General features: G+C 45.0%; 1 protein-coding gene and 1 long non-coding RNA gene across 2 annotated transcripts; one reads left to right on the forward strand and one right to left on the reverse strand.

Moving 5' to 3' along the window:
- Positions 1-11909: 11909 nt before the first annotated feature.
- Positions 11910-12789, forward strand: LOC120914469. The gene is made up of 4 exons (XR_005743683.1): positions 11910-12012; positions 12109-12207; positions 12316-12485; positions 12577-12789. It is a non-coding gene; the product is annotated as an uncharacterized LOC120914469 (long non-coding RNA).
- Positions 12790-20907: 8118 nt separating this feature from the next.
- LOC120914575 (E3 SUMO-protein ligase ZBED1-like) lies at positions 20908-33090 on the reverse strand. The gene is made up of 3 exons (XM_040325254.1): positions 32000-33090; positions 31264-31870; positions 20908-21060 (listed from the first exon to the last, which is right to left on the reverse strand). The coding sequence occupies exons 1-3, from the start codon at positions 33088-33090 to the stop codon at positions 20908-20910; spliced, it is 1851 nt and encodes a 616-aa protein (XP_040181188.1).
- Between the last annotated feature and the right edge of the window lie 38999 nt (positions 33091-72089).

Consider the following 72089-nt stretch of genomic DNA (forward strand, 5'->3'; position numbering starts at 1 on the left):
AACTCCTCCTGCCAACAGCACCCAACAGCCTAAAACTGTCCGGGTGAACTGGAAGCAAGCGAAACGCAGACTCGATGTCCAATTTTGCCATAAGTACCCCTGTCTATAGCGCCCCACCCAGCTTATGGCAGCGTCAAATGACGTGTAAGACACCGTACACGCTTCCATGTCTATGGAATCATTAACAGACTCCCCTTTTGGAAAAGAAAAGTGATGAATGAGACAAAACGTATTTGGTTCCTTTTTAGGAACCACCCCCAGGGGGGAAACACGCAAATCCCAAAGCGGTTTGACTTTAAATGGCCCCCCATGCGCCCCAGCATCACTTCCTTCGCCAATTTTTCAGAAACGACCTCCGGATTTTCCAAAGCAGACCGTAAATCTGTCAATGTATCTTTAAACCCTCTGAAAACCCTGAGGCTAACAACCGAGCAGCTTCCCTATCAGGATACCTATTTAGGAAAGCCTGCATCCTTCCCCCCCCCCACTGGCGTCATCCTTCATCCCTCATTACACTGCCAGCACCCCCCCCCATTTCTTTCCGCTTTCCGGCCGGCAGTCCAGAGACAGGTGTCCCCTGACTCCGCCCCCCCGAAGAAACTGATTCAGGGCCTTGCGGCGAAGACATCAGTCACAACTCGCGACTGATGTCTTTGTGATCCCACCAGAGCGACGGTCGAACCGCCCTATGCGGCCTAAACCGCTCGTCATACTGCAGCCACACTGTCCCCCCATACACCCTGTGGGCCTCACCTATGTCATCCATATAGCAGAACAGCGCTGAGCAGTGTTCCAGGTTTTTCTCACCTATGATGCTGGCCAGAATAGCGAACGCCTGCAGCCAATTCCCGAATGTCCATGGGATCAAACTGTACCTCCGCTTCTCATCCTCCTTTTTGGAGTCATCGGGCTTGACCCTATCCAAATTAAATTTCTCTAGGGGGAGTAAGGAAAATATCTCCATATACTCACCCTTACTGATGTCTGCACTGACCGGTTGCCCAGCTAAACCGGGAACCAGCCACCCCCCACCCCCAACAGCCTGCACAAAGCATTATTCAAATTAACAGGTAATAATGTGGCTGATTTACCAGGCTGACCGGGTACATCCCCCAAAGCTGCTGCAAGCGCTAACCACCGCCTCCTCCCGCTTCAAATCCGACACTTCTCCCTTAGACCTTCCTTCAGTAGCCGGTGTCATAGATGTCAGAAGCCCCCCAGGCGAAGCAGGCCTGGAGGCTCTGGATCACAGCTGGGCCACGGATCGATGCCTCCGTTGTGACCCGGCCATCGTCGTGCTGCTGCCCAGGCTTCCGTGTGTGGGACCCCTGGTAGGCAGCGTCATCTGCACCGTGGCCTCCCATGCTTCCCTTGGTCTCCTCCTCGCTCCGGATCCTCCGGCCGCGTCGTAACATGGGCCGACGGCCTTGGCACTGCTCCTTTCCCGCCGGATCTCCCCCATGGAAAGTATAGGTGAAGTGGGGGGGGATCGGTCTCTCTGGTTGCTCCCGCCTCAAGGGTGAGCAACGGGCACCATGGAGCCACCTGTGGGAGCACCCCAGGCCCGTCCGCAAAACACTGGACCAAATCCCTTAACCCACCCAGCAACTCCTGCATTTGCCCTGTTGTACCAGGGGTGACAGACAGACTGCCCCTCACCCGTGGGCCACCCCTCGTGTCCGCCCCTAGCCCTGCCCCGAACTCCTCCGCCGGCGAGGATACCCACCGGCCTCCCTTGCAGCCGAGGCTTGTGTCCGCTCCGCCAGAGGGGGCGACGGGTCCACAATTGGGCTCCTAGGATGGCGCTGGGCTCTGCCAGAGGGGCTGGGCGAATAACACTCCGGAGGTCTGGACCTCCGAGCGCGCGGTGAAGCCTCACCTTCGGTCTGCGACCCCCCCCCCCCGCCTGGTTCTCGATCAGCGTAGCCACCTGTGCCTGCAACTGTGCCTCCTATTTTATACCCCTTTTCACAAACATTTCCATCCTGCCACCACCCCCCCTTCACATCTCCTCCACCTTAACCCTTTGATGGCTCCCGTACACCTAGTCATGCCTGGCCCTCCGTTACTTGCCTCTTTGCTTTCTCCACTTCGGGCCTCACTTTCCTACACGTTCCCATCTGGAACCTTTCCCTGCTGCTGAAAGAAAGAAATTAGTAGGTATTGGCGCCTACCTATATGCAATCAAAAAATATATATATATATGGGAATAAAAAATAAAATATAAATGTACGATATTATGACATTAAAATTTAATAATAATAATGATGGTATTAAGTGATTTTCCCTCCCTTGTATAAGTGCACGTGTAGTGCTTGCAGGTGTATATATAAAAAGTTCACAAGTGCATAGGTGAATATAATGCAAGAAATGGAAAATATAAAACAATGAAAATATAAATAATTAGTCCATAAAAGTGCTGGATTATTGCTTTGAATACTTCATGCTGCAATCCAAAACAGTGCTGTATGTTCCATGCAAAGTGCTGCGTGCCACTTTTAATGATCTTATTAATGTGATCCACTCTGTGCCCCCTTCCTCCGTGCTCTGATGTAGCCCGCGCTCACCAGATCAAAACCCCCTCATGGGGTAGCAAGCATCCACAATGTATGCCCTGTGCTACACTCTGTCAAATCTCTGTCCCCCTGTATGGCTCTTTCCAGTTTTAGGCTCGGAGAGAAGAAAAATGCCCAAATAGTGTGATACCGTAACAAATAGCGTGTTTTATTAATTAAAACTCTGGGTACTCACATTTCACAATGTCAAAACAAGTGTTGTATATGAACCGCGATAATGTGTGTGTGAACAGCGTGTGTCCGCTCGACCGGTTTTGACGTAATGACATCGTCTGGAGCGGTGCGACTAAACCGGTCGAGCGGACGCACGCTGTTCACACACACTTCCGCGGTTCATATACAACGCTTGTTTTGACATTGTGAAATGTGAGTACCCAGAGTTTTAATTAATAAAATGCTATTTGTTGGGGTATCACACTATTTGGGCATTTTTCTTCTCTCCGAGCCTAAAACTGGAAAGAGCCATACAGGGGGACAGAGATTTGCCAGAGTGCAGCACAGGGCATACACTGTGGATGCTTGCTACCCCAGGAGGGGGTTTTGATCTGGTGAGTGCGGGCTACATCAGAGCACGGAGGAAGGGGGCACAGAGTGGATCACATTAATAAGATCATTAAGAGTGGCTCGCAGCACTTTGCATGGAACATACAGCACTGTTTGGATTGCAGCATGAAGTATTCAAAGCAATAATCCAGCACTTTTATGGACTAATTATTTATATTTTCATTGTTTTATTTTCCATTTCTTGCATTATATTCACCTATGCACATGTGAACTTTTTAGATATACACCTGCAAGCACTACACGTGCACTTGTACAAGGGAGGGAAAATCACTTAATACCATCATTATTATTATTCAATTTTCATGTCATAATATCGCACATTTATATTTTATTTTTTATTCCCATATATATATTTTTTGATTGCATATAGGTAGGCGCCAATACCTACTAATTTATTTCTTTCATTTCAAATTCCACTCCGGTGGAATACACATGTAGGGGCAGCCACTTCAGATATTCTTCCTCTCTGTACACTATTGTATTAGAGGTCATTCTTGCAGCATATATTTGTTAAATTATTTTCCGTAGCGCGGGTTCATTTTTTTTCTCTTCACTTTCCTTGCTGCTATTGCTGTCCTGACAGATTACACTACCCACATGCTAAAACTCAGGAGCCAGGGTCTTAGACTCTGCCTGACCCAAGGTGGCCATCAGAGTCACATGGGCTGTCAGCATCCAACCAGATCTCTGTCCCAGTGACCAAGGAACCATGTTCCTCTGGACTTCCTCTTCCTGCAAACACTACTGCTGCGACTGAGCATCACCTGCCATGGAGAAAATAGACTACACCTATTGCAGACTCCTTGCTTTCGTCTAAAATGCAGGAAGTCTGATGTAAAAAAATAAATAAATGCTAGTTCTAACAGCTAAAAATATTCTACAGTGTCCTTAGATTTGTACACTTGTATTGCTGGAACTTATTCCTATGATTGTTACCAGGGGATTTCACTCTCCCAAGTGGATATCTTACTTGTTTTATGTTCGGAATACAGCAGGTAGAGTTGAGACATTTCTATTTCCGTGTGAAGAGACTTTCATGCTATGGTAAGAAAATATAAATCCTAGAGTTATTAAAACCCCTGAGCCTGACTCATTCCACATGCTCCACCTATAACATAAAAAAAGCACTTTTGGTGTGCCTTTTTAAATGCAAAAATCTTCATATGCAGTTAAAGTACACTTTTAGATCATATTTTCTTGGTAAATAGAGCAGTTGGTAATAAGAAAAGGTCCTGAATGATTTTCCTTTCAGAGAAGGATCAAGTATCGCTTTCAGAGGATGCAATACAGGTTAGAAGAATGTAATTTAATTTTGCACTGCGACTTGAGGCTGGGTGGATGCCAGGAACTCATCTCCTCATAGTGACACTGTTGTCTGCCTGACAGTAGATTTTTCTGAGCTGAACCCTCCTTGGTTATTGGTTTATACGCTTGTTGTTTGGAACGTAACCCAATGCTACTGCTGCCACTTGCCAGAGAGCGTGAAAGTTGCTGTAAAATCTGTTTCATGCTATGTGCTTCTTCAGGAAACCTTGTTAGCCTCAGTGTCATGAGAAATGTTTCAGATGACACATATTCCTGGTACAATATTTTTATTAAAATATAAAAAAAGGGGAAACAGACAACAAGTTCCCACGCAGGGGATATGGACATAAAACATAAATACATGTGAAAGCACATAATAGAATATATACTATAATGGAACTAATTATAAATTACCACCGTCTCTCCAGCCGGGGCCGGGGGGCAGTGCGTTATGCCTGAGCCTTGAGACCCAGGGGCCAAGGTAGGTAAAGGGGAGCGGAGTTATCTGCAAAACGGTGGAGAGAAAAAATAAATAATGAAAGACGAAACAAAAAACAAAGAAACAAACATAAAAACACGCACAACAGAGGGGGAAAGAGGGGAGGAATAGAGCAGAACAACAAGCAAAAAGCCCAGAAGCAAAGAAGGAGAAAGGAAGGACCCTCAGGCAGGAAGTGAGGTCAAATAAAATTTAGAGCCCTAGACTAGACAGGTGCAAACTAGGAAGTGTATAGGGCCACCACGGGTCCCATACCTTAAGGAATTTAGCATGGGAGTCGTGGAGGACGCTAGACATCTTTTCATGGATCATAAGTGTCGTCGGGGTATTCTTGACCTCTGGGAATTAGACAGAAGTTTTTTTCCAGGCCCTCGCTATTGTTCGCTTGGCAGCGATAAATGGGTATGTGGCTAATTTCTGCTGATGAGAGAAGAGGCCCAGGATTGGGCAATGGAGTAATGCATATTTGGCGTCCTTACGGAAGGGGACATGAAATAGGGAGGATAATAGGCCAAAGACCCTTGACCAAAATCTAACTAGGTGGGGGCAGGACCACCATGTGTGCAGTTCATCTCCTCGTTGACCACAACCTCGAAAGCACCTGTCAGTACACGATGGGCTCAACTTGGCGATGCGAGCTGGGACCCAGTACCAGCGTAGAAAGACCTTATAAGCTGCCTCCAACGTGGCAGTGTTGAAAGAACATTTTGCTATGCTGGACCAGGCCTTACTCCAGTCTGCAAGAGCTATAGGGGATAGGTCACGCTCCCATTTAGGCACATAGGTAAGGGTAGTAGAAGAGCTGCCGGAAGCAAGTAAATAATAGATCATAGAGATGGTGCCGCGAGCACCTGGGCAATGATGACAGATGCGCTCAAAGGCAGTTACTTGATACGGGAAGGAGCCAAGGCGCCGAAGGGAGGTTATCCAGTGTCGCAGCTGAATATAGCGAAATAATTAGTCAGACAGAGTATCATGGGTCTCATAAATCGAAGACCACAAGGGAAAGTACGAAGAAAGTGATGAACAAGTGTGAGAACCCATGAGCAGGCCACCATGAAAAAACTTAGGGTTGTTCTGAGCCAGGCGGGGACATGGGATTATTCAGGAGGGGGAGTAGCGGCAGGAATGGGGACATAAGTTTGCCCGAGCACCAAATCAAGTCCCATAATTTCAGACTGTGAAGCATAAGGGGGCTAACAGAAGGAGGTCGCAGTTTAGGGGGCAACCATAATAAAGCTGAGATAGGGACCGGTGCACAATTAGGCACCTCCAGCAGAACCCAAAGGGGAATGTCAGACGTCGCATGGAGCATGGTGAGTTGGGAAATTTGAGCCGCCCGATAATACTTTGCAACATCTGGAACGCCCAGCCTGCCCCGCAATCTTTGGGCATAGAGGGTAGAGCGAGAAACCCTAGGGCGCTTATGTGCCCAGATAAAGGAGAGCAGTCTGTTCTGGAGCAACCACAGATAAAAAGCAGGGATCCGAACAGAAAGAGTCCGAAAAAAATAAAGAATCTTTGGGAGGATGGTCATCTTGACCGCGTAAATACGACCGACCCAAGATAGAGTAGGGAATCGCCAAGATGCCATAAGAGCCGTGACAGTGCGCAAGAGTGGGTAGTTGTTGGCAGAAAAGAGAGAAGTATAAGAAGAGGTCAACTTGATACCCAAGTAGTCTAGCGAGGAGTTTGCCCAACGGTAGGGAAAAAGAGATTGGAGATGTAAGACTTGGGGACTTAGAAGAGTAATATTCAAAGCAGTCGTTTTGTGTGGGTTGACTTGGAGACCTGAAATAGTAGCAAAGCAGGTTAGACGTGCCTGGAGATTCGGTAGGGTGACGATGGGATTGGTAAGGGTCAAAAGGGCATCGTCAGCGGACATATTAAGTTTATAGTCATCACCTGCATAGGGGATGCCCTTGATGTTAGGGTCTGCTCTAAGGGCACTAGCTAGCGACTCGAGGGCAAGAACAAAAAGGACTGGGGATAGAGGGCATCCCTGCCTCATTCCCCTGGATATGGGAAAGGAGGGCGAGAGGCAACCAGCATAGCGAGCTGAGGCAGAAGGGGAGGAATAAAGGGCCGTCAACCAAGACAAGATCGAGTCTCCAAAACCCCATCGTTGCAGTACATATCGCAGATAATCCCACAAGAGGGTATCAAAAGCTTTATAAATATCAAGCGTAAGGAGAAAGCCAGGGATTTTGCACTGCTGCAATAGGGTAATCAGGTGGACAACTTTCCGGACATTGTCCCCCGCCTGACGGCCAGGCACAAAGCCAACCTAGTCCCTATGAACCAAGGAGCGCAAGTATTAATACGGGAGCACAGGATTTTCCCCAGCAGTTTCACATCTTCATTTAGTAGAGAAATTGGGCGAAACGCCTGGGGTTCATGGGCCTCCTTGATGGTCTTAGGAATCATGGAGATGTGAGCATGCAATGAGTCTGGGGAGGGCAGCGCACCTTGTTTCATACTGTTAAAGTAGGCCATCAGGTGGGGGAGCAAGAGTAAAGAAAACTTGCAGTAGTATAATCCGGTAAAGCCATCCGGTCCCGGGGCCTTCGAAACACGGATGCCTTTAATGGCCTGAGCCACTTCCAATTCGGTAATGTCAGCGTTAAGAGACGCACAGGCCGCTGAGGAAAGAGGAGGAAGATGAAGATCGCGGAAGAAATCATCTGCAAGATCAAGAGGAAAGGGGGAAGGTCGGCTATAAAGCGAGGCTAAAAAATCGGCCAGAGCCGCAGAGACTTTGTTCGGATCTATGGTGAGGTCCCCATTGGCGGAACGAAGCCGAATAGGTTTATGGCCACGAGAAGTGGCATCGAGTTTTTTAGCAAGCATTGCGGCCGGTTTATTCGCACAGGAATAACATTTGTGGTTAGTCCACCGTAGAGCCTTCTCGGCTTGGTCGGAGGCCAACAAGTCTAATTCAGTAGCCAAAGTGTCCCTAGCCGCCTTATTGGCCGGCGAGTGGTGAGATTTCCACTCTGCATCAGCGGAGGCCAGTAAGTTCCCAGATTCGCTTTTCTCTATAGTGCTTTAAGAAGGATGCTAGCTGTATACAATGGACTCTCATGGTAACCTTATGGGCCTCCCAGAGAGAAATAGGCCAAAACACGGAGCGTACATTTTCCTTAAAAAAGGTCTGAAGTGGAGTATGAATCTCAAGAAAGGCATCTTGAGATGTAAGGAGTGAGTCATTTAATCGCCACTGTAAGGTAGGGCGGGTCAGACCTGAGAGAGTGAACAGAAAAACAATAGGGTCATGATCCCACCACGCGGAAGGGGGGATCGTAATCTTATGGATGTTGGAGATGAAACATAAAGGGATGAAAACGTGGTCGATCCTACTGAAGCTATCATGTGGGCTTGAGTAATACGTGAAGTCACAATCGCGAGGATGAATCTCCCGCCAAGCATCCACCAGGCCATGGGATTGCACGGGATTGCATGGGATTTTCAGGAGTCTCTATGAAAAGAGACAAGAACCCGAAATTGCCCCCAACTTGAAAGCGGCAGACTTTAGAGCCCTTAGGGACCTCAATGCTCTATTGGAGGAAAATGCTCCTCAAGATGAAATCTCAAGCATGGATTTAAATGATAGTGAGGAGGATGAAAGTGGCATTGTCCCTTTACCCCCAAAAAAATTTAAAAGGAAGTCTCATAATTTCCCTCAATTAAACCAAAATCCAGCTCTAGCTCTTTTCACTAGACTTACATCCAGAGAGATTGAAAATCTAAGAACTACACAAGGTCAGCAAAATCTAAGTGGGGAACAAAAACGGGCATTGGGATCCCTAAAAAACAACTCTAAAATCACAGTCAAGGGTTCTGATAAGGGTGGCAACGTAGTCATTATGGACAACTCTAAATATGAAGAAATGTGTCATCGCATCCTCAGAGACACTAAATGTTACAAAAAGATTACCTCCTCCACAGTAACTCACATGGAGGAAGAATTCTATCAACTCATAGATGAGTCCTTTAGGAATGGAGCAATTAACCAGGATGTCTGGGATTTTATTCGTACCAGACACCCCCGTATACCCACTTTGTATGCCCTTCCCAAGGTGCACAAAAACTTACATAATCCACCCGGTAGACCAATCATCTCTGGGAATGGATCAATCTCTGAGGGTGCCAGCCGCTTTATTGATGAGCACCTTAGACCCCATGTCCTCAACCTTCCGTCCTACACAAAGGACACCATTCATTTACTGCAGATTCTGGAGGATTTAACCATTCCACCGACAGCTCTTTTGGTTACAGTCGATGTCGAATGTCTATACAACAGCATTCCCCATGATTTGGGAATTCTTGCTGTAAAAAGAGTTTTACAACAAAGACCAACTACAGACTGGAAACTTAACCAGTTTGTTTTACAGATGTTGGATTACATCTTACATCACAATGTGTTTCAGTTCCAAGGCTCCCACTACCTCCAGGTGCAGGGAGTGGCTATGGGGACGTGCTGCGCACCCTCATACGCCAACCTGTACCTGGGGGAGTGGGAGAAAGCCTTTCTGTTAGGGGACAATTCACCGATGTACGCTGACCATATTCTTTTATGGCAGCGTTGCATCGATGACATATTGATCGTTTGGGATGGATTGGAAGATGCACTCAAAAACACCTTAAAATTGATGAATACAAATGACCTCAACTTATTTTTCACAATGGCATATGATTCCAGGGAAGTGAGTTTCCTGGATGTTTGTATATGCAAGGATGCAGAGGGAAAGATTGCCAGCAAACTCTATCGCAAGGAGACAGCTGGCAATGTTACCCTACATGCTGAAGGTTTCCATCCTTCAAACTTGAAAGAATCAATTCCCTATAGCCAATATCTGCGCATTAAAAGGAACTGTACCTCTGACGACACCTTTCAAAAGGAATCTGACGAGCTTAGTGACCGCCTGTTGGCACGGGGCTATTCAAAAACAGGCCTCAAAAAAGCATTCAACAGAGTTCTGGGTATAAAAAGACGTGAACTAATCTTCAAAAAAAAGAAGAGATTAGAATGTAATACTCCTCGTATTATAATGGCCTTCTCAAATTCTCACCAAAAAATTCGCAGGATCATCAATAAATATTGGCCTATCCTCACCGAGGACCCAACCTTAAAGGGAGTCATCACTGCAAAACCCCAAATTACCTATAGGAAAGCTACATCCATAGGTAATATGTTGGTACAAAGTGAATATAAAGGTGAGAATAGGGGAGATCCATGCAGGACCTTCGGGACATATCCCTGTGGTTCCTGCAAACAATGTTCCATTATTGGAGGAGGACCCCATTTAACATTACCCAATGGTGACCTTTTCAAATCCCGTCATTATGCAAATTGCAAAACACAGGGTGTTGTTTACCTCATGTCCTGTCAATGTGGAGGGTTCTACATTGGAAAGACAAGACAGGAATTAAAGAAACGTGTTGAGAAACATGTATACAGTATGACCATAGGGAATCTATATCTCCCACTTGGTCGACATGTTGCTAAATGCCACCATTATAGAATGCCAAGGGTTTCTTTCTATGTTTTGGAGCATATCCATATTCCACTAAGGGGAGGGGATTGGAACAAGACCCTGCTCCAGCGGGAAATGCGCTGGATTAGACGTCTTAGGGCAACCACCCCCCCAGGACTCAATGAGATGGAGAGTTTTAGACCCTTCTTGGAGGGATTCAGTTCAGGGAAAACTGATTGAATATCATCTTCCCATTTCACTTTAGACAATTCTTTGACTTTTTAATTGTATATATGGGCCAGATTTTCCAACTTTGGCCCCTAGGTTTTCCTTCTCCCATTTTTTTTTCTCCACCTCTCTCTGTCTTTCTTTCCCTTTGGAATTTTTTTTACAGTATAGTTTGTTGTTTTTCAATAGGAGCTACAATGTTACATCATATGGGGTTTACTATAATTGTTACTTTGTAACTCATGAAGATTTATCTCCAGTATTAATTTTTTGGAAGATATTTATTTCATGCATATATATATGTATATAATTTTGTATTGTCTGTTTTTGGAAATTTGTTCATGATTCTTGTATGCATATGAGCTCAATACTTCGAGTGCCCTTTCATGTGTCCCCCATCATCTGCGGTACCTCCGCACTGCCCCCAAGATTAGCCCCTCCTTTCCAGTCCCAATCGCCTTCCTTCTCATCCGGTGCCAGGGTAAGAAGTGTCTGTTTGGGCAACCCTCAAACTGTAGACCCTCTTGATCCCCTTTTTACTGGGGTCATTCCCTGGCACCGCCGGCTATTTGTGTCCTTTTTGTGGCATTTCCCCTATTATCTCTCTAAAAGATGACCACACTCCCCTTCTATAGCTTTTGGTCAACCACCCACAAACTGCATCCAGCAATGTACCCAGCCAGGCGCTTTCTTTCCTTTTTTTGCCTTTTATTATATTTTAATTTTTTCTTTTCAATTACTTTTTCATTGGTTTTACAAGCCATGATAGAGACAATACATTTAAACAAGCATTTTTTGTTTATTCATAAGCAAAACTTGTATTAATAATTTTTTCTTTGATTGGAATATTTTTCTATCCTGCATAATGGGACTTGGTGTTTTGTCCACCAATTTCTCTTTTTTTTTTCTGCTATGTATCATTGGCTTACTAGGCAAATGCTCAAGACAGCTCCTTGTTAGCTGTTTGCAATTGCTGCTGATTTTTGTCTGCTCAGCACGATGCACACCTTGTTTATGTCATCAGCTGTGCAGACTTCCAGCACAGCCCATCTGCAGTACTGCTATTGGTGGTTGTCTGTGTATGGGCGGCACATTCTACACTCCACCTATATCATTAAGGGATTTTTCTTTCAGTCATTACTCAACATGTGATGCATCATACAGCTGTTTTGGTCACATGGTATCGTTTTAACCAATGAGAGTTATAGCCATGCTATATAAGAACGCCAGGGAGTTTGAATGGTGTCATTCTTCCTCCTCAGCATTTGCAAGGAGCATCTAATTGATCTCTGTACAACATCCATAAGAAGGTGCTTTCCACCCAGGATCTCGCTGCTGGAAGTCCTTTTGGTTTACATACTTAGTAAGTTTTTCTCCATTTTCTCATGGCAAAGATCATTTTCTCCCAATTGATGTATTCCTTCTAAATGGTGCTGTTCTTTTTCCCTCTGTTTTTTAGTATATCTGCTGGATAATCTCCACAGGTTACATATTCTTTGGGGCACCTTTTTCTCTCTGTATGGAAAACATCTTGGGAGTTAGTCCACTTTTCTATCAAGTAAGTGGGATTTCTTTATTTTGTCTTTTGACAAATACAGACTTGCTTTCATCATCCATGAGTTTTTGAATGACCTTTTTACTATGTATTGTTTTTTTCCTTTGCTAGATTCACTTTTTTAAACGCCTTTTTTTGACCTTTTTGGTCTCAATCTCTGATGAGATAGTGTTTGGCGATTTTATGTGGATTTGGATTACGGATCGGCTTGGGGATCTTGGGTCAGCACTGTGGAGGTTATTTCAGGTGTAGAATGGAGACACAGCCATAGGCACTATGAAGTGAGTTTTTTTATTGCATCTGTATGAACTTGTACAATATTGAATATAATTTCATTGTATATATTTTTCAATCAACATTTTCTTTATTTAGACAGTAAAGACACTTTACATCCCTGATGAAGATCAAACTTTAAAAGTTTTTTCGGAAACGCGTCGGATCAGTCCATCTTTCACAAAATTCACCTCTTTGGGGTGAATTTCATGTTGTAACATGGCATAGTGTCAATCTGTCTATTTATATGTTTTCAATGTAAATGTTTTGTTCTTTTTCACCAATTTTGTATTTCATGTAATTTTTGTAATTTTTCTACGTATATGTATTAAAATATATTTTTATAATTTTTTGAATATATATTCTTTTCGTTGCCCACATAATCCCAACCCTAGAGGCTTCCACATTACCAAGTGATCTCATCTGTTCTTCCACGACCAGGTCATGGGAGGGGGAGGATCCAGCTGCGTATTTCCTGTCCATCGAGGAATCCAAAGCCACATTTGAGTCACCCATAAGGATAAGAGTCCCGGAGCTATGTTGAGAAACAACTTTAAGAAGGTGAGAGAAAAACTTATGTTGAAAACGGTTGGGGGCATAGTACCCAACCAGAGTTACATTCTGGCCATTTAAAGTGTCTTGGAGTAGTAGATATCTCCCAGTTGGGTCTGCTATTTCCTTGGAACATGAAAACAAGAGGTTGCGTCTAAAGGCAATTAGGACCCCCTATGCTTATCTGGGGCAGAAGCCAGAAAAAAAAGTAGGGAAATGAGAAGAAACAAATTTCGGAGCAGAAGAAGAGGAAAACCTGGTCTCCTGCAAGCACACTACATCAACACTGCTGGATTTTAGATAGTGAAATACCTTGGATCTTTTTACTGGTGAATTAAAACCATGAATATTATGGGAGTAAAACCTCAACAGAGATTGGGCCATAGCTAGGAAATTACAATTAGCTCATGTTAAGAAGAGACCCTGGTCAAGGACTTTTGTGGATTTCCAGCCTGAGGGAATAAGAGGAGAAAAAGAAGGGAAATAAATTCAGAATACAAGAAAGGAGACAGGAGACAGGGCAAGGGAAGAACAAAAAACAAAACAAAAAGCAAACAAAACAAAAACAATGAAAACATACCAAGTACGCCACGCAGAGCGTGGACCACATCTTCAGTAAGATGTGAAAGGTGGGGGGGCTCAACACCCGGACACATGGCCATTATAGGTCATAAAAGCTCAAAATATAGCAAGAAGAGGGGATATCGGGGAGGGGAGACAAAAAAAAAAAGGGGGAAAGGGGGAGGAGAGGGGAGAGAGCCCTCCAAACGGACACTATTAGTCACCCTGAAAATAGGTTACATCTAGAAATTGCTAATCAAACTTTCAGCATAAAATTATATTATAACAGCAAAAAAAAGGAAAAAAACAAATACATTAAACAACCTCTAAAGATCAGAACATACAGTTCGACCGGTCCCCAGCCAGCCGGCCGAGGGGACCAGACTTAAAGTCTGCCAGGGGGTCCCCGGAAGCCAGCCACCCGGCCCGAACACCACCAGGAATCGGGCCCCCGGGGAGCCCAAACAGGCTGAAAAAGGAGGTTGGACATAGATTATCAACCTACAAATGAATTACAGTAAGTAAGCACAATATAAACATGTAGTGCAATATTACCTGGAAACATCAATGAACAAAACTGGTCAACCACTTTTAAATGCACAACTTTTAGACAGGCTAACCCCCAGGGGGGGATAGAAGGGAGGGGAAAAAGAGAAAGTGGGGGAGGGGAAAGGAGAGGAAATGGGGGGGAAGGAAAGGGGGATATGGTGAGCTCCAATGTACCATGCGCCCTTGGAATCATACATTCCAAAGGACGGGGGGAAACCCCATGATTCAAACCAAACAAAGGAACTCTAGGTGCAGAGTCTCCGCTTTAAAAATCTGCGGCAATAACATAACATAAAGGTCCCAAGCGGAGACCCCGAAGGGATAATTTGGACGGTAAGTGGCAAAAAAAAAGGGGGGTAGGTGCTGCACTTCCGGGAATGGACTGGAAAGTTTGGAAATCCAGGAGCATCACAGTTGAATCCAACAGGAAATAGAGATGAATAAGAAAGCTCGGAGGTAGTCATTCAGCACATTCAATGCTTCAAGAGGTGAGTGGATATAAGTGGGGGTCAATCAAAAACACGGGTGGGATGAGGGAGTTGGCATCAAAGTCCGCACCACCAGGTTGAGTCCAGGCAGGGTAGTGACGAGGGGGAGGGCATACAGCCCAAAGTGCAGTCATCAGTGGACATATGGGAAGAGATAACGATCAAATTCCAATATCATGTGCAAATGGAGAGGGAGCAGGAAGGAAAGAGTCCAAACCAACCATCAATTATGGGAGATAGGAAAAAATACAGGAAGGTCCAAAAGACCAAAAGAAAAAAGGGTAAGGGCAGGACTTGCGGATACAGAGGTCAACCTGGAGTAGAACGTTGAGAGTTAGCTGCAGATGGGGAGGAGGGCGCCTTTGCCCCTTGACCTTTTTCCACACCCGACCCGGGAGGTTGATGGAGGGTTGTGAAGAAGCTGATCTGGCTGGGCTTCGAGCGCTTACACTAGGTGGTAGCAACTGGAGTGAGTCCAGGACAGACTAAGCTTCATCTGGCGAGGTCAGTGCATGACTACGACCATTGTATGAGAAGGAAAGCTTAAAGGGGAAGCCCCAGCAGTACCAAATTTTATGCGACTGAAGAGCTGATTGTGTCTCCTCTTCACAATCGTGGTCTGGGAAAGATTCGCAAAAACTTGATAGCGGTACCCTTGGAACGTAAGGTCAGATTTGTCCCTAGCCGCACGTAGGAGGGCTTCCTTGCTGCGGTAGTATGTGAAGTTAATAATGTCGTCGCGGGGTAGTCCCTCCGATTTCTTGGGGCCAAGTGCCCTATGGATGCGATCAAACTCCAGCCTGTCAATAGGGATACCTGGGGCAAGTTCCTGGAACAGAGCCGTGGCAGTGAAAGTGAGGTCTATGAGCGATTCAGGGATGCCCCGCAGACGCAGATTACCCCTGCGAGCTTTGTGTTCAAAATCCTCCAGGCGCAATAGGGCCATATCCAGCTCCTTTTTGGTGTCAGATATGTCTTGTTCATGGTTCTCCAAGACAGTAGCGGCGGTGTCCATCTTATCCTCCAGGTCGTTGGTGCGGGAGCCAAGCTCCCTGATTTCCTTAGTGAGGTGGGTGGCCAGCTTGGTGGTTGCTGCCGAGAGCTCTGCCTGCAGCATTGTCTTGAAGTGGGAGAGGAGGTCAGCATCCCGCAGTGATGGCTGTTGGAGCGGAGTCGCCGCCGGGCCCTCGCTCATAATGGGAGACAGCTCCAGATCCTCAGCCGCAAGCTGAGAGAAGGGGTCTGAACTCAAGGCCGAGGCTTCAAACATTGCGTCCGGCGGGGAGGCCTCAGACAGCATGCGGTCCGCGGCTCTCGAGCTGGATGCTCGCGTGAGCATTGCTCTGCACTCCGCTGAATGCATGACAGCTGCGGGTGTCAGTGGGAGACCGTGGGGAACAGGGATACCCTCTTGCAATGCTAGCCAAGAGGCCGATGTGTCCAGGCAGGGAGGAGCAAGGTTAAGGTGCGACCGTCTCCATGCGCTGCTCACAAGCGCCCCCAGATGACAAATATTCCAGGTGGACTCCCTCTACCCTCCTAGTTTCCCCCTTTTTTTGAGTTTTTACATTTCTGTCAGTACTCAATGTGCACCAAACACCACTTTTCATTCAATAAAGTGCATCTAATTGCACATTTCACAGTATCTATAAAATGTGGGTATTAAGCCCACCCATCATGTCTGGGAGGCCAACAAGGAGAGGCAGACATTCCCATGCCACTAAGAGGGGGCCAGCAGTGTTTGTGTCCACAGTCAAAGATGGACGTGGTTCATCCTCTGTTTAGTGATGTTGCACATGCTATCCAGCCACATCATGTAGAGGAGGTGGTGGACTGGCTTACTAAACCATCCTCATCCTCTATGACCCAAGCTGGCACTAGTGTGCAATCCCAGGCGGCTGACAGAGTGGCTTATTCTGCCTCGTGCATAGAGGAGTCAGTTGAATTATTTGAACACAGCATCAGCCACTTGCTTCTTGACAATGCAAGGCATTACTTGATTCTGATGTTGGTTCTGAGTTAGAGGAAGGGACTAACATGGGCCAACAGAGAGGGGAGAACTCTGATAAACAACAAATTGGCAGTCATGTTCCCCCAGCCGCAGCATATTGCCAAGTTGGCTTCAGTGATGGAGGGGATGCTAATGATGAGATCACTGACATGACTTGGGTGCCGGATGGTGCAGAGGAGGAAAGTGAGGGGAGAAACAATCCCAAATGAGGCAGCATGTCTTCCAGAGGCAAGCATCATAGAAGAGTAGAAAGCAGCTACCCTATGCCATCAGATTGTGGAACTGTTATCTCCCACCCACTTCCCAGAACTCAGCTGTGTGGGCCTTTTTTTAGCACATATGCAGCCGATCACACTGTTGCAATTTGCAATTTCTGCCCCAAGCAGATCAAGCATGGCAAAAAACACCAGCCATTTGTGTACCACATGCTTGACGAGGCATTTAACCTCCCATTACAACGCACTTTGGCAAAAGCACCTGAAAGCCACACAAAATGGACAAAATTCTTCTCCTCCATATTCCTCACCTTCATGTGTAACTCCGCTATATCTCATGACCTCTCGGCAGCCTCCACTGAAAGGGATGATGGTATAGTAAAGGGTATCACAGGTCCTTGCAACACGTCTACCAGCAGCACAATACCAGCTGTGGAGTATAGCAGGCACATTTCTGTGCCCTAGCTGCTACAACACAAAAAAAAGTAAAATACACTCCCTCCCACTTACATGCCCAGTGTCTAAATGTCAGCTTGTCAAAATTGCTGGTTTTACAACTCCTGCCTTTGCAACTGGTGGATTCTGCCCCCTGAATTTGCAGAAATGTGCTGTACCACAGTGGCAGGTTACCAGTCGCTATTTCTTTTCACGTAAGGCCATTCCAGCTCTGTACCATCACATGGAAAGCAATGTTTCTCTTATCGTCAATGGATGGACAGAGCTCCTTAAATCTTGACAAGTGGGTTATGTTCCCTGTTTACAGGAGAGGACTAGGCAGAAACATGTTAGATAATTAAATACATGTTACCTTAACAGAGTTGAGACAGGCTGAGTTGAGATAGGCTGGATATATAGATCCTTGTAGTCTACTCAGTCCGGCCAGCGAGCGTGAGCACACCTTTGGCTGGGTCTGCCACGACATACCCCATGACTCCTGGGGTGGCCGGTGAGCTTTGCTCCGTGGTCCACACATGACTGGGCTGTGGTGTTGTCTCACTCACAGTGGACTGGGCCAACGGCTACCTCTATTGCGGTTGTAGGCCTGTCAGGAATGCGTCAGTGAGTCCTCGCTTGGACGGGTAAGTACAGTCCCTCCCGCTTCGGGGGTCCTTCTATCCTCCCTTCCCTGCTTCTTTTCCCTCTGCTGTATTACATTACTAAGGGGGGGCACCTTACTGAGGGGACTTTGGTGTGTTTCTTTTTACTGTTGGGGTCTTTTTAAAAGAGGAGTTTGGACACTGTTTAGCCTCTTTGGGCTTTCACTGTTAAAATTCTGCGTTTTGCCGTAATTTTTTCCCATTTTTTGCCGTGATTTTTCAGTTACTATTGAAAATCCCATTGGTGGCCATTTTGTTGTAGCCGCGCTATGGCACAGGTTACTATTGCGGTCGGCCATCTTGTGTTGGTCCCTACAGCACGCAGCACAGGTCTCCTCAGTTTACCTCACATTTTTTCCTCCTCTCACACACGCTGTGTACTGAGGGTGGGCAGAAGGCGCTGACCCGCTCCATGTTTACCATGCTGGGGTATGCATTGCGACCTGTTGTGGCCGCAACCTTGGTGTCTCTGACACTCTCTGAATGGGCAAGGTTTTGCACAGACTGTGGAGGAGCACCAGCTCCCTCCCTAAATTATTAGACTGGCCGACCAGTTGGTCCAGGGCCTTCTATATGTCTGTGATGCCACACGGGGCATCCTTGATGTCCAGAGCCTCTGTTCCGGCGGTGGTTTTGTGCCGCCTGATTTGGCTGAATTGCTGGTCTGCTGACCTAGCATCTTAAAATGCCCTGGCTGGTTTACCCTTCAGGGGTGGGAGTTTTTTTTTCGTTTTTCGTTGGATGACATTATCAAGGATGTCACTAGGGGTGAAAGCACTCTCCTCTCTCAGTCCACCAGGGGAAAGGAGCTGTGCCGTGGGCCGGGACCTTCAGTCCCCGCTCAGAAGTGGTATTTTTGCGTCAGTCAGGGCCCGCTGGTTGACCCTCCCGGGCCGACTAAAGGCTCAACTGGGGGACTGAAATGTCCCTGGGTGCGTAAGCCGAACACGCTGGCACCCTATCCTGCCAATGTCTGTAGCCTCCCCCTGCCCGTATCTTGGGTGGGGCACGGCTTTGCAGGTTCTTAGCTCGGTGAACCTCCCTGCTCGCTGACCAGTGGGTCTGCAGGGGTGGTCTCTTCGGAGTATTAGGGTTCCTTTCCTATCCACCGAACAGATTTTTTCCCTCGAGTCTTGTGGCTCGTCGGTTTGCCCTGAGGCAGTGTGGCGCTTGCTAAGCTGCAGGGTAATTTTTACCTGTCCTGCAGGACTAGAGGTTTGAGAGATTCTATCCGGATCTGTTCTCAGTCCCAAAGATGGATGGGGTCCGTCCGATTTTGGGCTTCAAGGGCCTAAAATCCCTTTTTGAACGATTGGTAGTTCCGCACGGAATCCATTCGTTTGGTGCTAGCTGCGCTCCATCCGGGGGACTTCCTGGCGTCCTTGGACATCAAGGACGCATACATGCATGTCCCATTTTGCGCAAGTCACAGAGATTCTGTGCTTCGCGATTGGGGAGGTCCCCTATCTGTTTGTGGCCCTTCCTTTTGATCTAGCGTCAGCACCAAGAGTTTTCACCAGGGTGCTCGCACTTATCCTAGCTTTGCTGGGACAGCAAGGCTTTGCCATCATTGGCTGCTTAGACGCACTTTTTCTGAGAGCAGCTTCTGGCTCAGAATTAGTGGAGGATGTGTCTATAGCCATTGTGGACCCTCCGAAAATTCGGGTGGGTGTTAAACATTTTGAAGTCGGTCCTGGTTCCGACTCAGCATTTGGAGTACCTAGGGTTGATCCGTTCTCCTCGGGGGCGAAGGTTTTTCTTCCCCTGGAGAAATTGCAGACTCTTAAGTCTGCAGTGAGGCTTCATGCAATCGGTCATTTCTCTGTTTTGCATGCCAGTCCTGGGCCTGTTGGTAGCCTCCTTTGAGGCGGTACCGTATCGTATGCCCAGTTCCACACTCGTGTTTTCTAGTGGGAGATACTGTCCAAGTGGTACAAATCTCTTTTGTCTCTGGATCATCAGTTCTGGTGAGCCACCTACTCCGTCTCTCTGAATTGGTGGCTGGGATCCCCGACTCTTCGGTCCGGGAAGTCGTTTCTTCCCGTTCAGTGGACAGCGATTATGACGGTCGCCAGCCTCATGGGTTGAGGGGGGTCGCCTGGCGGGTCCAGTCGGCCCAGAGTCACTGGACTCTAGTGGACTCCTCTCTACCGATCAATGTCCTAGTACTTTGGGTGATCAGGCTATGCCTTTCCTCGTGGTTAAGGAGGTTGAAGGGTCGCCCGATCTGGATTCAGCCGGACAACGCCACGGCCGTGGCTTCGGTCTACCATCAGGTATACTGGCAGGCGGACTACCGGAGTCGCCAGATGCTGGACCAGGGTGACTGGTCTCTGTACTTGGAGGTGTTTCAGCTCCTTTACAGGAGGTGAAACTCACAGGGCATGGATCTCCTGGCTGCTCGTCTCGACCACAAGGTGTCGGAGTTCGTGGCCAGGTCTAGTGATCCCTGTACGGACGCGTCAGACACGTTGGTGGCCCTGTGGGGTCTGTATCGGCTACTTTGTCTTTCCTCCATTGTAGTTGCTTCCTTCTGCTGCTCCACTGAGTGGAGGCCAAGGTGATCCCAATGATTCTAATCGCTCCAGATTGGCCTCGGCGTCCTTGGTACACTGATCTCGGGCGCCTGGTGGCGGATGTACCCTGGGATGGAGGACCTTCTGTCTCAAGGTCCCATACGTCCTGCTGTTTTTACAGCTTGGAATGGGATCTAAAAATTGCCTTAAGCACCGTTTGGGGGCAGATTTCAGCCTTGGCTGTGTTTTTTGTCAGTGGCATTTTGCTGCCCATTCCCTGGTGGGTACCTTTTTGTGCTAGGGGTATGTCATATACTTCTCCCATGAGTTTGGACTCTGGTGCTCTCGGTTCTTCAGGAATCTTCTTTTTTGGAAACATCAGAGAGATTCTTCTCTTGACACTATCTCGGAAGGTGGCATTTTTAGTGGCAAATACTCCTGTCAGAAGGGTTTCTGAGTTGGCGGTCTTGCCTTGCAAGTCACCATGCTTGATCCTCCATTAGGATTATGTGGTGGTGCTTCCAAAGGTGGTTTCGGCCTTTCGCCTGAATGAGGACTTGGTTCTTCCATCCTTTTGTCCTCGGCCGGCGCATTCTAAGGAGGTTGCGTTTCATACTTTAGACGTGGTACACGCTTTGCGGGTGTACCTGCCTGCTACGGCTCAGTTTCAGAGATCTGACGCTCCTTTTGTGTCGGTGTCTGGTCCACAAAAGGGCCTGGCAGTCTTGTCGACCACCATTTCTCGGTGGATCAGGCAGGCTGTCATACAGACCTATGCTCTTAGGGGGTGGGCGCCCCTTTTCCGGTCACGGAACTTTCGACCAGGGAAATTGGTGCTGCCTCGGTTTTCCGAAATTATGCGTCTGTGAGTGCATCTTCTGATGCTTCTTTCGGCCGCTTGGTTTTGCAGGCGGGTGTTTACTGTTGCTCCTCCTCTGTTGAGGACTCTGCTTGTTTTGGGGTGAAGTTAAATTGGTTTTACTGATACTGTTCCCACCCTTCGTTTTTGACACTGCTTGGGGATGTCCCACTTGTCAAGATTTTAGGAGCTGTGTTCGTCCATGGACGATAAGAGAAAATAGGATTTTTTGTACTCACCGTAAAATCCCTTTCTCTGACGTCCATGGACGGACACAGCACCCACCCCTCCTTTTTAGGTTTGTACTGCTTGTTACGAACTGAGGCTGCATGCTGCAGTGAGGAGGGTTGTGTCTGGAGGGACCGCCCCCTGGGCGGGGCTGTTCAACTCTGTTAAAGTAACATGTATTTAATTATCTAACATGTTTCTGCCTAGTCCTCTCCCGTAAACAGGGAACATAACCCACTTGTCAAGATTTAATGAGCTGTGTCCGCCCATGGACGTCAGAGAAAATGATTTTACGGTGAGTACAAAAAATCCTATTTTTGGCATTGTTGAGCACCTTACTGCAGACTCATGGTCCAGCAAGCATGGTCAGGGACGATATATTTAGTTCACAGCACACTGGGTAACAACACCCCAAGCGTAATTTTTCCACACCTGTTGCTTCCATCCAAAGTCTGTGAAAGAGACTCCAGAATTTATCCCAAAAAATCTCTAATCTTGTCTTGAGTGCACTAAAATGTGGCTTCATCATACAGACTGGAGGGAAAATCTATTTAATTATATATATTTTTATTTATATATTTTTTATGATTAATATTCATTATTAAAGTCCCTGCTCCTTTAAATGCATTGGTACATGTCACCCAGGGCAGTACCTGGGCCCCCATACCCATACCCTTTTTATGGCCAATAACTTGCATATAAGCCTTTAAAACAGGAACTTTTGTTTTTTCCTGTTCGAGTCACCATAAACTTCAATGAGGTTCCAAACCTTTGCAAAGTTTGAGAGTTCTGGCGCAAACCAAACCGAGGATTGTTTGGCCTAGCTCTAATAATCAATTGTACTGGTACCCTTAGCACAGTTTGGACACCCCAATTGTCCATGTTTTGTTGTTCTAGGTTCCCCATGTGTCAGTGTGTCCTTGTTCTGGGTTCCTTGAGTGTGTGTCCTTTTTCTGGGTCCCTTATTGTTCTAGGTCCCCTAAGTGTCTGTGCATTGTTGTTCTGTGTTTCCCAAGTGTCAGTGTGTCCTTGTTCTGAATCGCTTAATGTCAGTGTTTCATTATTCTAGGATCTATGTGGGAAGTGTTATAGGATCTCCAAGTATCAGTGTGGCAGTGTATTGGGAACCCTAGATTAGGGTGACCAGACATCTCGGTTTCCCCGGATTGAGGACACTGTCCCCGAACTAAGTCTGTCCCCAGTTTTGTCCCTGGATTGGATTTGAACAGGGGCTGGGGCAATTTCAAAGACAGTCATTGCAGAAAAACAAATTCTGAATTACACACCCCCGCTCTGCCGCTCCCACTAGCTTAGGCGGGTGTATTTTTCTCCATTATCTGTGTCCCTTTCTGTTGATCATGTGCTGGTTGGAGCGGAGGGAATATTTTTTTAGTTTCAGCTCCGCTTGCATGTTCTTCTACCTTGGCTCAAGTCCCGGCCAGCCGCCTGCCCGGAGAACAAGACTTAACAGGCTGTGAGGCGGACAGCAATGGGCAGAGAGTCACTGATTGCTGCCATTACTAGTAAAAAAAAAAAAAAAATATGTCCCCAGTTTTCATTTTAAAAATCTGGTCACCTTACCCTAGATCTCTGAGAGTTGGTGTCCTTGTGTTGGTATGTCTTTGTTCTGCGACCACCACATTTCAGTGTAGGATTGTTCTTGTTTACAGATTTCGAACATTGGCCCGGGACCTTAGAGACAAATTCTGCCCCCAAAAAATAAATAAATTCATGTTTAGTCATAGCTGTATTGCATTGTGCTGCCTCCTTTTCCCCTCACCCACTGCACATAAAACTTATTATTTTGTATTATTAGACAGCACTTTGCATGAACCCTGCTGTGTAAGTGATGTCATGGAATCTTCTGTGTTGTAATAATTTATTGCTGTGAGACTTTTGTTAAAAGTGTAAGGTGCAAAACTTATTGTAGCGGTGTAGGAATTGGCACGTTAGTCTGGAAATGTTTGGTGCAGCGGGGGATGAGGTAACCCCTGACGTAGGTGACATATGGAGGTGGGGTCTCCGCAAATAAACTTTATCTGCATTTGACTTCTGTACAGGGAGTATTCTGGCTCACTTTAGGTCCATCCAGCAAATCTGTATACAAAGAACATAGCCCTGTAAATGTACAGTATGGCCCGGATTCACAAAGCACTTGCGCCGACGTATCTTGAGATACGCCACGTAAGTGCAAATATGCGCCGTCGTATCTGTGCGCCGTGCCCACAAAACTAGATATGCCTGAAAATAGGCTTCATCCGACCAACGTAACTTGCCTACTCCGGGGTAGAGTGGGCGCATATTTACGCTGGACGTATTTGGCGCACCCATTGATTTTCTATTCACATATGCAAATGAGGGAGATACGCCGATTCACGAATGTACGTCCGTCCAACGCAGTGCGCGTAAAGTCATACGTCCGGCGTAAAGTTATGCCCCATAAAGTTAGTGTAACTCGGCAGCATCCATGCAAAGGTCTGCACCAGGGAACTCAAGCCATCGTATTTTACGTAGTTTATGTTGGACGTGAATATGGCTGGGCGTAGGTTACGTTCACGCTGTAGGCAGTGATCCGTCGTATTTTAAGGAGTAGATCCGCCGTGATTCTGAGCATGCGCACTGGGATGCGTCCACGGGACGGCGCATGCGCCGTTCATTATACGTATCTGTCTGAGCCTCAGCCCATCATTTGCATGGGGTCACGCCTCATTTGCATGGCTCACGCCCACTTCCACATACGCCGGCTTACGCCTAGGAAACCCAGCACAGATTTGGCAGCACTGGCTTTGTAAATCCAGTGCTTGCGTCTCTGCGCTGCGTCGGCGTAGCGTAAAGAAGATACGCTACGCTGGCATAAATATGCGCCAATGTATGTGAATCCGGGCCTATGTGTTTAATTTATGGAAGGTCATATGATTCTTAGGCCAATCCCAATGTCAGATATGTACTCGCCGAGATGCCAAGAGCGGCTCACCTTTGCGACTTGGCGCACTCCACCCCCTGGAGGTGAGACAGCAGGGAAGGGCGCGAAGAGGCAACGGTTACCAGCAGAGAAGCTGAAGCTTGATAGTTGATCAGGTGGTGCCGGACAAGGAGCCCAGTTGGTAGAAGGTAGACGGAAACAGGCAGTGGGTCAGGTACCAGAGGAGTTCAGACAACTGAGAGCAAGTTCAAGGCTGAGACTGTAAGCAGGTCCGGAATGCCAGGGTCAAGGGGCTGGAGAAGGTAACGGGTCCAAAGTACAAGCCAGGGGTCAGGGGTTGGAGACAGCAGCAGGTCCAGAGAGGCAAGCCGGGGGTCAGGTTCAGGAGAGAGAGCAGAGTCATCAGGTCAATCCGGGTCAAAACGAGTTCAGGCACAGGTACAGGAAGTTTCAATAGGCAGGAACTGACAACAAACCAGCAACCAGTCATGAGACTGGGGCTGGTTTAAGTAGGCAGGTCAGGACTCCGCTCGTGCACGGGCATGCGCCGAAGCGCCACTTGGCGGCTGGCCATGTTAGTTTTTTTACACCCAACACTGGCAAAACTGTAAAATGTGAACGCTGTTAAATAAATTGCATCTTACCAATCATATTAAAGTATCCTGTCTTTTACACTAGTGCAACTTCAGATGTGACTTCAGTCGCACAGACGTGAATGGCAATGGAAATCATTGTTTTTAATAGTGCCTGTTCACATCTATTTAAAATGTTACTAAACCCAAAACAGTTAAATCAATCTGTATATTCACTCTGCACATGCTCAGTTTGCCATGTATTGCTAGAGACTTTTTTAGGGCTCATATAACGATAAGTACAAGAAAAGAAGAAAAAAAAACAGCACACTGCAGATGTTAGCAGTATGCTACAGCTAATGTCAAAAAGTGGATTTTTGGGCGAACCTCCGCTTTAAGCTTGTAGGAGGAGTTTTCATTCTCCTCTGACCCTCTGTCTGGACAGTGCTGATTACATGCACTCTCCCAAGAAAAGAAAAAAACTCTAGCAATACACGCCAAACTGAACATTGACATCCTACCTCCAAATGCTCTGTCTGGAGTCTGTTAAAGAAGAGGAGGATCCGAGAGACAGGATCACACAACCTTTATACCAGGGGTCTCAAAGTACCGGCCCGCGGGCCATTTGCGGCCCGCGGACCGGTTTTAAATGGCTCGCAGGCAGGGCGGGCGCCGCGGAAGTGTAGATCGAGGTGCATGAAGAGTAGCGCAGGAAGCGTCTCTCATAAGTTCACTTGTCTCTCATGTCACACTGCTACTCCCCGGCGGCCCCTCCTCTCTTCTCGTCCATCTCCATTTGCTTGTGACATTATCTGAGATGGACGAGAAGAGAGGGGGGGCTGCTGGGGAGTAGCAGCGTGACACGAGAGACAAGTGAACTTATGACAGACGCTTCCTGCGCTACTCTGCCTTTGAAGAAAACAAGTAAATGCTGACCTGTGCCCTGGTGTGCTCTCATGTGCCCCGATGTGCTCTCATGTGCCCTGAGTGTGCCCTAATGTGCTCTCATGTGCCCTGATGTGCTTTCATGTGCCCTGATTGTGCCCTGATGTGCCCTCATGTGTCCTGATGTGCCCTGATTTGCTCTAATGTGCCCTGATGTGCTCCAATGTGCCCTGATGTGCTCCCATGTGCCCTGATGTGCTCTCATGTGCCCTGATTGTTCCCTCATGTGCCCTGGTGTGCCCTGATGTGCCCTGATTGTGCCCTGATGTACCCTCATGTGCCCCAATGTGCCATGTGCCCTCATGTGCCCCATGTACCCTCATGTGCCTCATGTACCCTGATGTTCTGGGCTCTGTACATCAGGGTACCCTGTGCCCTGTACCCTGATGTGCCATGTGCCCTGTCCTGATGTGCTGTGCCCCATGTTCCCTGATTGTGCCCTGATGTGCCCTGGTGTGCTTGTATGTGCCCCATGTGCCCTGATATGCCCCATGTGCTCTGATTGTGCCCTGATGTGGCCCATGTACCCTGATGTGCCATGGGGCACATGAGAGCACATCAGGGCACAATCAGGGAACATGGGGCACACCAGGGAACATGGGGCACATGAGAGCACATCAGGGCACATGGGGCACAGCACATCAGGACAGGGCACATGGCACATCAGGGTACAGGACATGGCACATCAGGACAGGGCACATGGCACATCAGGGTACAGGGCACATGAAACAGCACATCAGGGTACAAAGCCCAGCACATCAGGGCACATGGCACATCAGTGTACAGGGCACATGAAACAGCACATCAGGGTACAAATCCCAGCACATCAGGGTACATGGCACATCAGGGTACAGGGCACATGAAACAGCACATCAGGGTACAAATCCCAGCACATCAGGGTACATGGCACATCAGGGTACAGGGCACATGAAACAGCACATCAGGGTACAAATCCCAGCACATCAGGGTACATGGGGTACCCTGATGTGCTGGGCTTTGTACCCTGATGTGCTGTTATATGTGCCCTGTACCCTGATGTGCCATGTGCCCTGTCCTGATGTGCTGTGCCCTGATGTGACATGTGCCCTGTCCTGATGTGCTGTGCTCTCATGTACCCCATGTTCCCTGGTGTGCCCCATGTTCCCTGATTGTGCCCTGATGTGCTCTCATGTGCCCTGGTGTGCTCGTATGTGCCCCATGTGCCCTGATATGCCCCATGTGCCCTGATGTGCTGTGATTGTGCCCCATGTACCCTGATGTGGCCCATGTACCCTGATGTGCCATGTGCCCCATGTACCCTGATGTGCTGGGCTTTGTACCCTGATGTGCTGTTTCATATGCCCTGTACCCTGATGTGCCATGTGCCCTGTCCTGATTTGCTGTGCCCTGATGTGCCATGTCCTGCACTGTGCCATGTGCCCTGTCCTGATGTGCCGTGCACCCTGATGTGGCCTGTTGTGCTGTACCCCTATGTGCTGTGCTCTGATGTGCCCTGTACCCTGATGTGCTGGGCTTTGTACCCTGATGTGCTGGGCTTTGTACCCTGATGTGCTGGGCTTTGTACCCTGATGTGCGCTGTGCACTCATGTGTGCTGTGCCCTGATGTGCTGTACCCTGATGGTGAGTGGTCAATGTGTAGTGTAGTGGTCAGGGTTAATAATGCGTTCGCTGACACCAGTACTGTTTTTGAAGTTTGAAAGTTTGCATGCGGCCCCCCATGGGATATGAAAACTTGTCTTGTGGCCCTCAGGTAATTTAAGTTTGAGACCCCTGCTTTATACACACTGCAGAGGATTAACCCCTTAGGTTCCACGGTGAGTATAACAAGCATACTTTACTGCATATACAGACTGATTTTATTGTTGTGGGTTTAGTAATGTTTTAAACCACAGAGGGGATTCTCCATCTGATCCTTTCTTAAATCTTTCTTTGAAAGGCTTCTGTCCTTCATTTGGGAATGATCACAATAGTATTTGGGGGAAGTACAAGAGGTGGGTATTGGGATTATAGCAGTGACAAAAACAAAGATTCAACCATGTAGTAAAATGTAACAATCTTTAACCACTTCAGCCCTGGATCATTTTTCTGGACAATGACCGGGCCACTTTTTGCGATTTGGCACTGCGTCACTTTAACTGACAATTGCGCGGTCGTGCGATGTGGCTCCCAAACAAAATTGACGTCCTTTTTTTCCTACAAATAGAACTTTCTTTTGGTGGTATTTGATCACCTCTGTGTTTTTGTTTTTTTGCGCTATAAACAAAAATAGAGCGTCAATTTTGAAAAAAAAAAATATTTTTTTTACTTTTTGTTATAAATATCCCTCAAAAATATATAAAAAAACGATTTTTTTCCTCCGTTTAGGCCGATACGTATTCTTCTACATATTTTTCGTAAAAAAAAAATCTACAAAATAATGGATAGTTTTATGGCATTTTTATTAAAACATTTTTTTTACTAGTAATGACGGCGATCTGCGATTTTTATCGGTACTGCGACCTTATGGCGGACACAACGGACACTTTTGACACATTTTTGGGACCATTGGCATTTTTATAGCGATCAGTGTTATAAAAATATAATGTCGTAGTGTCTACTACTGATATGTTTCGCCTGTGATGGCTTCTTCAGGGAACCTTATAAGACACTTATAGTTAATAAACTATAACAGAAGAAACTCAAATATACATAATAATAATCACATAAAATGGACATCATACAGTTTAATGCAATAATTCATACATTTTTATTTAAACAGTATTCAACCTGTTCCAACCATCACCCGCTTACCCAAGCAATCACCAATATAATCCCTAGTAACAAGTGAGGGTTGCACTCTAAATGACGTAAAAAAAAACAGAAACAACTATAACTATCATAGTCCTCAAATAGTGATACCAAGGAGTGAACAAAAAACATATATAAATAAAGTGGAATATATATATATATATATATATTAGGGCTGCTACTGATTAAAATTTTTGTGTTCGATTAATCGTTTTTTTTTTTAATCGATTAATCGACTAATTTCGATTAATTAACGCACATACAGATACAACTACTTTTAGCTGATCTCCTTGCATTGCAACTCTGCATTAGTCAGTGGTAAATGTGGTATACACTATATACAATCACCCGACACTAGTTGGTTTCCACAATCCATGACTTAACTGTTCACACAAATAAATTCAAACTGTAGCACTGATGTAAGTAATTTTTTTTTTTATTAAACTTTAAGAAAAACTTTGAAAGTAAGTTTAACTTTAATTATAACACGTATCTGATATTGACTGTCAGTCACTTTTAGGAGGTAGACCGATATATCGGCCGATATTTGGCCGTTTTTGTGAAATCGGCATCGGCCGATTTTTGTGAAAGAATCGGCCGATTAGCGGCTAAAGTGTCCGGCCCGCATGGCCGCCTGCCCTGCAGTACTGACCCCACTCCCATGTATCCGATTCCTCCATCTGCACGGCCACCACAGAAGGGACATAGATTTCACTGGCATCGTGCCGCCAGCCGTGCCCCACCCCCTCCCTCGGCTTGCTGTATTAGGGACAGGGGAAAAAAAATCATTGGCTTACAACTGCTGCCTGACTAATGTAACTCCCCCCAGCAGGAATGTCTTCCTTCCCTGCTGGCATTACACCAAGTTCTAAACAATGATTGGCTGATCAGCTCATCAGCATGCACCTAGCCTATTAGGTGCATGCAGATAGATTTGGATTATGATACCAGCATGTATGGAGGGTAAGTTGCCCAAATTATGTGCTACTGTGCCCCCCTGCAGAATTTATTAAAACTCCTTTTAAAAGGGAAACCTGGCTGAGGCAGGCATTGAGACAATGGATGAGGATGACTTTGGGTGGAAATGAGTTACATTGTGGAGATCCTTCTCACAATGTAACTCTCATCCCCACACAGAGTCATCCTCATCCATCTTCACAATGCAACACAATCATCTTCATCCCCACCCAGCACCATCCACCCCACTCCAACGCATCCCCTGCACCATCCATCCCTTTCCACAACACATCCCCACCCACGTCCAGCACCATCCATCCCTCTCCACAACGCATTCCCATCCACCCCTCTCCACAATGCATCACCACAACGCATCCCCACCCACGCCCAGCACCATCCATCCCACTCCACAATGCATCCCCACCCCTCTCCACAATGCATCCCCACCCACGCCCAGCACCAGCCACCCCTCTCCACAATGCATCCCCACCCACGCCCAGCACCACCCATCCCTCTCCACAACACATCCCCACCCACACCCAGCACCATCCATCCCACTCCACAATGCATCCCCACCCCTCTCCACAATGCATCCCCACCCACGCCCAGCACCACCCACCCCTCTCCACAATGCATCCCCACCCATGCCCAGCACCACCCACCCCTCTCCACAACGCCCAGCACCATTCATCCCTCTCCACAACACATCCCCACCCACGCCCAGCACCATCCATCCCACTCCACAATGCATCCCCACCCACCCCTCTCCACAATGCATCATGGCAACGCATCCCCACCAATGCCCAGCACCATCCATCCCCACCCACCCCTCTCCACAATGCATCCCCACCCATGCCCAGCACCACTCACCCCTCTCCACAACACATGGCTGTGGAGGAGGCGGGTACAGAGAGGTGGCTGTGGAGGAGTGGGGTACAGAGAGGTGGCTGTAGAGGAGGGGGTACAGAGAGGTGGCTGTAGAGGAGGGGGTACAAAGAGGTGGCTGTAGAGGAGGGGGTACAGAGAGGTGGCTGTAGAGGAGGGGGTACAGAGAGGTAGCTTTACAACCACCTCTCTGTACCCCCCTCCTCCACAACCACCTCTCTGTACCCCCCTCCTCCACAACCACCTCTCTGTACCCCCTCCTTAAAATGACTAAGATTGTATTTTTTTTCTTTTTTAATAATTATGAGGTGGCACTGATGGGCTGCACTGGTGGGCACTAATAAGGTGGCACTGATGGACACTGATAGGCTACACTGGTGAGCTGCATTGGTGGCCACTGATGGACACTGATAGGCTGCACTCCACCTCTCCACCCTAAACAATAACCTCCTCCCCAACCTAGATTTTCTGAGATAAAAAAAAAAAAAGAAAATCGGCCGCAAATATCGGCCTACAATATCGGCCATCGGCCGCCCCAATTTTGAAATATCGGCATCGGTATCGGCCAGAGAAAAGCCCATATCGGTCGACCTCTAGTCACTTTATAGTAGGCATCACTTTAGCCAGTCACGCAGACATACCAGAGTGTTAACATTTTCTGGTAGCAGACACGAGCGCATTTTATTCACAATATAGCCAGATGAACTAAACAGTCTTTCGCACGGAACAGATGTTGCCGGTACGCAAAGTATTGTCTGCACAAATCTGCTTAGGCCAGGAAAACGATGGCTATTGAGTTTCCACCACATGAGAGGATCCTCTGTTTCTGGAATGGGATCTTCTACTTGGTAGCGCATCAACTCGGCCTGTGCACTGTGTTCTGCATCTGATTCGTCAGCTGAGGACTGCGATTCAGAGTCGCTCAGCAACAGAGTAAGTTTTTGTTTCTTCGGCACAGGTACTACTTTTACTTTTGTGCCATCATTGCTTTCTTCTAAGCCTGTTGGACATCCTGCTGGCTGTCTTCTATCGTGGAAGGCCCTGAATGCATTCGACAATGTTGTCCACACTTCTTCACGTTTCTCTCTTCTTAGACAGGTCAGTTTCTTGTAACGTGGATCCAAGGCCACAGCCATTTGCAACATTGTTAAAGCATCAATGCCTTCAATTCTGTTTGAAAAGTCGTTCAATGTTGCAGTTTTGAATCGTCCAATATAACCTGGATCATCATCATTAATCCTTAACAGTCTACGCAAAAAGGCCAGTAATGGAAGAACGGCAGAACATGTTGCATATTGTTCACCCCCAACATATTCGGTAGCATCTGCAAGTGAACCTAAGACTGATGTTTATTTGGCCATTTTGTCCCAATCTGACTCTGTCAGTTTAGGTCCACTGTAGTTTTTTGGATGATCCATGTGATACTGCATTACGGCATCTTTGACTTCCAACAATCTGGCTAACATTATGTAGGTACTGTTCCACCGAGTTGCCACATCCTGCTGCAATTTGTGGAACATAACATCTTTTGACGAAGAGACACTGGAATGGCTGCTCTTCAGTTCAGATGTGTTGGCCGAGCTGTGCTTGAAATGTCCAACTAAGTGTCGACATTTTGCCACAAGAGGTGAAGAGTCAGCTGCCTTCAAACCTGCTAATATGCTAAGTTGAAGACAATGTGCGATACATGGTATGTGACTGAAATCCGTTTGTCCAATAGCAGCAACCATGTTTCGTGCATTGTCCGTTATACAGCATATTTTATCGCTGATGTTCCATGTTGCAGCAAACTCTTTATAGAAACCGGCAACGTTTTCAGCAGTGTGTCTTTCATCAACAAGTAAGCATCCTAAAGCTACTGATGTCAGTTTCCAGTCGGAATCAATCCAATGTCCCGTTATACCACAGTATGATTCATTGTTGTTTGAGGTCCAAAAGTCAGTAGTGAGAGCAATACTGTGAATGCTTTCTATAGCTTTCTTATGCTGCGTTAGCTTCTCGTTGTACATCTGGCCAATCACAGCGTCGATTGTACGGCGACTGGGTAAATTATAAGTCTGGTTTTGAAGAGCTATACGTAGTACTGTTTGTAGTCCATCATCATCCACAATTGCCGTCGGACGTCCTGAACTGGCAATCCACTGAGCAATAGCAATTTTCAAGTCTGCAGAAACTTTGGCACTTACAGGCTTGTTTGACTGAGACATGAAATTAGATATTGGTTGTACTGGAGAACTCTTCTGCCGGTCACTGTTGACAACGTGTTGATACTTGAGTGGATGTTTGTGCTGTAGGTGGTACGTCAGCGATGTATTTGAACCACGGAAAGCCAATTGTTTATTGCGGTGAATGCAGTAAACTTTGTTGCCATCCTCTACTTTGCCATCAGCATTTAGCTTAAAAATGAAATGCTTGCTTAACTTTCCGCCTAAATGTTTAACTGCAACATTGCTTTCATTGCTCGCCATTGTTATTTACTGTCAAAGTCTAAATTTTATATCCTCAAGGATCTCTTTCTGTCACACTGTTAACAGTGGAGGTTTTGAAGTTTTCCTTTTTGCCCCCTTTCCCTGATGGAGCCTGCTGCTCCAGGTACCTCAATCCGGTGTGTGCAGTCTGCTCACATCTAGCAGGGTCTCACTGTCCAGGCTATAAAAGCAGAAAGAAAGATGCAATCAGTGCAAAAATTTATTAAACAAAAAAAAAACCCTATGCAAGTTTTAATTATCACAAAAAAAATAAAAAATTCAAATGGCAAAATAGTAAACAGAGAGTAAGTGCAGCGCAAATTGAATCAGTCCCACATATAAATAATCAGTGAGTGGTGATAAATAGAATGTCCAGAGAAACAATGAACTTCAATTTCCACATAGAATTCCACCAGTGCAAAAAGTCCACAATCGATGACAATCCCTCCACCTCTGGTTTAACTAAATACTCTCACCTCCCAGCATGAACCCCTGAGCAAACAGGAGGTCATGCAAGCAGAAAAACAGTCAGTTAGCACGGACCAAAGACTTCCTTCACGTCTCCTTATTACTCAGCAAGGTGCACCGGCTCATAAGTAAAATGAAGCAACAGCAGACGCCACATTGGAGAAATCCACAGCATATCAGCCAATAGGACAAAAGATACACTGTCCAGGCTGTCCGGTGACGTCACAGACATTAGGGGGTGAAACAGATCAAAAAAACACGGTTTGGATCATTTTTCAGATCACCACCATATATAGCCCCCACTGTAATATCCACATATCCCCCATACCGTAATATCCACATCTTCCCCCCCCCCCATACCGTAATATCCACATCTTCCCCCCCCATACTGCAATATCCACATCTTCCCCCCCATACTGCAATATCCACATCTGCCCCCATACTGCAAGAATATACACATTTGCCCCCACGCTGCAAGAATATACACATTTGCCCCCACGCTGTAAGAATATACACATTTGCCCCCATGCTGCAAGAATATACACATTTGCCCCCACGCTGTAAGAATATACACATTTGCCCCCATGCTGTAAGAATATACACATTTGCCCCCATGCTGTAAGAATATACACATTTGCCCCCACGCTGTAAGAATATACACATTTGCCCCCATGCTGTAAGAATATACACATTTGCCCCCATGCTGTAAGAATATACACATTTGCCCCCACGCTGTAAGAATATACACATTTGCCCCCACGCTGTAAGAATATACACATTTGCCCCCATGCTGTAAGAATATACACATTTGCCCCCATGCTGTAAGAATATACACATTTGCCCCCATGCTGTAATATACACACACATTTGCCCCCATGCTGTAATATACACACATTTGCCCCCATGCTGTAATATACACACATTTGCCCCCATGCTGTAATATACACACATTTGCCCCCATGCTGTAATATACACACATTTGCCCCCATGCTGTAATATACATTTGGCCCAATGCTGTAAGATTATACACATTTGCCCCCATGCTGTAAGATTATACCGTATTTATCGCGGTATAGCGCGCTTCCGCGTATACCGCGCACCCCTAAAGTTGCCCCCGAAATTCCTGTAAAAAAAAATGTTATATGATTGATTTTATTATTACTTACAGTTTTGGTGTCTTCCCAGCGTCCATCGTCCGGTCCGGCGTCCGTCTGCGGCCTCGGTGGTGTCCTCCCAGCTTCTCCAGCGCGCGCCTCAAGTCGAGTCCCCACTTCCCGCGCTCAGTTCGAACGCCTCCGCCGACATATACCGAGTGCAGTACACTCAGGTACATTCGGCAAGGCTCGACTTCGCTCGCGCTCACGCTCTGTGACGTTTATGCGTGAGCACGAGCGAAGCAGAGACTAGCCGAGTGTACTGCACTCGGTATATGTCGGCGCAGGATTTCAAACTGAGCGCGGGAAGCGGCTATCTGCGTATATCGCGCACCCACGATTTCCCCCTTATTTTAAGGGGAAAAAAGTGCGCGATATACGCTGATAAATACGGTACACATTTTCCCCCATGCTGTAATATACACATTTGCCCCCATGCTGTAATATACACATCTGACCCCATACTGCAAGAATATACACATCTGCCCCCATGTGTACATTACAGCATGGGGGCAGATGTGTATATTCTTGCAGTATGGGGGCAGATGTGTATATTAAAGCATGGGGGCAGATGTGTATATTACAGCATCTGACCCCATGCTTTAATAATATATACACACACATCTGCCCCCATGCTTTTATATACACACACATCTGCCCCCATGCTTTTATATACACACACACATCTGCCCCCATGCTTTTATATACACACACACACATCTGCCCCCATGCTATTATATACACACACACACACATCTGCCCCCATGCTTTTATACACACACATCTGCCCCCATGCTTATACACACATCTGCCCCTGTGCTTATACACACATCTGCCCCCGTGCTTATACACACATCTGCCCCCATGCTTATACACACATCTGCCCCCATGCTTATACACACATCTGCCCCCATGCTTATACACACATCTGCCCCCATGCTTATACACACATCTGCCCCCAAGCTCTAATATAAAGAATGCTTCGTCCGCTCTTACCTACATCAGGCAGACCCGTCGGCAGAGAGGCTGATGGACACGCGCGCGCGGGAATATAATACTAGCAGGGCGGGCGATGATGACGTCAGTGCGCCGCTACTTGGGCCAAGATGGCCGCGGCTCCGGAGCTAGGCCGAAGCCGCGGCCTTTCCTATGGGCGAGGAAAGAAATTAACGATTAATCGAACAATTAATCGTTAATTTCCGCAGCCCTAATATATATATATATATATATATATATATATATATATGTGTGTGATATATATATATATATATATATATATATATATATATATATATATATATATATATTGTGAGGGGTTAGCTCGGTAGCGGGGGTGTGTGACCCCTTGGATGGGTTCACCACACACTGAATGTATACAGACTGGCAGTCAAAGACGGTTGAAAACAAAGTTTCTGGTTTATTTTTCCTTCTTGCTGGAAAACAATTGCAAGCATCCAAACAGCATTAACAAAACCAAACATAAAATAAATCCTAGCCACGTTGGGCGTCTACCTTCCACACAGGAACCTATCTATGAAGTCTAACACCGCTGGATAGACAGTGCTGCTCATACAGCACAAACAATAGTCTTTGGACTTTTTATCACACAGAAAAATCAATGGTCTCCTCACCTCTCCAGGAGACCTTCAGCACTGGGCTTTTCACACAGAAAGCCTCAGCATGCAGCTCATTAGTGGTTATCCTCTGGGCTACTTTATAGAGGCCTTTAATTGCCTCACTCTGAACAGCTGGAGTCTTCCTGGCTATTTCTGGCAGCCGACGCCTAATAATGATTGGTGTATTGTCTAACAAGGCAGAAATGTATGTCCCGATTGTGACAACACCCACAGATTTACCTGACTTCCTGTCACAATATATATATATATATATATATATATATATATATTAAAAATATTGTGATAATTAGTCATAAAAAACCTGTGAAGGAAAAATATGGCAAAAAAAACTAAAACATTTAAGTGGATGTAAACCCACTTTTAAAGTGGATGTCACAATGTAGAGTATAATATTTCCTATCATCTGTTCCCAGTCTTGCCACACAGAGTTAATCCAGCTCTGAGCAATCCTCTTTTATTGTTTAGTGAAAATTAACAGACTTCCAGATAAAACCCTGTCTAAATACAAAGTCCTTCTCTCTCTCCTTGCTTTGAGTGACAGGTTATTTACATATCTAGCCTGGACATGTTTATCATATGTTATGTTGTGTTTATCATAATATGAGGTGATCCACAGTATAAAAAGTGAGAAATCCACCCCTCCCCCACATAACACATCCTGGTAATATACAATGACCTGTGGATCATCTCATATTATAATAAACATAACATAACATAACATAACATAACATATGATAAACATGTCCAAGCTAGATATGTAAATAATCTGTCACTCAAAGCAAGGAGAGAGAAAAGGATTTGTATTTAAAGCGGTAGTTCACCCTCCTTCACCTCATTATTCCATTACTTTCGGCATCGTAGCGCGAGCTACGGTATGCCGGTCTTAAATTTTTAATCCCCGTACTCACTGTGCTATTGTTGATTGAAGAATCCGACTCCCGCGGGGAATGGGCGTGCCTATGGAGAGGGAGGATGATTGACGGCCGGCTCTGGCACGTCACGCTCCCCGAAGACAGCCGGAGTAGGTCTCGGCTATTCACAGCGCCTGCGCACAGGCTATGCGCAGGCGCCGTGAATAGCCAAGCCTATTTCGGCTATTTCCGGAGAAGCGTGACGTGCCAGGGCCGGCCGTCAATCACCTTCTCTCACCATAGGAACGCCCATTCCCCGGATTCTTCAATCAACGATAGCACAGTGAGTACGGGGATTAAAAATTTAGGACCGGCATACCGTAGCTCGCGCTACGATGCCGAAAGTAATGGAATAATAAAAAAAAACATTTTTTTTTTTTTTAACAGGGTGAACCCCCGCTTTAAACAGGGTTTTATCTGGAAGTCTGTTATTTTTCACTGAACAATAAAAGAGGATTGCTCAGAGCTGGATTAACTCTGTGTGGCAAGACTAGGCACAGATAATAGGAAATCTTAAACTCTACATTGTGACATAAAAAAAAATTGGGGGTTTACATCCACTTTAAGTGATAATATCCGCACATAAAAGTGATATATAAAATAATGAAACCACCAAAAATCAGTGATAAATGTGCACATGGATGAATACACAAATTTATTATAAATCCTAAGGAAGCAAAGCCTGTGCAAAAAGGTCAAAAATTGTCCATATAAAGTGTCAACATATAATCTTTGAACCACAAAATCTAATAAAAAGAAGTCACAATAACTCCAAGGTGAAATTCTTGATAAATAAATTCAGAAGAAACTCAGAAAAAGAGAATCAATAGGTGCATGCATCCAAATTCATGTGACTCAAACACCATAAATCCGCCACCAGGGGAAGTGTGCGCTTACCAGCTGCACAGACCAGAATAGCCTGTGGCTTAAACCCAGCCGGGGTCTTTTCCTCACGATGGAGAAGGTCCTGACTGCTCTAACAGAAAGGTTGTATGTATGGGGTCACTGCTGGACATTGTCTCTTTGTCTCTCCACCAGCACGTCAGACTCAAGGCTGACGATGTGACTCAGAAGAAATAAACATACAGATTCTCCATTGGTAAAAACTTGATTGGTATGTTTATTTTAAAACTAAAAAAGTTTGCCCATAGGCGCGAATACAAAACACAATAAGAATGTAGATCAAAGATCTGTGGCCAGCTACAGTACAAATGCCAGTGCACTAACAACGGGATGTATCGCACAGTGACGTCAGCATGTCATCCTGGGGCACAGGCGACATACTGACGTACCGCTTAATATAATAACACAAGAACCCGCACATCATTCTGAATCGTGGGCGGCTAGCTAAAAACGCCATTTTAACTGTTGGCAACAAAAGGGGAAAGCAATACATCACATGCATGGACATATGCTCGCCTGAACAACTTATCAAAACACAATAGGGTCAGAGAACATCAGAACCTAAATGGGCATACTCGTTCAGCCGCTTGTCACGGCGGCTGAACGTAATCAAAAGGTCTCCACAAGGTGGGTATTAGGGAAACAATAAGAATAATGTAAAGACATGGCGTTGACCAGTGTCGGCGCATAACACCACCTCCAGACACACCATGTCATTAATAGAAAAAAAAAATAGTATTAATAAATAAGCAAAAGCCATAAGCCAAATACGGACAACATAAAAAAATATATATAAAAATATATACGTAAAAAAAAAATATAAAAATAAACAAGGCAAAATTGGAAATATGGTTCTCCGTCTGTAAATGGATCACCACGCCAAAGTTACTGGAAATGGTACCCTAAGTTGGCCTATACTCAGAGGGGGTACATTGGCATGTAGTGGAACCCACTCAAATTTAACTCTAGAGCCAATAACACCCTAGGTCATTATAATGTCAACTAAAAATATAAACTATTAGGCCAGTAACTATGAACAATCAAAAAGTGGGACAGGTCTTAAGGATCTCAACAAAGCTGAAGAAGCACATGTAAGCTGGTGAGATCACACTCAAAGGTGTAGGGCGACTCCAAAAATGCAGACAACTCTCCTCCATCAGTAAGATGTGAGGGGCATGTCTGCATAAGTGGGCGCCACAACAATTAAAAAGTTCAGGCTATGATGAATCCAAAAGCCCATTGAATTGGCGGCTAGGGGCCTAATCCATAACCCATAGTGGAGTAGGGGGCTCGCTTTCCAAGGTTCAGAACTAGTTCACATCATGATACAAGACATTGCAAGACCTCCCCAACCGAAAAAAGGAGATATGGGGAAATAATTATGCATTATCTATAAAAGCGTTGATGAACATGAACATTTAACCCGTGAGGAACAAAAGTCTTCAACCTATGTGCCCATGCCATCTCTAACCTGGAGATGCTCCTCACGAGATGGCTACCCCTCCAATGGCTTTAAACCTAGCTATACAGAGAAAAATGGTATTGGAGGGATTCCTATTGTGGACAGTCAAGTAATGCTTCGATACTGAATGTTTCGTGAATCCCCTTCTAATGTTATTGATGTGTTCATTAATGCGAACCTGGAGGGGGCGCTTGGTACTCCCCACATACTGTAGCCCACAAGGGCACTGCAGCAAGTAGACCACCCCCTCCGGGCAACACGTAATGAACAAATCAATTTTGAAATCCTTAGAAGTCACAGTAGAAGCAAAACTTTTAGTCCTCCTAGTCCGACACCAATTCACACTGCACACCTGACATCTACCACATTTATAGTAGCCTGTGAACTCTCCAAAAAACTGTAGTTTCTTAGTGGGCGGGTCTAAGACATTGGGGGCCAACCTATCTTTCAAGGATGGAACCCCTCTAAAAACTACCTGGGGTTGAGTGGGCAGAATGGTGCTAAGAACTCTATTGTTGCCCAAAATGTGCCAGCGTTTCTTCATAATGTGTTTAACATTCTGATGCTGGTTCGTGAAGTTTGGTAATAAATGGAATTCCTGCAGACTTATCCTTATCGTATATGGGGGGGTTTATCCCTCAGTAGGTGTCATGGGTATGCAATAGCCTGGCAGCCTACCTGTTTTTACATCTGTTCATTAGAGGCCTGACCCTGTTCTGGTTCCCTTTTTTATCACTTCCTCTTCCTGTATGGCCCCACCCAGGTCATCCCAGGAAGTCTATATTAACTGTTGCACTGCAGTGCTGTTCAACAGTGTAGTTTGCTAAGTTCCTGTCTGCAGTGTGCTACGATCATCTTCCTTTGTACCGTTTTTGGCTTGTTCCAGACTTCTCCTGTTTGCCTGTGCCCCTGACCATTTGCCTGTCCCACGGTTATCCTTGTCTCCCTGACCTTGGCCTACCCATCACTACTGTTTGTCCTGCTAGCTGATTCCCCTCTCTCCCTACGGAGTGTGACCTAGTGGATCTCTGGGGTCACAACCTGCATCCACTAGAGGCTCTGGTGAACACAAAGCTGGGTCTTAGACTCCGAGCCCTGGGTGATCTTGAGTTTACGCTTCCTCTCTGATAGCAGCAGTCGGCTATAGGGTTCACTACACTGTGGTGCATCCCTGACCCCAACGGGGTGCACTTGTCACCTGGCCACGGGTGACCTGACAGTAGGACCTCTCTATCCATCATATTGACTTGATTAAGAGTGTTAGATAAAGCTTCTTGGGTGTAACCCTTATCAAGAAACTTGCGTGTAAGGGTTTTAGCTTGTTAAAAAAAACTGTCGGGATCTGTGCAGTTGCGCTTCAGCCTCATGAATTGGCTCTTGGGTACAGATCGAAGCCATGAGTCATGATGGCAACTCCCCATAGGAATATAGAAATCTCTATCAGCCGATTTGAAGAAAGTGGAGGTGGTAAATCCACCATCACCCACAGCTATCTTTAAATCAAGGAAATTGATCTCCTCAGTACTTGCTTCATAAGAAAGATGTATCCCTCTATTATTCACATTAAGGGCATCCATGAACTCATCCAAAGAGGACATACTGCCATGCCAGAGGAGGAGGATGTCGTCTATAGACCTCGCCCACAGGACCACCTCAAGTCATACCTGGGCATAGACGACATCCTCCTCCCACTGGGCCATGAACAGGTTTGCCAAGCTGGGGGCATACTTAGCCCCCATAGCGACACCCCTATCCTGACGGTAGAAAAGGCCATTGAACCCAAAAAAATCTGACTGGCCGCAAATTCCAATAGTTCCATGATGTAATCTATTCGGTCTGGTACAAGGCCGGAATCCCTGACCAAGAAATATCTAACAGCACCTAAACCCAAGTCATGGGGGATGACTGTATACAGCGAGGTGACACCAGCTTTAACCAGCCAGAGCCCTTTCTGTGGTCTTAAATCGGATAAGAGGTTGATGACATGCCGAGAATCCTTAATGAAGGAAGCCATGGCCGGAACCAGAGGTTGCAGGAAGAAGTCTATATACTTGCCTACCCTGGAAGTAACAGAATCAATCCCGCTCACAATGGGACGTCCAGGGGGGCAAGTCAGGCTCCTATGGATTTTGGGCAAGTAATATATGATGGACACCCTCAGTGCCTTAGGAACAAGGAAGAGACTCTCCTTGTTCAAAATGCCCAAAGACGTCCCCCTCTGAATGACGGTTTCAAGTAGTGCTTTATATCTCACTCCAGTTTTGGAGGGAAGGAGAGTATAAGTGTCCACATCACCCACTATCATATTCATCTCTTTCAAATACAATATATACCATATATATACAATAATCCCGCTTGGCTGAAAGCATCAAAGAATAGAGAAAGACTGCCGCATGACTACAGAAGGTACAAGAAGACCAGGCTAGAAAATGGATAAGATACTTAATTAAAAATTCAGAAATGGATGGACATAATGTGTTCATCATAAGGCTTAAATAAGCTCCATATAATTACTTACATACTGTGCAAAGAATAGAGAAATAGAGCTGAGTATGATAAGCACTAGGGCACCAAACTGGACAGCACTACAAAGAAAAAGGAAGTCATGATCAATGAAAATGTTTAAAATCATCCAAAGTCTGCATCCAAAAACACAACTAACACTGACAAGCAATAAAAGATGACACCAGAGTATTAAACACAAAACATCACTATTTTACTCACTATAGAAAGATGTCCATACAGGCACGACCCTCGGAGCTCCAGCAGAGTGGACGCCGGAGATGCCGGCTTCATATACATTCTACGAGGCCAGCATCTGATGTCACCGGGCACGTGTGGATGAAAAGATGCTACAGCGTATGCGCCAAGGTCCAAATGACCCGGTATACTACAATACCCAAGAGGCTAGGCGGATAAACTGGGTTGGACATTGCTGCCAGTATTGGAAATAAGCCAAGGGGAAGGAGATTTCCCACCCACAACTCCAGCATCCCCAGACCTTGGTCAACCAATAGGAGCTTAAGAAGGACACCATATATGGATGGAAAAGGGGAAAAACCTCTGGGAATCGCCCATGTGAACACCCATGCGATCCGATTCTGGTGCAGACCAAAAAAAAAAGGATCCTGCACGAGTTAGGTCTGAATGTGATGCAAATTCAGCCATACAATCTGTTTGGCTGAATTGGCATCACATGTGATTTGCACAGCAATGTCTAACATCGCACCAATGTGAACCAAGCCGTATGCCCTGTACACACGATGGATGGTTTTTCCCTGACAGAATTCCGCTCAAGCTTGGCTTGCATACACACGGTCACACAAAAGTTCTCTGAACTTTCGAGTGTTAAGAACGCAGTGACGTACAACACTATGACGAGGCGAGAAAAAAAAGTTCAATGCTTCCGAGCATGCGTCAAATTGTTTCTGAGCATGCATGTTTTTTCCCATGTCGGGAACTGCATACGCAGAGGGGCGCGGGACATACGTTCCCATCACGGCGCATTCGCCGTTCGTTCGGCCCTTCATTTGCATGGGGTCACGCTTCATTTAAATGGATCACGTCCACTTCCTTCCTACTTTGAATTACGTCGGCTTATGCCTACGAATTTACGTTACACCGGCGCAACGTTGGGAGCATTTGCTCTGAGAATACAGTGCTTGCCTCTCTAAGTTACGTCGGCGTAGCGCATATGAGATGCGCTACGCTGGCATAAAGATGCGCCGATCTACGTGAATCCGGGCCACAGCATATTTTTCAAAATTCCTACTACCTATAAAAGCTTAACCTGTACTATGTTAATAAATAACAAATATTTGTAATTTTTACATTGCTGTGTAAATACTACAAATTAAAAAAAAAACAGTGTGTAAACAAAACCCCAATAGCCAAAGTACAACAAAATGTGAAAATCAATACTGTATGAATTATGAAAGATTAAAAATTAAATAAATATTAGCTTACTAAATAAATAGTAAAGTGCAAGAATGCAACAATGTGCAAAACACTATATTAAATATGGTAATGAAATTGCGCAAAAAATTGCAATCTAATCATCAAATTGTAGAATTTAGTGCAAGTCCAAAATATAAAAATCACAAATATATAAACATTCTGAGTGATACCCCTCCTATATGTATCACAACATATATATATATATAAAGTGACAATGTGCATCAACCTATCATATAATATGACAGACAATGAGGTGATTTTGGCTGCCAGTAGAGTCGTCATTTCTATCACTTGGGACATTTGTGACTGTCATTCGACTATCTTCATATTGGCCTCTATCGCACCCACTGACCCAACTTTAGCCAGTGATGCTGATGCCAACCTGGATGCAGATTTCTTGTACTCATACCTGGCTTCTTCCTCTCTCACTACCCTAATGAGTTTAGGATACTTTAAAACATTAGTATACTGCTGGGTGTTTTTTTTATTATTATTTTTTTTTATTATTATTTATTCTGCCTCAGAGAACTATCAGGAGACTTGATCAATTTGCGTTCATTCGCAGTCTCCTTAGTTCACATCATGGTTGGAGAAAAAAAAAATATTTGTTATTGCAAAAGTGTGTTTAAATATAATATGTCAATAAATATACAAAAGAGAAAAAATACTTAAATAACTGCGTGAATAAATACATTAATTTCCCCTAGCCAATCAAGCCCTCAAACCACCCTCGTCCCACCCCCATCCCTTGTCCCTACCCTTCCACCCTCCCCTATCTCCGAAATTCCGTCTCATATTGTATCTCCCTTTGCCCATTATCCATCCTACACTATATCATCCTATCTATATAACTCGGTGAAAGTTTATAATTAACCCAGTCCTGCCATTTTAATTTAAATCCTCCTTCTCCTTCCTCTCCCATGAGCCTGAGCTGTTCAGCATAATATATATAGTTGATTTTGCAAAGCCAGCTCCTCTCTTTTGGGCTCATAGGGTCCTTCCATTGTTTGGGGATCAAACTCTTTGCTGCATCTAGTGCGTGGGGAAGTAAAGTTGTCATACTGTTTAGTTGACATTTCTGTCCCGTGGAACAGACAAACCCATGGATCAGGAGGTATTTTAATTCTGGTAATTTCCTCAATAACTAATAATACGTTATTCCAGTATGTTTTAATTTTTGGACAGGTCCACCATAGATGTGACATAGTACCCACTTCAAGACAGCCCCTCCAACAGTATTTAGAGGATTCATCTTGATAACGGTGTGCTATGGCCGGGGTTATATACCACCGTGCTAAGCATTTGAAGTTCATTTCAATCAATGCACAGTTAGTTAAAGTAGTATGCGTCTTTTTTAATATTTTCCTGACCTCTATCTCGGTTTTGCCCGTTTCCAATTCCGCATCCCATTTATTAATAAAAGGAGGAAAACCGAGATTTTTCAATCCCATCAATATTTTGTAAATTGAGGAGATCCCGCCCCTTCCGTTTGGTGCTCAACACAAACGCTCCAGAGGGAGCAAATTTCTATCTGACCTCGGCGGAGAGGGGAAGGAATCTACAAAATGTGTCAATTGTATATATCGCCACCTGTTCAGCTCAAACAATTCTTTTTTTTTTACTTAATTCCTGGTAAGTAAGAATTTTGCCGTCGTTTAATATGTCTTTTAATTGTGTGTCTGTTTTTTTTATCCAGTTACCAAACAGGCCTATTTTCTCTGGTGCAAAAAAATTTGTGTCGAATAAAGGGATTAGTGGGGAATTATAGCCCCATCTATGCTTTTTGTGTACCCTATCCCAAATGGACATGGATGCAAATGTGATCGTGTGCATGTGCGTATTTTGTTGCCTGAAATGTGGCGGTATCCAAATGTCTTTTCCTAACCGTGACTTATTTGAACAACTTTCTAATCTAACCCACCTTTTCTCTTTGTTATCTCTAACCCAATCGACCACCCGTGCCATGTGAATAGCCATATAATTATGTGTAAATATCAGGTACCCCCAAACCACCCTGTTCCTTATCTCTACTTAATATTTCCATACTTATACGCGTTTTTTTGTTCCGCCATATAAACCTATTTAATAACTGTTTTAGTATTTTAAAGTAAGCTCCCGGTAATACGATTGGTAACATTTGAATGTTATATAATATCTTGGGGAGAATAAACATTTTAAAACAATTTATTCTCCCCAATAGAGATCTTTGTCTAGATGCAATTTTCTTTAAATCTGTTTTAATATCATTTAATAACGGAATAAAATTCTGTAAGTAAATTAACTCAGGGGATGATGTAATATTAACTCCTAAATATTTTATCTCGGTATCTTTCCAAATAAATGGAAACTCTTGCTTATTTTTCCGTTCGTCCTGTACATTCACACTAATATTAAGGATTTCTGATTTTAGGGGGTTGATTTTAAAATTTGATACATCTCCATACGATTTAAGGGTTTTTAATAAGTTCGGGAGAGTTATAGTTGGATTCGTTATATATAATAAGATATCGTCGGCGTATGCTGCGAGTTCATGTTCCCCATCATTTGTTTGAATCCCCCTGATGTCCGGGTTATTTCTAATCCCGGCCAGCAATGGTTCCAAAGATAAGATAAACAATAGGGGGGACAAAGGACACCCCTGTCTGGTCCCGTTGAACATCTCAAATGTCCCTGATAACATCCCATTTACCTTGACTCTTGCAGTTGGGTGTTTATACAGAGCATTTATCCACCCCATCATTTTTGGACCGATCCCAATGAACTCCAATGTGTTCAACAGAAATCCCCAGTCTACCCTGTCGAATGCCTTTTCGGCGTCTATAGACAGGAGTAGACCTGGGGACTTACTATCTTTTATTTTTGTCAACAGGAGTGTTCTGATGCTGTTGTCTCTACCTTCCCTCCCGGGGACAAAGCCTACTTGATCAGTATGTACTAAATCTTTCATGATTATCTTCATTCTTCCGGCTAAGATTTTGGCAAACAATTTTACGTCCGCATTTAATAACGAGATGGGTCTAAAACTAGAACATAAGGAGGGATCTTTACCTATCTTGGGAATTATTGTGATCGCGGCCTCTAATGCCTCACGGCGAATATCCCAATTAGAACCAATACCATTTAAATAAGAACACATCCTGGGGACCAGAATGTCGCTGAACTTCAGGTAATATGCAATCGTTAACCCATCATGGCCTGGTCTTTTCCCCTTTGGTGACTCCTTTAAATTGTTACGAATTTTCATTTCCGTTATAGGTTCTTCTAAAAAGCTAATTTTATCCTCAGATATTGTATTTAAACATGTGTTACTTAGGAATTTTTTTTTATTATTACTTCTCCTTTTAATTTTTTCGGGGGGGGGGGGGTCCCCTTGCGTTATCGAATACAACTTCCCATAGTATTCTTGAAATACTCTTGCAATCTCAGATGTTGTATGTACCTTACCCCCTTTGCCCATTTGAATGCTTTCTATGAAATTACCCTTAAGTTTATTTTTGAGCCCTTTTGCTAAATATTTACCCGACAGGTCACCCCATTGATACTTCTCTTTCTTACGTCTGTGAAATGCCGCTCTGTTTTCACATTCAATAAGGTCTCTTAATTCCTCTCTTTTTAGGATAACAGTACGCTCCGCTTCATGCTCTCCTGTTTGTTTATGGGTCTGTTCAAGATCAAAAATAGTTTTATATAACTCGTCATATTTCTTCTTACTTTCTTTTTTTTCGCTGATCCTATTGCGATCAGTAAGCCCCTAATATAGGCCTTGTGCGCCTCCCAAACTAATGATTCGGACATGTGTTCTGAGTAATTTGTCCTAAAATACCATTCTAATTCCTGTTTTATCCTTTCTACAACTTCTTTATCCTGTATTAAATCCTCGTTAAGTCTCCATGTGATGTTACCTTTAGTAACTCCCTCTATTTTTAAATTAATTGAAACAGGCGCATGATCCGACAGGGTAGTTATTCCAATTGCAGAACTTGTCACTACTTTCAGTGAACTATGATCTACTAAAAAAAAATCGATTCTGGAGTACGTCCCGTGTACAGCGGAGTGGAATGAATAATCATGTGTTTTCGGATGTTGTATTCTCCAGACATCTATCAATTGAAGTTGATGTAGTTTTTTATTAAGTAATTTTCTTTGTGCATCCCCAGTCCGCTGTACACGTGACGTACAGTCGACATCTGGGTCCAGACAGAGGTTCATGTCCCCTGCAACAACTACCCGGCCCATCCTAAAATCCATGAACATCTCAATGACCCCCTTGAGAAATCTTATAGAGTTTTTATTTGGACAGTAAATATTTGCTATAGAATAATCCACTTCATTTATTTTTCCTCTGAGTAAGAGATACCGCCCCTCGGGATCTACTCTTCTCTCTCCCAGGACAAATCCTACTTCCTTGGCGAAACCTATGGCAACTCCATTTGCCCGTTTAGTCTGTGAGTCTCCGTAATACCATAGTGGATAATCCGATGAACTTATTTTTAGATTTGACTCCTGCGAGATATGTGTCTCTTGTATGAGTACTATATCTGCTTTAAGATGTTTTATTTTTCTTAGAATATTACCCCTTTTTAAGGGGGAATTTAACCCCCGTACATTATATGAGAGTATTTTTAAGGTTCCCATTCTTTCTACCAGATGGTCAATCCCCTACTTCTGCCGCCACTTTATTATTGTTATTGTGGGTCTCTGTAGGTTGGGTCATATCAATCTTAACCTTGTATAGACAGGTTTTCCAATCAACATCAGGGCAAGGCCTCATCAATTATCTTATTTCTGACACGGATATTCGGAGAAACTCCCCCCATCCTCCTGACCCTTCTCACTTGCCCCCCCACCTTCCCCAGCAAGCTCTGCGCTATACCCACCCCAATCTCACTAACCCTCCCCCGTCCCCTACCAGTTGGGGCATTACGGCCTTAAATAGGCTCATGGATCCGTGGCCCACCTACTTCACCCGGCCCTACGGTTCTCGCCCCGGAGGTTGAGCTCTGTGGGGGAACTGTGTACGGAACCGCCACCACCAAACCCTCTCAACCAAAACGGTGAGGGCAGCTAAGTAGCCCCCTGGGCCCCCAGCAGCCCCCCAAGCCCGCGCCACCCGGCCCCCACCAAACCCTCCCCCCCACCCCCCGTCTACATATTCCGTCACCCAATGTCTCGCATCGGATTTTTCCAATACTAATTATTCATCCTGTTCGGAAAGTTTCCTAATTATTTTCCTATTTTATTTCCTGAGATAAGGTGCCATGACTGTTGACTCGGTATAGGAGATTTCATCTCGTGTGGTTCAGTCCATCCAGGAATCTCTATCAATGGAATGTCCAATCTTTTACAGAACTTTGTAATCTCTTCAGGGAACCTTAAGGTCACGGACCTGCCTTCTTTCCTCCCGATTAAACATGCTGGATAATCCCATGAATATTGAATACCATGTATTTTTAAATGTTCAAGTAGCGGTTTCAATAATCTCCTTCTAGAGAGGGTCTCAGTAGCAAGGTCCGGAAAAATCTGTAAATCAGCCTCATTAAATGTAACCGGCCTAATGGTTTTCAGACGCTGCCAGATATGTTCTTTATCTTGGAAATTATGAAATCTTGCGATCACATCTCTTGGTATTTCTGCTGCCAATTCCGCCAGTTTTCTAATCCGATGAATTCTCTCGAATAAAATTTTTTCGGTTTCTATTTTACCCAGCATGTGACCGAATAATTTATCCAGTTTCTCTTGAAGATCTTCTCCCTCCTGGTCCGGTAGGCTGCGGATCCTCAAGTTTTTCCTCCGGTTCCGGTTTTCTTGATCTTCCATTCGGTACCGCAAATTCCTTTGTTCCATTTGTAATTCCTTCATTTGCTTTTTTAACTCTGTCACTTCTGCTGCCTGGTTATCTAGTTTCTCTTCAGTTTCTTCCACCCTTCTTAGTAGATGGCTCATATCTTCATGTACTATGGATATCTAGTTTTTTAGCGAAAGCTCCATTCGTGAGATGGATGATTCTAGTCGCGAGAACATCTCTAATAACTCTATTTTTGATGGAGGTAAATCTTTATGGGTGGCGCCGTGTAGTTCCGCGACATCCTCATCTGTCTCTGTGATTGTAACTGTTTCAGAGTACCTTCTCTGTCCATTTTTTTGTTGTCCCACTGATAATCTACTTTTGGGCCCAGATGTTTCACTAGGACAGTCTTTGGAAACATTTTGTGTCATGTATTTTGGGGGCGTTGGCTACAGCACCCCTAACTGGGCGACCTTTCATTTCGTGTACCTTATTCTCTAATATTCCTACACAGAAATAATGATGGTTGAGCGACCACCCAAGTACCCGGGTTGGAGCCGATCCGTCGGCTATTAAAAAAAAAAAAGGTTTTCAATTCTGAACCGTTATTTCACTACTAACAACTCAGGAGATTGAGTAGCGGTTGAACGGTTGAATAGCGGTTGAATAGTGAACTAATGAAGTAAGTAGTGATTAAGTCTTTCACTTCTAGCAGATCGGCAGCTTAATGGTTAAACGGTGGCTTTATAAATAAAAGTCATATATTTGAGACTATATAAGGCTGATAAAAAAATTGTCGTTTGCTATCAAAAAAAATAAAATAGTCTCAGCTCATCAATTCATCTAACCACCGATAACAATGTTTTCATACAGGATAACCATCGAGAGAGAAAAGCAAAAGCAAAGGCAAAAGTGACTCACCGTTTGTTGCAGTCAATTACAGGCACGGTTACAGAAGCAATTACAGCATCGGGTATTAACAATATTTACCCATTGATGGACCTCTGAAAGAAGACGTCTGTGGTCTGTGATCTGTGATCTGTGTGATCTGTGGGGCCCCTCCTATACAACAAAATCAGGGGCGACTAATGGGAAATCTTCTTATGTCCTTTTTATCTCCTATCTCCTGGTTCATGGTTCATGCTTCATGCAGCCTTTGGTTGTTGAGGGCAAACAGCGCTCTGTGTGAGCTAGGTGAGCTGCAGGGGGTAGGGGGAAGGAAAGAAGGCTGCTATTCCCCGCACACAATACCCCACTATTCACCACTCCTCCAGCTATTACTGGCTGACAGCTATCAGCTTCAGCTATCAGCTGTCAGCCGTCAGCACCACTATGGTACTGTAGCACTGTACTGCTGTACTTGCACGCTGACATGCAGATACGCTGATCTGCTGACTCACTCACTGACTTGCTGTCCACTCCACGCTCAGACCGCTCTCACTGCTCTCACTGTTCACAATGCCGCGTCAGACTGCCCATCCAGACAGCCCGCGCAGCGCTCGGGGCTCACGGATTCGGCGCTCCTAGGATCAGAGACCCCGCACCTCCAGGAAACGGCAAACGGGAAACGGCATTGCCGCACCTCCTCGCTACATAATAAGGTAGAACGGCGGGCGGCGGGGGGGGGAGGCTCGGGGGACCAGCCTAGCACACGCCCGTGGGACACATGGAGCCCACGGAGCTCCTCAGACTAGCAGCGCCTCCGGACGAGCGCTCCCATCAGGCCCCTCCCTCCTGAGTGTTATTATTTCTTTTTTAAACCTGCAAGGCAATGTCATAATGTGTTAGTATGCATTGCATACTAGCACATTATGTGAAACGTACCTTAAAACCAAGCCTTCCAGTGGCACGCTTCACCTGGTCTCTCTTTCCGGGTTTGTGGACTCAGGCTGTGTGAGTGACTGGAGCCACGATGACGTCACGCGTGGGAGCCGCCGTTTAGGGTGCACAGCTCTGAAGGAATGGCACATGGCTGACGTCACAAGCTGCATGTACAGTAAATATCTCCTAAACGGTGCACGTTTAGGAGATATTTACAGTATCTATAGATAAACCTTATTATAGGCTTACCTATAGGTAAAAATCATGCATGAGAGTTTACTCCCATTTTAACATGACATCTTCTAAGTTCTTTAGCTGATCCAGACTGGGCCGGAGTGTAGAGCACCTCTCATAATCTGCTAAATCTATGTTACAACATTTTGTTTAATTGTCTGATGTACTTAGACATTCATTCCCCCTGGCGTTGGAAGGCATGCTCGAATTGTTAAGTCAAATCTTAAGCCTTCTCCGTTAACCCAAATTCCTCTTGTGGCATAGAAAAATAGTCATAGGCTGTACACGCTGTTTTTATTTATTTTTATTTTGGCGTTGGGTTCTCAAAATCCATACCAGACCCGAAGGACCTGGCATGTACTGGGGGGGGGGGGGGGAATGCAGGTTTTTCTTTATTTTTTTAATAGCCACGTGTCGGCAATTGCAACCGAAAGTCAATTTAAATGTGATTTGACTTTCTGCGAACCTGCATGACTTTATTTCCCTCAACTACCAGCCTCTCCTATCTACGCTCAATGCTGATCTTAAAAAGTGGAACTCTCTGGCCCTTTCCCGGTTCGGCTGTTGTAATATACTCAAAAGTATATATGTATATATGTGTGTACGACTGTGTGTCCCAAGCGTGTCGAGATCCTACGGGGTAAATGACCGCACCAGCCAGGAAGACACTGACTGCAAAAAGCGCCTAGAGGCAATTCAGTTTGCATGTGTAGCGCTATACAAGTCACTCATTCATTCAAAATGAATGCAATGCCCAGACATTTGTACTGATTGCAGGCACTGCAATACCCCAGATGTTTTTCTCGCTGTAGGTTTAATTTTTTTTATATTAATTTGGCGCAGTAAACACCCACGTCTCAGCAGAGTATTATTACTATGGCCAAAGATTAAGTTTATACATAAATTCACAGATATATCCTTACAAGATAACCCAGCCACGGTCCTACTTAACCTTACCCCTTTATCAAGGAAACATTATCATAAATCCCTTCTCAAACATCTCCTTAATGCTGCACAGGCCTCATCCCACCTCTATGAAAGCAACAGTCCGTGCCAACGGTGGCCCAATGGCTCGAAAGAGTGACGGACATTGGGCAAATAAAAGATCTGACCTCTGCTTTGCAAGATAAGTCAGGGGTTGGGGTCTCTTTCGCTACTCTGACGAAAACAAATTCTTCCAATACACGTTAGGATCCACCATCTGGGCTTGTTAAGTGCTATCGATGATGGGTTACCTTCACTCACATGCAGTTGTTTTGTATGGTTGTGCTTATTGCGCTCATTTTCATTTATATACAATGCGAATTTGTCTTTATATTTGTATCTGTGTCACATCTTTAAAAAAAATATATATATTTTGAATTATAATTTTTGCTACAGCGTGTTCTATGCATGCTACAGATAACTACTTTACAGGCAGGCTAAGGGTACCCCCCAGGCACTTTATTTAAAGGAATTTCTTGTTTTTATTGTTGTACTTTAAGCATCATTAAAATCACTTCTTCTGAAAAAACAATTGTTTTAAAAAAAAAAAAAATGTTGCATTGATACATGTCCCCCAGGGCAGTACCCAGACCCCATACCTATTTTATGGTTAATTGCTTGCATATAATTCTAATGCCGCGTTGTAATGAAAAAAAAACGTTGTTTTTGAAAATGTCATTTAAAATGACCGTGTGTGGGGAAAACGTCGTTTTATGTCTTCTGAAAAACGACAAAAAAAAATTCGAACATGCTTGAATTTTTTGTGTCGTTTTTCAAAACGTCGTTTTTTTGTGTCAATTAAAATGATAGTGTGTGGGCAAAACGACGTTTAGAACAACGTTTTTAAACCCGCGCATGCTCAGAAGCAAGTTATGAAGCTAGCTTCAATGGAAAAGAGTGCTGAACGTAACCGCGCTTTGCTAGAGCATTTTGAAAAAACGATGGTGTGTAGGTAACGTCGTTTTTGAAAATGAAGTTTCAAAAACGTTGTTTTATTTCATGATTTAAAACGTCAGTTTTTTTCATCACAAAAAACGACCGTCTGTACGTGGCATAAACCTTCAAAATGGGCACTTTTGGTTAATCCTGCCTTTCTTTTGTCTCCCATAGACATGCAGTATGGGTTAGAACTTTTCCCTGTTTGGCAGTTCTGCTGTGAACTGAACGGGGGGGGGGGGGGGGTGTTTGGCCCATCTAGTCACTAGCATAGGGACTCCTTCAGTAGGTGTGGAGTGACTTGAGATCTCTGGATTGGCATCTGGTGTTCCCGTTTGGATCAGATGTGCTTCAGTGTTAATCATTAACAGGATGACCAGATACACAAAAAAAAACAAAAAAAAAAACAGAAAAGGAGAGAGACACATTATTCATACTCCTTGAAATGGCCACATTTTATCATGTTACAACCAAAAACGTAAAAAAATATTTTGGGGATTTTATGTGATAGACCAAAACAAAGTGGCTTAAAAGTAAAGGAAAGGAAAACGATAAATGTTTTTTTTTATTTGTTTACAAATATGTGAAAAGTGTGGCATGCATTTGTATTCAGATCCTTTACTCTGATACCCCTAACTACAATCTAGTGGAACCAATTGCCTTCAGGAGTCACCTAATTAGTAAATAGAGCCCACCTGTGTGTAATTTAATCTCAGTATAAATACAGCTGTTCTGTAAAACCTCCAGGGGTTTGTTAGAGAACCTTAGCCTTAACAGCATCATGAAGGCCGAGGAACACACCAGACAGGTCAGGGATAAAGTTGTGGAGAAGTTTAAAGCAGAGTTAGGTTATAAAACCTATTGGAGCGCTGTTCAATCCATCATCGGAAAATGGAAAGATTATGGCACAACTGCAAACCTACCAAGACATGGCTGTCCACCTGACAGGCCGGGCAAGGAGAACAATAATTAGAGAAGCAGCCAAGAGGCCCATGATACCTCTGTAAGAGATGCAGAAATCCACAGCTCAGGTGGGAGAATCTGTCCACTTAAGACACGGGCGGAGGTTCACCTTCCAGCAGGACAACCACCCTAAACATACAGCCAGAGCTACAATATTCATGTGTTACAATGGCCCAGTTAAAGTCCAGACCTAAATCCAATTGAGAATCTGTGGAAAGACTTGGAAATTGCTGTTCACAGACTCTCTCCATCCAATCTGAAAAAGCTTGAGCTATTTTGAAAAGAAGAATGGGCAAAAATGTCACATTCTAGATGTGCAAAGCTGGTAGAGACATCCCCAAAAAGACTTGCAGCTATAATTGCAGTGAAAAAGGGGTTCTACAAAGTATTGACCCGGGGGTTGAATACAAATGCATGCCACTCTTTTCACATTTTTATTTGTAAAAAAAAATGAAAACCATTTATCATTTTTCTTCCACTTCACAATTATGTGCCACTTTGTGTTGGTCTATCAAATACCAATAAAATATATTTACGTTTTTGGTTGTAACATGACAAAATGTGGAAGATTTCAGGCAGTATGAATAAATTTTCAAGGCACTGTAGATCTCTTTTAAATATGTGCACAGTGTCCTTAAATAGTACAATTTCCACGGACAGTATAAACAGTAGGGTACACTGTGTTTTTTGCTTGTGGGTTTCTTTATTTCTTTCAAAATTAGCTTAGCTTACATAAAGCTGTTGCACCCCAATCTGATTAATTCCAGTTTGATAAAAAAACAAAATGCTTTTATTGGTAGCTTTAGCAGCGACACATGCTCTTCAAGCGGTAATAGGCTGGCTTTAAAGGATAAGTTCACTTTTAAAAAAATATATATATATATTTTTTTGCAGGTAAAAAAAAATGTGCATCTCTTTTTTTTTTTTCTTTTTTTTTTAAGCCGGTAAAGCATTGCACTAGCGATCTATCGCTAATGCCATGCAGGTCTCCTGCAGATCTGTTAGTGTATCTGTGTGCCTGTACATCACATATGGGCAGGAAAAAATAAATGAACTACCACAGCGCTCCAAAGCAGCGTGGTAGTTCATTGAGAACTACAAGCTTGACAGCTTGTCGGGGCCTGTGGTTTATTCACGCAATGAGCTGTGTGAATGAGTGATGCGACCCTGTGAGTGGAGCCCCACATGGCTGTGCTGTTTTTGTTTTAAAAAGTGACAGTGGGATCAGGCAGCACAGCATTGGGGGCATGATACAAACAGGTGAACTTTTCCTTTAATCTTCAGATAGAAATTGAGCAGTCATTTTATGGGCTGTTCCCTGTTCTTGTAATTTCTATCTGAAGATTAAAGGAAAAGTTCACCTGTTTGTATCATGCCCCCAATGCTGTGCTGCCTGATCCCACTGTCACTTTTTAAAACAAAAACAGCACAGCCATGTGGGGCTCCACTCACAGGGTCGCATCACTCATTCACACAGCTCATTGCGTGAATAAACCACAGGCCCCAACAAGCTGTCAAGCTTGTAGTTCTCAATGAACTACCACGCTGCTTTGGAGCGCTGTGGTAGTTCATTTATTTTTTCCTGCCCATATGTGATGTACAGGCACACAGATACACTAACAGATCTGCAGGAGACCTGCATGGCATTAGCGATAGATCGCTAGTGCAATGCTTTACCGGCTTAAAAAAAAAAGAAAAAAAAAAAAGAGATGCACATTTTTTTTTACCTGCAAAAAAATATATATATATATATTTTTTTAAAAGTGAACTTATCCTTTAAAGCCAGCCTATTACCGCTTGAAGAGCATGTGTCGCTGCTAAAGCTACCAATAAAAGCATTTTTTTTTTATCAAACTGGAATTAATCAGATTGGGGTGCAACAGCTTTATGTAAGCTAAGCTAATTTATGGGCTGTTCCCTGTTCTTGTAAGGGTGCATTCACACCACGATTTTGTCATCCTTTTTTTACTCACGATTTTAGCTTTAAAATCGTACAAATCTGTATGGCAAAACGGATCCATTCACTGCCATTCATTAATTTAGGTCCCCAAGTGCATCCGATTTGATCCGCATACGATTTAAAATCGCATCAAAAATCGTGTTTGACCACGATTTTTGGTCCTGATTTGAAATCGTATTAAAATCGTGTCCGTTTTTTTTTTATATTGTGGTCAATGTAAATCGTACTAAATCGGATGACTGTGCGATAAATCGTACCCGATTTTTTATTACTAGGGTTGAGCGAACCCGAACGGAGGTCCCCGCAAATTCAATAACCAGACCCTTTAGGTCTGGTATGGATATTCAGGGGAACCCCGCCGTCAATTTAAAACAAAAATTACGTGCGGTTCCCCCTAAATATCCATAACCAGACCCGTTATCCGAGCAAAAAAGAGGGGGGGGACAGAGTGCGGCCCCCCCTCTCTCCTGAACCGCACCAGGCCACATGCCCTCAACATGGGGAGGATGTCCCCATGTTGATGGGGACAAGGGTCTCATCCCCACAACCCTTGCCCGGTGGTTGTGGGGGTATGCGGGCGGGAGGTTTATCAGAATCTGGAAGACCCCTTTAACAAAGGGGACCCCCAGATCCTGACCCCCCCTGTGTGAAATGGTAATGGGGTACACTGTACCTCTACCATTTCACGAAGGAAGTGTAAAGTATTGTAAAAAAACACACTGACACCAAAGAATAAAGTCCTTTCTTAAAAAAAAAAAAACATCCAGCGGTGACAAATCCACTCGTTCCCGGCATCCTGCGTTGTCCTGATCCTGCGACGGCTGCGGGTGATCTCCCGCCATGAGAAGATTGTTGGTTCACTTAACATAACGTAATTTTGCTTTGCGGCCACTGGTGCCACTGGGCCACCTGCTCGCTCCTGGTGCTGATGCGAGTGCTCGGCGGGCACCGAGAGCTGTGTGTGTAAACATACAGTTCCCGGTTCTTTCAGGGGGAGAAATGACTGATCGTATGTTCATACAATATATGAACAGCGATCTTTCATTTCCCATAGTCAGTCCCACCCCCTCTTCAGTTAGAACACACTATAGGGAATATAATTAACCCCTTGATCGCCCCCTCGTGTTAATTCCTTCCCTGCCAGTGATATTTTTACAGTAATCAATGCATTTTTATAGCACTGATCGCTATAAAAATGCCAATGGTCCCAAAAATGTGTCAAAAGTGTCCGATGTGTCTGCCATAAGGTCGCAGTACCGATAAAAATCGCAGATCGCTGTAATTACTAGTAAAAAAAAAATATTAATAAAAATGCCATAAAACTATCCCCTTATTTGTGGACGCTATAACTTTTGTGCAAACCAATCAATAAACGCTTATTGCGATTTTTTTTTTTACGAAAAATTTGTAGAAGAATAAGTATCAGCCTAAACTGAGGAAAAAATAATTTGTTTTTAGATATTTTTGGGGGATATTTATTATAGCAGAAAGTAAAAAAAAAATTTTTTCAATATTGTTGCAATTTTTTTGGTTATAGCACAAAAAAAAAAAAAAAACAGAGGCGATCAAATACCACCAAAAGAAAGCTCTATTTGTGGGGAAAAAAAAGGACGTCAATTTTGTTTGGGAGCCACGTCGCAATTGTCAGTTAAAGCGACGCAGTGCCGAATCGCAAACAGTGGCCTGGTCTTTGACCAGCAAAATGGTCCGGGGCTGAAGTGGTTAAACTAGTTGAAAAAAAAAAGACAGAAGTCCATCCAGTTTAATCAACATAAAAATAAGCATTTGAACAAGAAATAATCATGGGCAAATTTGCACAAAAATCCAGCAGGGCTGTGATTCCTAAAGCCCTGAATTCAGCTTAAACCCATAGTAGCAATGAACCTGAACCTCATCCTTACCTGTAAGATTGACTAATTAGGCCCGACCTTAGAACATAGTGGGGTAGATTCAGGTACCTTTTGCGCCCTCTTACGGAGGCGCAGCGTACTGTTTTAACGCTGCGTCTCCGTAAATTACGTGCGCTACGCTTCATTCATGAAGCAGTAGCTACGTAATTTGCGCGGGCGCTCCTTGAAAATGCCCGGCGTAAGGGCGCGTAATTTAAATGATCCCTTAGGGGGCGTGGATCATTTAAATTAGGCGCGTTCCCGCGCCGAACGTAGTGCGCATGCTCCGTCGGGAAACTTTCCCGACTTGCATTGCGGCAAATGACGTCGCAAGGATGTAATTTGCTTCAACGTGAACGTAAATGGCGTCCAGCGCCATTCACGATTCACTTACGCAAACGACGTAATTTTCAAACATCGCGACGCGGGAACGACGGGTATACTTAGCATTGGCTGCCCCTGCTAATAGCAGGAGCAGCCTTACGCGGAACCCGACGAACGTAAACGACGTAAACTGCGTACGTAGGGCGCGCGTACGGTTGTGAATCGGCGTTAGTATGCAATTTGCATACTCTACGCTGACCACTACGGGAAGGCCACCTAGCGGCCATCGTAAGAATGCAGCCTAAGATACGACGGCATAAGGGCCTTATGCCAGTCATATCTTAGGCTGCAGTCAGCGTAACGAGCTTTCTGAATACAGAAAAGTCGTTACGCCGGCGCAACTAAGCAATTGCGCAGCGTAACGATGGTTACGCAGACGCAATTGCTTACTGAATCCACCCCATTGGTAAGAATCAAAACTGACAGTGGGCAGATTTACCATTAGGCATTGTAGGCAGATTTTTCCTGCCCAGTCATTCACTAAACATTATTTTCTCAATCATCAAGAAGAATGCTGTCATCTCAAATTTTACAATATTCTAAGGTGGCCAAGGACCAATAAAAAACCCAAATGCTCAGTGTACAAGAGGTGATCCAAACAGAGGGGGTTTCTATGGGGACAGAGGCTGTATCTATGTCTAAAATGTCATGTGATTAAAATCCACCACTCTGACATGTTGAGAAACTTCCCACGAGATATAGTTATGCATTACATGGAAACCATCCAACATTTCCATTCAATACCTTGGCAGAATAAATCACTGTATGGCTTCAGAATCAGTATGTCATCTCCTTACAAAGTTTTACAATAATCTGTAAACTTCTTCTGTGTGAGACACCCCCCCCCCCCCCCCCCCATGCTTTGCAGAAGTTCATGCAGTGATCAACAGAACTTTTGTGTGTGACGTAAGGCTCTTGCAATGGCGCCGCTATGTTGTTACTGTACTCTGTATATTTCTTGTCAGCGAATATTCCCATTTCTGTTAAACAAAACATGAGACAGCTTAGCCTGGCTCTGATGATTGATTGAGAACAGCAAACATTACAGATTCATCATGTTAAGCTCTAAGCACTTTGCTCTGTGCTGTCATCAATAATTGATTACCTATGAAAAAAAAAATGCTTTCACGATTACATCATCGACTAGTAACAGACTCATGTAACCCAAAACACTTACAATTCTCTGCTCTGGAAAATACTGTAGTGGGTCCATTGCATCATCACAGATTTTTATGCTTTGACTTATGTTGGGATGATTTTGTGCTGGCAGATGAAGCGGGGTCCTTGTATTGGGCCTCTCTGTGCATTTTAAATAATGATATGATCTGGTGGATTAATTAGCTCTGATCTGTCTGACTGCAGAGGGGATGTTGGAATGTAAAAGGACAGAAGCAGTTGTAACTGCTTTAAGTACCATGTAATGTGTGGCTCTACAGATAATTTAAAGCAAGCCAGATTCCAAGTTTGGATTACAGGTAAATATCTCCATCAGAATATTTTGCTGAAGAGTCATTTTTATCTCTGATATAGTGTGGAAGGTGAAAATGTTGGTGTATAAACTGTGGTGAAATGGGTAGAAGAGAGCATGCAGTTGCTGAGCTTCTCCCTTGCAGAATATAGGCCTTCAGGATGTTTGTTTACACGGGTTGCCCAACCTGACAGGTTATGTTAGGCCCCATACACACCATAAAATCCATCCGCAGATAAATCCCAGCAAATGGGTTTCAGCGGATAGATCCTATGGTGTGTACACGCCAGCGGATCTTTATCCGCGGATATATCTCCCCTGGGATGGATTCCAGCAGATCGGATATTCGCTGACATGCAGAACAAATCCATCTGCTGGAATCCATCCCAACGGATGGATCCGCTGGTCTGTACAGACTCACCGAATCCATCCGTCCGAAGGGATCCCCCGCATGCGTCGCAATGATTCAACGCATGCGTGGAATTCCTTATATGACAGCGTCGCGCACGCTAATCGCGGCACGTCATCGCCAGAGGATTTCCGCGCGGATTTCAATGCGATGGTGAGTACACTCCGTCGCATTAAAATCTGCTGAAATCCTCGAGAGGATTTATCCGCGGAAACGGTCCGCTGGACCGTATCCGCGGATAAATACTCCCGTGTGTATGGGGCCTGAGATTGGAACAGGAGAGTCAGATGTCTGCTTTTACTTGCCTGGGAGACAGCTCAGCTGCTCAAGGCTTTTCTTCATGACTCCATAAAAAGCAACAGTCTGTTTTCTCCAAATACAGTCTGCTGGATTAATTGGAGAAAAGCTTGAGCCAGAGACTTCTTCATCTGCTGAAGTTCTGCGTCTACTACAGGCCTTTCATCACTGGCCAAGCTGAGGACACCTCAAACCTCTGTTACGTGGCAGGTCCTTCTGCCGCTTTTATTTTATTGTATAGAAAGTTGTATCCCCTTCTATAAAAAGGCATTATTGGTGCCAATGTGTTTGTGTCATTTATTAGGACACTTTGCTGGTGAAGGACTGTGCTGCGGCTACTGACAGCTGCAGTCCCAAACTGGATTATTAAATGCTTTCCTGCATTATAAATCAGAACTGTGGCTAAATACACATGTATAATACATTTACAATAAGTCGCCTGATTTAGCTGGTAAAATATTTTTTTATTTGGTATTATATTTTTAGCTGTGTTTATGATTTGCACACCCCTGCCACAATGCATATGCAGAAGGGTGACCTAACCATTTTCTACTGCAGCTTCCAGTATAACCTCCAGCCTACTTATTAGACTACAAATGACCAACACTATACTGTAGGGCAGTGGCGTCGCTAGGGGGTGGCTTCTGGGGGCTAAAGCCCTGAATCTGTTACTGGGTGCAGCCGCGCCGTACTCCCTCCTTGGCAGTCCCGGGTTCCTGCTCTCCACTGATGGATATTCCAGCGGTGGTTGGTTGCTAGGACCGCCCAGCATCTGGCAACCAACCACGTGACTCCACTTCCTGGCATTCAACGAAGAGCAGAACTTTTTTGGCTTGCAGTCCTGTCCTGGGCTGGCTGCTGCCACACCCCCCAGCTTCCTGTCTGCTCAGTGGTTGGTTTCTAACTGCACTCCCTACCAGTGTGGAACCTTCTCATTTAGATCTGGCTGCTGACAGTGCCCTGCTTCCCCCTTCACACGTTGTGAATTTAAAGAAGGTAAGAAACTTTAGGAGGCTTATAATTAATGCTAGAGGTATATACACACACACATATATTATATACATGTGTATGCCCGGCCTTTACTTCACTGCTATGGGCTCTAGCCCCAGATCTTTTGTAGACCTAGCAACGCCCCTGCTTTAGGGTCTTATCCCTCCTAAAGGCTACCTAAATGTGAACGTGTGCATTGGCTTTGCACATGTGTGCAGCCCTTTCAGATCCTAGTAGTGAAAATAGTAACATTGATTTGCAAAGAGGCAGTTAAAGTGGTTGTTAAAACGGGGGTTCACCCAAAAAAAATGTTTTAAGATTACATTCAGCCGAGTTGTCAGAATGACAATCGGCTGTTTTTTTTTATTTTATCCCTGTACATACCGTATTTTCACCGCCGCTTCCGGGTATGTCTTCTGTGGGAATGGGCGTTCCTAACTAATTGACAGGCTTCCGACCGTCGCATACAGCGCGTCACGAGTTGCCGAAAGAAGCCAGACTGCGATTCGGCTCTATACAGCGCCTGCGCACCGACGTTCGGCTTCTTTCGGCAACTCGTGACGTGCAGTATGCGACGGTCGGAAGGCTGTCAATCAATTAGGAACGCCCAGTCCCGCAGAAGACATACCCGTAAGCAGCGGTAAAAATATGGTATGTACGGGCATAAAATAAAAAAAAACAGCCGATTGTCATTCTGACAACTCGGCTGAATGCAATGTTAAAAAAAATTTTTTGGGGTGAACCCCCGCTTTAAGCCACTTTCACATCTTCATACCATCCCCTCTGTGTTTTAATCCTGTGTGAGTGCTTTATAAAAAAAAGTCTGTTATACCTCATTTCACAGCTCTTCTCTGTGGCTGGCTTTCTTCTCTCCCCGTTTGATAGATGCAGCGGGCGGGGCCGAGATTCCCACACTAACATCACTCGGGAGAGGAGGGAGAGAGCCAGTCGGTCGATGTGATCACTGAGAAGAGCTGTGAAATTAGGTATAGCAGACTTGAATAAATCACTCACACAAGGGCACACAGGATTAGAACACAGAGGGGATGGTATGAAGATGTGAAAGTTATTTGAGCAGCAGTAGTTGAGGGGGCAGATATATGCAATTGCCAAGAAAAATGATCATTCAACTTGGGGCATACAAGTGTATGTGTATACAGATCAGATCAAAGAAATGTAACTGGATAAATGGAAAGATTTTTTATTTCTTTATTGTACTGGGCAGTGTATGGGGGATGTCTGTTAAAGTATATCTAAAGTTAACATTTCTTGGATAGGTTAGGAAAGTGTAAGGTACCTGTGATAGGTAATTTCCGCAGTCGAGCTTGTGTGTTGAGGATTCAGGCGATAACTTAGTCGGGCAGGTCAGGTCAGCAATGAATCAGGCAAAGCGGTACACGATCGAAATCCAGAGAGTGGTCAGGCAGACAGTGTTAATACACGAACTGGCAGTTGAAGTACAAAATCAGCAGGCTAGAGAGTAGTCAGGAATTCAGGCAGAAGTTCACACATGGCAATCAGTCACCATCCAGAGAGCTAGTCCAACAAACGGGCACTGAGAGACAGGAAGTGCTACTATTTATGGGCTGCTTTGATTGTAGATTGTCCACAGCTGGCAGCAGGTGGGGCTAGTGAGTCCAAGGTAATTCTTCAAACTGAGAGGACATTACCATAACTCCAAAGCTTCTCTGTGGCACAACAAGAAAAACTGCAGCTGTGGGACCAGGAAGATCCTGGTTCAAATACACCCAGGTACATGACAGAAAGTGATAGAACCTCTGTTGTGTGTTTTTTTTTTGTGATCTTCCATTTGAGAGGTTTTTCTCCACTTCCTCTCCTGAAGAAAAAAAAAACAAAGTGAGAAGAAATGTTTCCGAAGTAAGAAGAAATCACCTCTTGGACAGTTGTCACTGGAATAGGTATTCCCATTAACAAAATACCCATCATCTTCTGTTCCATACCAGTGACAATTGTACATTTTAGATTTTCTATTGCTTTCTGCCCCAGCAACAAAGCTCCCTAGCACAAAAACCTCTGCCAACTCTGAGATCCCTTCTTCCGGTCCACACAAGGTAGTAGCGTAGGTTGGATTGAGTTGAGTCTGAATGGAAAACTGAGTCTCTGACCTGGTTGACCATGTCCTTGTGAACATCTCAAGGCTACATTTTCAGTTTCCGCAGGAGTTTAGCTTTCATAAAGAATTGCACAGCATGCAGAGCACAGTAACCCTGTCAAACGATGAGCATCATCTTTAATAAACCTTGATACCTTGATCTGGTTGCCATTGGTTATTGCACTTTCACCTTGGGGTTTTGGCTGCTTTACCTTTCTTAAACAAAAAGCTATTTAATTCCTGTATGAAACATCATGAATTAGTGGTATATTATGCATACAATAAAACAAAACCTCTCTGTATTGTGCATAGTGAGGGGCATGTTGGTGCAAGTCTGCTGCTAAAGGATTGTTTAGAGAATCTCCCCAACTAAATCTCTAAGTTTTCAAGATGCTCTGCATGCTATTTTACAACAACACATTGTTTTGTGGCATAGAAATTCTGCCAACTGGATTTATCTACTGCAAGTTCTTGTGAAAGTTCTCCCACTTAAAAAGATGAGAGAGGCCTGTAATTGTCATCATAGGTATACCTCAACTATGAGAGACAAAATGTAGAAACAAATGCAGACAATCACATTGTCTAATTTGGAAAGAATTTATTTGCAAATTATGGTGGAAAATAAGTATTCGATCACCTACAAACAAGCAAGATTTCTGGCTCTCACAGACCTGTATCTTCTTCTTTAAGAGGCTCCTCTGTCCTCCACTTATTACCTATATTAATGGCACCTGTTTGAACTTGTTATCAGTATAAAAGACACCTGTCCACAACCTCAAACAGTCACACTCCAAACTCCACTATGGTGAAGACCAAAGAGCTGTTGAAGGACACCAGAAACAAAATAAATAAAATTGTAGACCTGCACCAGACTGGGAAGACTGAATCTGCAATAGGCAAGCAGCTTGGTGTGAAGAAATCAACTGTGGGAGCAATAATTAGAAAATGGAAGACATACAAGACCACTGATAATCTCCCTCAATCTGGGACTCCACCCAAGATCTCACCCAGTGTGGTCAAAATGATCACAAGAATGGTGAGCAAAAATCCCAGAACCACAGGGGGGGGCCTAGTGAATGACCTGCAGAGAGCTGGGACCAACGTAACAAAGGCTACCATCAGTAACACATTACGCCACCAGGGACTTAGATCCTGCAGTGCCAGACGTGTCACCCTGCTTAAGCCAGTACATGTCCTGGCCCGTCTGAGGTTTGCTAGAGAGCATTTAGATGATCCAGAAGAGGATTGGGAGAATGGCATATGGTCAGATGAAACCAAAGTCGAAATGTTTGGTAGAAACACAACTCGTCGTGTTTGGAGGAGAGAGAATGCTGAGTTGCAACCAAAGAACACCATACCTACTGTGAAGCATGGGGTTGGCAACATTATGCTTTGAAGCTGTTTCTCTGCAAAGGGAACAGGATGACTGATCCGTGTACTTGAAAGAATGAATGGGGCCACGTATCGTGAGATTTAGAGTGCAAACCTCCTCCCATCAGCAAGGACATTGAAGATGAAACGTGGCTGGGTCTTTCAGCATGACAATGATCCCAAACACACCGCCCGGGCAACGAAGGAGAGGCTTTGTAAGAAGCGTTTCAAGGTCCTGGAGTGGCCTAGCCAGTCTCCAGATCTCAACCCCATAGAAAACCTTTGGAGGGAGTTGAAAGTCTGTGTTACCCAGCGACAGCCCCAAAACATCACTGCTCTAGAGGAGATCTGCATGGAGGAATGGGCCAACATACCAGCAACAGTGTGTGACAACCTTGTGAAGACTTACAGAAAACGTTTCACCTCTGTCATTGCCAACAAAGGATATATGACAAAGTATTGAGATGAACTTTTGATATTGACCAAATACTTATTTTCCACCATAATTTGCCAATTGAATTCTTTCCAAATCAGACAATGTGATTGTCTGGATTTGTTTCCACATTTTGTCTCTCATAGTTGAGGTATACCTATGATCACAATTACAGGCCTCTCTCATCTTTTTAAGTGGGAGAACTTGCACAATTGGTGGCTGACTAAATACTTTTTTTGCCCCACTGTACATAAAAACAGCAAAAACTGCTGTTTGAAAGATGTAATAAAAAGAGGGCTGGATCATCAGGTATCTTCTATTTTCTACATTTTTGAGAAATTGATCGGATTTCCACCCAGAAGTGTGTCAACTTAGGGCAGGACCAGAATATGTGGAGCAATGTTCCCCCACTCTCCTGCCATTTCCAGCAATAGTCAGAGGTGTTGAGATAGCATTTGTGTATTCTAAAGGTGGTAAGGTACAACCTGGTCAGTACTTTAAAGTTAGTTTCTTGATTTTTAGTACATATTGATGATTTAAGGGAAAATCAGAGAATATGATGTTTTCGGCTGTTGTGAAATTGCGGTGTAGGTCTGTTTCCGATTTTTCTATACAGAGTTAATGTGGCTGCTCGGAGGGAGCGTTCAGACGAGTATACATTTTAGATAGAACCTGGGGTGGTGCAATGGCTCCAGAGAGAGGGCAAAGAGGAGAAGGGATAATGGGCACCCCTGTCATGTGCCATTCATAACGGGGAATGGGTCAGAGGGAATACCATTGGCCTTGACCTGGGCTTTTGGATTAGAGTAAACGTTGGTTATTATTTGTATCATGGCTTCTCCTAAGCCAATATGCCAAAGTACAGAGAACGCAAAGTTCCAGTTTACTCGGTCAAATGCTATCTGTACTAAGGAATACACAGGGTTTGGGTGGAGGTGGCTACATGGAGAAGGTTGAGTACTTTGGTCATGTTATCTCTGGCTTCCCTAGAGGGGATGAATCCCACTTGATCTAAATGAATTAGGTCTTGTAGGTGTTGCGCCAACCGGGTAGCTAAGATTTTAGTAAACAGCTTGAGGTTGATATTGAGAAGTGAGATCAGTCTATAGCTACCACAAGAGGCAGGATCCTTGCCCTCCTTATGCATAACAGAGACATTCACCCTAAGCCCTAAGGGTGTCCCTAGGAAATACTGTGTCTGCCCCCAACAGCATTGAACAGCTTTACCATATAGGGGCCAAGGTTTAGGAGGAGAGCTTTATACTATTGTAAGGTGAAGCCATCCGGTCCCAGGGCTTTACCAGGTTTCATCATGTTCACTGCCTGTTGGAGTTCCTTTAAGATTATGGGAGAATCTAGTTCTTCCCGGACTTCAATGGGAAGGATAGGAAGCTGGGACAAGGAGCAGGTAACTTTTTTAAATATGGTCTAAAGAGCACCAGTGGGCCGTGGATGTGTGTATTGTGGTTCACAAACGTCAGGTGAAACCCCCGAAAACACTGCAAGTGGTGGAAGCAGCTGCTATGAGTCCATTTGATTCTGCCTTGGGTAAAGATGGCAGTGGCTTACCTTTTATATAACCAATGAGCCCAGAAGGAAAATAATTCTTCTTGCAAAGTTTTTCAGCCTGCAGGGGCACCAATCGTATCTATGGAGCTCTCAGCTATTAGGCTAATGTAACAGTTATGCCAACTCTGCAGCAACTCACCTGTTTGCAAAGGTTGCCCCATTGCTGGGATAAGTGAGGTGTCACTCCCTGGCTAAGAAAAAGGCTGTTAAATAATGTAATTTGCCAGTGAGACCCTTCTACACACTGGACATTTGCCCAGCTCTTCTGAAAGCCTTTTCTTTTGGCAAAAGAAAAGCAGCTTTAAAAACACACCTAAGGCTGGCCATACACTGTTTGAATCTCGGCCAGTTCCTGCCGAGATTTGAACCGTTAATGGGCAGGCTGAATGTAAGTTGATCGATCAATCAACTAGGGTACAACCAGCCTGCCAGATTCTTACGATTATCACTATCGGCTGCTATAGCTACTAGCAATAATTACTGTCTTCTCTCGGGAGGGACTACTTCCCTCGCTTGCCCCTGCTGGGAGAAGACAATTGTTGATTCCTCGGTCAGCACTGTCTGTGTTGATAGGATAATTGTGAAAATTTCTTTCCTGCAACCCATGTTTGCAGGAAAGAAATTTGCACCGTGTAAATTCCAGCCTTAAGCTGCATTTTGCAAATGCGTTTATGTGCATCAAGCATTTTAGCGTTCATTATATTGGTGAGAATCTTAATTTATTCTGGCTATTGAAATTAAATTACATTCTAGAACTAAACACACCTAGTGTTTAGGCGTGTTTACATGCGTTTAGGTGCATCAGGTGTTTTTTGCTGCCTAAACACTCCACTCCTGAACGTGCAAGCGTTTTTTCTCAGTCTCTAAACGCTCCTCTTCAAATACACCTGTAATGGTCTATGGGTATGGACACATAGGCTAACACAAAGGGGCTTTTAAAGGCAGGAAAAAAACTGGCAAATTCCTCTAAAAGCAGTGTTTTTTACTCCCAGGCCTAAGGAGTCTTGTGCTCATCCAGCCAACGAGGGAATAAGCTGTGTAAATATTTCTGTACTCTGCTCAGTCCTGCATAGAAATCACAAGTGACATGGGCTTTATTGTGACCCTGTCAGGCCCCGTACACACGACAGAGGAACTCGACGTGCTTGGCACGTCGAGTTCCTCGTCGAGTTTTGGGATGAAGCCGCCGAGGAGCTCGGCGGGCCGGCTTCTCCCATAGAAGAACGAGGACAACGAGAAAATAGAGAACATGTTCTCTATTTTCTCGTCGAGTTCCTCGGCGGCTCCATCGAGCCAAAACTGTACAGACGACAGAGTTTCTCGGCGGAATCCGGGTTTTGACCGAGTTTCTCGGTGAATTCTGCCGAGAAACTCTGTCGTGTGTACGAGGCCTCAGAGTTAGAACAAATTCCAAAGCAGTAAACTGTGCAGAAAAACAGCTTTATACCTGTACATTAGTCAGTTTGCAGAAACGCCACTCTGTAGCAGAGCTTCCACCTTGTGCTGCTCGAACAGCATGTCCCTCTGCTGGTCTTAGTGGTTCCTGCTGCTGACCCCTAGTCACTGCAGAACACAATATTGACATAGGGGTCATTGTGAGAGTATTTTTACAGCCTTTCTCTACAATATTTTTGTTACTATATTACATTTGAAGATGAGCAATCACTCTTCATCCCTACTTGACATAAATGTAAATCCTGTCACTAAAATCTCATAAAAGCTTTGATATGTTTGTAGCGCACCCCCTTTGGGCAAGTAGAATGGGATCCCCCACCCTGCACAGCCAGGCACACCTAATTTCCACAGGCACCCAGAGTCAGAAAACAGTCTGTGACTTTATTTTTGTTATTTATTGAGGGATAATAACTTGTTATGAATTGTGAAATATGGGATGCCCGCTTGACTTCAGGGACCACTCTTCCTATATACAGTCCTATATACATACTCCACTTCTTCCTCCAGCTCTCGCTTGCAGAATCCCAGCTGGCACACTCTAAAGAGCTGACAAATCACGTAGTCAGATTAGAGCATTAGCCTGTTATAGGCAGGAACCTGAGGCCACTTGGATGTGTAGCAAAAGTTCAGTGTCCAGCTTACATTCCTCCTGTGGCTGTGGCTACCCAGTACCACCTCTTCAGGCACTGCCAAACCCACCCTGCTGAAGCTGCCCTTTTCACTAGCCCTCCAGGTTAACTTCTCCCCACAGTCCTACAGACTGACACTCACCAGTCCACGCTGTTGACTCTCAGAAGACCTCCCAGATGTGCTGATCTGCCCCTGCTGTCCTCTTTCCTTGCTCCCGTGCCTCCAGGAAGGGTTTCCTCTGTATTTTAGGGGGAATTTTCCAGCACCTGAACCTCTGAAACCTCTCCCTGTTGTCCCTGACAGGCTGGGAACCTGTCCCTACAATAGACACGATATTCTATGTGAACCCGTGGCAGGGTAGTGCACGCTTTTTTAAATGTAAAGAGCACTATTTAGACACACTAACGTGCATGGTATATTTATGTGTTTTTTTCTTTTGAGAAAATCTTTTTTTTCATATAGATTAATGGTGGATTGTCATCTAACAGTAAAAACTTGTGGTGGAATAGCACAGGGTGATATTTTTAAGTGCTAATAATTACACATGATCAGGTGGATGTAGGTCACCCACCAAGGTAGTGCAATCCATATATTACATCAATTATACTTTGGGCGAGCCACCATAGAGTTATTTTGCAAATTTTTTTGATTGCAGCAAACCATACAATATAGAATAAATTCGTTTTTTTCCTTTTGCGCCAGTAACATCCGTCCCACTTAAATAGACACTGCCCTATCCCAAAATGGGCACAAGGTTACGAGGCGCACCAGCATCCAATTGAACAGCTGTTACCCAGGAGACCGCCAGAAATGATGGAGGAACCAAGGGCCAGATTCACAAAGCACTTACGCCGACGTATCTAAAGATGCGCGGCGTAATTGAAAAATGCGCCGCGTGTATCTTTGCGCCTGATCCTCAAAACGAAATACGCCTGAAAACCAGATTTTTCCATCCTACGTAAAACGATTACACCGGCGCATCTTGAAGCGCAAAATACGCTAGACACACCATTGATTTTCTATGCTAATATGCAAATGAAGGAGATAGGGTGATCCACAAAAGTATGCTTGTGCGGCGTAGACTACGCCCTGTGCGCATCTGCTAGTTTCACGGTGTAAAATTACACCTTATAAAAGGTGCCCTAACTTTACACCAGCCGTGTAAATGTCAGCTAAAGCAACACCGTTGGGGAAGAGCTGAGCACACACACTTGCAGGACATCAATCTGTATGCCAACATGCCAGGGGCATCCATGCTCATAGCTATACTAATGACTTTAGTAACCGAGGGTACCCCCTCTTCTGAGGGAACAGCAGCCAGGAGACGCCTCGCAGAATGCATCCTTGCACAGTAAACACACACATTAATCATGGCACAATGAGAATGCATACATGCACACCCACTGTGGTCCCTAGCACAGACACATCACATCCTCATCGAATTGGATTAGACCCAAGTACCCCCCATGGGACTAGGGAGCAGCAACGCCACGCCACGGCTCCAATTATGTTACTGTGCATTCATACACCATTCAAATGGACCTGGGATCACTTCTCCCTGGTCCTGGGGATCCCTACTCCACCAAAACTGAGGGTGACACCCTTTTTCACCAGGAATGTCACCCCCACATTCATACATCATTCACACACATAAACCAAATCATAATCACAGTATAATTAAAAAAATAATAAAAATCAAAAGTACAACCAAAATTAATGGCAGCAGCGTGAGCTACGCCTGGGCCGGCCACGGGCACGGCCACAGCCAACCAGGGGAGACTCATGGGGGGGGGGGCAGGGGAAGGAGGAGCCTCCCCTGGTGACTGTCCTCCTGCTGGCCTGCCCTCCAAGGCCACGGCGATCCTGGTCAGACCCACAGTGAGGGCAGCCGTATTGGCCTGGACAGCCTGGGTGTTTGTGTGGACAGCCCGGGTCAGGGCACTCACCTCCAGGGACACGCCTGCTGTGGCGGTCTGCAGGTCACAAATGTTATGACCGCCAAGGAGTTTGTGCCCACTTCATTGACCGAGTCCTTAATTGAGCCCAGGCTGTCCTCCATCTGGGCCAAAGTCCGGGTGACCTGACCCAGATGTTGGGTCTGCCTGGCCTGGTCCCTCCGCAGATTGGCCGGCAGAACCTCGGCCACCCCCTGGTCTTCTGGGTAGCCTTCCTGCCTGCAGCTGAGGCTTGTGGCCTGGGAGGAGGGGAGAGAGAGACCCTTGTGGGGGGAGCCCTGTTGAGGGAGGAGTGGGAGGGGCTACCCCTGATGGAGGCCTGACTGCTGCCAGCCACAGGGGTAGCCTCAGGGGAAACCACATCCGAAGTCAAAAGGATTTCCCTGGCAAGGTCCATCCGATCATCCCCATCCTCCTCCCCCTCATCCTCCTCCCCCTCAACCTCCTCATGATGTGAGGTGTGGCCACTCCCCTCCCCTGAGGACTCCTGCCCTTCTTGGGGCTCTTCAGCAGCCTGTTGTCCGGGGGTTGGTGCGGACTGGCCTGATGGCCCTGCAATCTCCTGGCCATCTGTGGATGACACAAAACATTCACAGGTTGGAGGATCCAACCTGGCACATATTCCCTTCCCCCACCCACACATGCTACTCACCAGATAGAAATAAAAAAAACAACTTACCTGTCCTCATGCCCTCCTCGCAGTCAAAGCCAGGCAGGCCCACCACTTGTTGTCTGTGGAAGCACCGGGCCACTGCCCACTCCTCAGTCAGCCTGACGGAGCAGGGTGGTCCTCCGCCAGTGCCCGTGGCATGGGCATTTATCTTGGCCATCTTGTCATGGACCAGGCTCCTCAGGTCATTT

The sequence above is a fragment of the Rana temporaria genome, chromosome 9, assembly GCF_905171775.1.
Source record: "Rana temporaria chromosome 9, aRanTem1.1, whole genome shotgun sequence".
Lineage (NCBI taxonomy): Eukaryota > Metazoa > Chordata > Amphibia > Anura > Ranidae > Rana > Rana temporaria.

What these genes read in the sequence shown, in the direction of transcription:
- LOC120914575 (XM_040325254.1), bottom strand. Translation starts at nt 33,090, where the DNA reads ATGGCGAGCAATGAAAGCAATGTTGCAGTTAAACATTTAGGCGGAAAG. An exon ending in AGTGGACCTAAACTGACAGA is followed by an intron (nt 31,871 to 31,999) that starts GTCAGATTGGGA and finishes CTTTTTGCGTAG; the next exon opens with ACTGTTAAGGATTAATGATG. An exon ending in CAGAAAATGTTAACACTCTG is followed by an intron (nt 21,061 to 31,263) that starts GTATGTCTGCGT and finishes CAACCTCCTTAG; the next exon opens with AATGCGCCGGCCGAGGACAA.